Source organism: Saccopteryx bilineata, chromosome 11 (assembly GCF_036850765.1).
Source record: "Saccopteryx bilineata isolate mSacBil1 chromosome 11, mSacBil1_pri_phased_curated, whole genome shotgun sequence".
Taxonomy (NCBI): domain Eukaryota; kingdom Metazoa; phylum Chordata; class Mammalia; order Chiroptera; family Emballonuridae; genus Saccopteryx; species Saccopteryx bilineata.
In genome coordinates, this window is record NC_089500.1 from 6,635,911 (window position 1) to 6,707,764 (window position 71,854).

The 71,854-nt window shown below is 43.2% G+C and overlaps 1 protein-coding gene across 3 annotated transcripts; it reads left to right on the forward strand.

Moving 5' to 3' along the window:
- The first annotated feature begins 1,188 nt into the window (after positions 1-1,188).
- Positions 1,189-33,884, forward strand: TMX3 (thioredoxin related transmembrane protein 3). Of its 3 annotated transcripts, XM_066246442.1 has the most exons (16): positions 1,189-1,380; positions 2,127-2,181; positions 5,246-5,285; positions 6,373-6,496; positions 11,843-11,888; positions 14,162-14,242; positions 16,337-16,436; positions 17,093-17,170; positions 18,810-18,876; positions 19,726-19,824; positions 20,814-20,871; positions 21,030-21,083; positions 22,062-22,118; positions 27,365-27,494; positions 28,646-28,714; positions 30,524-33,884. In XM_066246442.1, the coding sequence occupies exons 1-16, from the start codon at positions 1,335-1,337 to the stop codon at positions 30,779-30,781; spliced, it is 1,362 nt and encodes a 453-aa protein (XP_066102539.1). In that variant the 5' UTR covers positions 1,189-1,334; the 3' UTR covers positions 30,782-33,884. The 3 variants fall into 3 exon arrangements, with proteins under 3 accessions (XP_066102539.1, XP_066102537.1, XP_066102538.1); XM_066246440.1 differs by lacking the exon at positions 6,373-6,496 and having other exon boundaries at positions 1,361-1,380; XM_066246441.1 differs by lacking the exons at positions 1,189-1,380; positions 2,127-2,181; positions 5,246-5,285; positions 11,843-11,888.
- The last annotated feature ends 37,970 nt before the right edge of the window (positions 33,885-71,854 follow it).

Consider the following 71,854-nt stretch of genomic DNA (forward strand, 5'->3'; position numbering starts at 1 on the left):
TTGTTATTAACTTGAGAACAATCCAATCTGTTATGTTTCATCTAAGTTGGAAATAAAAGTGATGTTCTGAAATGGAAGAAAGAACGAGAGAAGAACTATGGAGTCTAAAATTTTGTTTCAAATAGCAACTCTATCCTTCTTAGCTATTAAGTAAATTACTTCCTCTGAGCCCCTGGATCCTCATCTATAATATTTCCTACTTTAGGAACTTTTAAAAAGATGGAATATTTATACATGTTAAGCTCTTAGAATACTAGACACCCCACTTAAAAGTATAGAGGAATCTGAAGGTCTGCATTGGAAACAGTGCTAAACGCACAAAAGGGAGAAAACGTAGGGCTTACTCTCAACAGACTATAATTTAACCTTCCAGTCATCGGAAACTGCAGTATTTATCAGATTTTTTTTCTTCCTGTCGGAATTTTGAACCTAAGGTGAGTCGACTGACATCGAAATCCATTTCTGTTCTCACAACCCATATTCAATAACGGACTAAATCTAAATCCTGATATTTTATGTGTCTTTCAAAAATCGCAACTGAATTAGATGTAGTGACTGCTGATGGAACCACCATGGAAAACGATGTCGCTTTTATAAGTCATTTTTGTTGCGTGGAAAAACAGCAATATAAATATTTTAGAACTAAAAGAAAAAAAAGAGGAACGAGTCATCAAAGATAATACCCGATGAGGAGCTTCCCATTTCCAGGTTTCAAGTCAAAGAAAAAAATATATTTTAAGGGACTCCTTTCGTTGGCAAAAACGCTTCCGTGGGGCTTTCTACTGTCAGACTGATCTCCCATTCTGCAGACGGATTCAAAGACGATTCCACAATCACTGCAGAAACATTATATGGCGATCGCGCAGAAACCTGACCCTCCCGACCGCGGCCATCACCGCCTCTTCGGAAACCTGATCGCTCACTGCGCCCGAGCAGCTAGGGAAACACCTGTCACGACTCGAGCTCCTATTCAAGTTCAGCGGGACTTGAACTTCCCGGAAACGCCCCCAAGCCTCACCCGCTGCTCCGCACGCACGCGCCGGCGACCCCACGCACGGTTCCCACGCTCCCCGACACCGCCCAGACGGCCAACGCCTGGAGGACGCGACTGCGCTTGCGTCCCAGATCTGCGCGTGCGCTCTCGCCCCGCGCATGCTCAGAAGCAGAGTCCAGCGGGGCGGTGGGGGGCGGTCCTGGGAGCTTATTGGAAGCCAGCCTGTCCCGCCCCCGCGGTCGGCGCCAAGCTTTGCTTCCGCGCCCCGGTTCCCTTTCCGGGAGCGCAGGCGGCGGCCGCTGGTGGCTTCTTCTCGGCCTGCGGGTGTCCTGCGGTGACCATGGCAGCTCCGAGACGCGGGGCCTCCCTGCCGCTCTGCGTCACAGGTACACGCCCTGCGGGGGCGATGCGGGTGGGCGCGGGGACCGTCTCCGGGTGTGGGGTCCGGGCCTGGCTCCCCATCGTGGCTCCTTCACCGATGCGACGTGCGGCTGCTTTCCGTCTGGTTCCGCTCGGTTCTGATGCTCAGAGTGGCGGGAAGACCGGTGCGCTGGCTCCCCGGACGCTCGTGAAGGATGCGACCTCCCCGGCTCGCGGCCGCCCCGCGCGCGGGCGCGAGGTCCCGAGCCTGGTCCGGGCTGCAGGGAGGGTGGCCCAGCCCAGAGCAGGCTCGGGCCGTGGCCCGGTTCTTCCTGGGTCGCGCTGACCCGGACGCTGCTCCGAAATACGTCCTAGCGGCAGAGCTCAGTGCTCTTTCCACCTGCAAGTTTGTGCACGAACACTAAGTCTTTGTAGTTCATCCCGAGGAGATCGTTGGTATTAGAATAAGAAGAGGAACGTAGAATGACTTCGGTCTTTATGCCGAAAAGATGGCACGGACAGAAAAGGTTGAAAGTCAAAGTAGACTTAAAAAGCAGCACCGTGATTTGGTACCCTACCTTGCCTCTGCTCCCAGAGCGGTGGCACGCAGAGCGTGTATGAAACAGGTGAATTCTTTATGCTTTTGCATCACTGGTGCTCTGGGGGTGGCGCAGTGGTGAGATCTTTGGTAGGTTGTAAACCATCCAAAACATTTTGTAAGTGACTGAGCATGTAGTACAGGCCGCATTCACGTTTTGTCTTTTTCTTCCAGTTTTTTTGCTGGACATGGCTTTCTGTAAAGGATTTGTAGAAGATCTGGATGAATCGTGAGTATATATGTGTTTAAATAACATCACAACTTTTTCCAAACTCGTGTGTGTTTGAGTCTAATCTTCTAATAATAGGGACAGTCCTGACCAACGCTCATATAGTACCAGTTTTGTTTTAGGTGTTGTTCTCAGTGCTTTGTATGTACAAAATGGGGTTGTGCTCAAAAGTGTTTGACTAAGTTACAAGGTCAAAAAAATGGGCAAATTCATCTGTGTTCTATTTTATAATTTCACCTGCATTTGTTACATTTTTCTGTTTCAGTCAGTAAGTGGGTGCTGGAATTTGAGAGCCATACCATGTTTTGTTTGTTTGTTCCCATACATAGTACCACAGTATTAACCACAAAGCTTTTTCTTATTCATAGGGGGTGAAGAAGCCTGCTCCAGACCAAACACGATGTGTGATCTTTCAGGCAATTTCAAAGCTTTTCCTGGCAAGCCTCCAGGGGAAGCTGCCTTCCCTGTACCAGACTTAGTACACAGCCAGTGCCCGGAGTCTCTGGAGGGAGTTGTAGTCATAGACTCGGCCTCCCGGGCCAGCCAGGCTCAGATACGTATCTGCATTCTTACCTAGCCTGGCTGCTTTGGGGAGGGGGTGTTCACTTACAGCATTTTCTCGGCATCTCTGCAGAGGCCTCCTTACGGATGGGCTTCGCTGAGGCCCTTGTCCCCACGTGGACTCGGTGCCTGTCTACTCCTGCCCCTTTTTCCCGTCATGCCCTCTTCCATGGGTTCATAGAGAGGTAGAGGCAGAAGCCTTTGGCTCAGTGCTCACCAGTGAGATGGATCCTTGTCTTTGCTCACCCACCTGACCCCTGCCTTCTGGTCCGTTGGGGAAAATGGGACACAGAGGAGCTGGCACTTGATCGCAGCATCTAGGGAACAAAGCCTCGGTTGTCACTTTGTTTGCCTTGTCCCAGTTAACCACCTCCGCACTGTAAAACTGGTGTGGCAGCAGAGTGGTCAGTTGAACACAGCGCTGTCCTGGAAAAACAGAAGGCCTCAGGGCCCCCTGGGCACTTCACCAGCCACGCCAGTAGCTATGGGGAGTGGCAGCAGGTTGTTCCCAGAATCTGTGGTTCTGGGGGGAAGCATTGTTAACAGCAGGGCCATCCTAGGAACTCAATGTGAGCCTGGTCCTTTAGAATGGCCTGCCAGTGGGGACTTTGAGGACGAGGAAAGGGGTGGGTGGTGAGCAGGCAGACTCTTCAAGCCCTCAGCTTCCTCAGATGGGTGCTCTGTGGACTCGGACAGGCTGGGCCCACTGTCCTGAGGGGTGCAGTGTGTTCTGTCCAGCAGGACTGTCTTCTCATGCTGGTTCGGTGTCTTCTCAACAACAGTGTCAGTCCATATATGCTGGCCCAATCTAGGATGGAGTCTGAATTTCCGTCCTCTGGTGGACCCAGAGTGCGGTGAACGACAGTTCATTTTTGCATTTAGCTGACGTGCACGGTGTGTTCCTAGGTCACGTTTCCCTTTGTCAGCATAGGCGCCTTCCTGGTGAGCATTCGTATCGGTATTGAAACTCTGTTACGGGCAGAGACAGTCTTTATTCAAGTGTCTCATCCTCACAGGTGGTCATGTTTACATGGCACACGGCCAGGAGGCCAAGGCACCCACCACCCCTTACTCCTGGTGCTGAGTGAGGGGAGGGCGGTGGGAAGCATCGTCAGTGCCACGAGCAAAGGGCCTCCACCATGCCTGGGTCAGGACAGGCCTTGCCATTTGGGCTGCAACCAAACCAGTTCCCTTCCAGTCTGCTTAACCGGAGGACCTTCCCAGACCCCAGCCGGAGGCGCTCCAGCAGGGCTGTAGATATGGGTTCCTCTGGGCCAGAGGAGGACCCGGGGGCTCTTCCTCAGAGCCTGAGGGGCCCCTGGGAGACTTCATGGCGCTGAGACCCTGGTGGATTGCTGAGCTCTCCCGCAGTGGATTGCGGGTCTCTCCGCTCAGCCTGTGTGTCTGGGATCTCCACTCACGAGCCTGCCCCTGTGCTTGTCCAGCAAGGCCCGGCAGCCTCTCAGGATGCATGTGTCAGCGGGGCTGGGAGTGATGGCTCCGTGCTGGTCTGTGGCACTGTCCTGCACAGGCCCTGGTCCGTGGACTGAGGTTGCGGAGACAGGTGGCTCACGTGGGTGGTGTGGACCCCTGAGAATGGGGAGAAGAGAGTCCTGGGGGCCCACTGAAAGGCCCCAAGGGATCCTGTTGGTGGGGGCCCTGCACACCAGCATCAGCCTTTCTGATGACCTGCTGGGTGGGGGCCGTCCCGACTCCCCATGTGGGCTCTGTGGCTGTAGCAGAAGCTGGATGAGCCGGTCAGCCCGGACCTCTGCTCTACTCCTGGGGTCCGAAAGGCCAGAAGGAAGGCAAGTGTTCACACACAGCCCTGTCACTGCTCAGGGTAGGACCGCTGAGTCACCACTGGGAGGAGCTGAAATTCAGGTTCCTGATGCTGACCAGGGGCAGCTAGAGGCAGCAGAGCTGGATGGTGGCCTCGGCCCACTGCCTTAGCTGCAGGGTCGCTGCCAGGTCATTGCAGGGCCCGGCCTGAGTGGAGTGGAGCCGAGTGGGGCACAGAGGCTGGAGCCGGGTCTGCCAGCCACACCATCCCTTCTATGCAGAAATTGAGCCTGACCAGGCAGTGGCGCAGTGGATAGAGCGTCAGATTGGGACACACAGGACACAGGTTCGAAACCCCGAGGTTGCCAGCTTGAGCACGGGTTCATCTGATTTGAGCAGGGCTCACCAGCTTGAGCCCAAGGTCACTGGCTCGAGCAAGGGGTCACTCGGTCTGCTTAGCCCCCAGGGCAAGGAGCATATGAGAAATCAATCAATGAACAACTAAGGTGCCACAATGAAAGATTGATGCTTCTCATCTCTCTCCCTTCCTGACTGTCCTTCTGTCTCTCTCTGTCTCTGTCACCAAAAAAAAAAGAAGAAATCAATTGAAAGTTTTTTTTTTCATTCTCCTATATTTATCAATTGATTATCTGCACCTGTACTATTGAGTGGTAAAGTTGAAACTGTACAAGATTTGTTTTCTTATGTTTGTGTTTTTTAGGTTTAAAGAAAATCGAAAAGATGACATTTGGCTTGTAGATGTGAGTATGCAAATATTTTATGCTAATGAACCATCAGTTTAAGTGTTCTTTTCTGTTTTCCTCCACCCAAATCTATACAGCTAGTACCTAGGTATGTTACTCAGTTTGTTTTCTTAGGTAATACTGTTTGGATTTTTATATTAAAGTGAATCTTAGCCTTAACATTCCTGGGAAGAGCCAGATTTAGATGAAATTCTAATGAGGGTAGCTCGTGGATTATGTCTGAGGGAGATTATGGTATGATTTTATTACAGAATTTACTCTTGGTTTTGTCATGTTATCCAAGAGATTGTGTGTATCAGTCACTTGGCAGCCAAAATCATCTTTTATCTTGATGGTGAACAATGTTAAATTCTCATCATCCTCTCCTCACAAGTTCGGAATACATGCAAACCGTAGTAACTTTGGGATTCAGTCATGTGCACACTCGGTGAGCCAGGCCACGGGCAAAAGGTCCACTCTGTCACTCCCTCGTCGCGCACGCGTGTGTTTGAACATTTCCACAGTAACAAATACACTGTGTACCCTAACACCAGTTACTGCCCCAGCAAGCTTGTGGTTCGGAAGAAGGGAGAATGGATTTTAGCTTGATCAGCCTGACTTGTCCCTCTGCCAAACCTGTTTCCTCACTGGTCCTCTCATAACTTACCAGTGGTTACACTTGAGGGAGCACAGGCACCTGCTGTGCTGGAATTTTTATCATAGAAATAGATTGACGTTTATCATTAACACTCACGGGGTGTGCATGCCATGTGTGTATGTGGTGGTGTCATTTTACATATAACATGGACACACCTCTGGGAAATAAAGATGCTGTCATTGTAAGTCCTGTCTATTTGAAGTACATATTAGAAGTCATTTAAAGTTAAAGTAGTGGCAGTGTTGGAGTGTATGCTGGGAGTTAACCTGTCTAGGTTTTTGTGTGAGTTTTTTATGAAGTCACCCAATTTGAAAGTTACATTTAGACTTTTTTGTTCTACAACAGATTATTATCAGATCATTTGTTCAAAGAGATTCTTTAAAAATTAAGGTCATTTTCCACAGTAGCACAACATTTTAGTGGTTGTTTGTTTGTTTTTTAAACAAGTTTTATGCGCCTTGGTGCGGTCATTGTAAAAAACTGGAACCGATTTGGAATGAAGTTGGTGTTGAGATGAAAAGGATTGGCTCGCCAGTTAAAGTCGGAAAGATGGATGCTACTTCCTATTCTAGTAAGCATTTACTCGGTTTATTTTTTCACTGTTCTTATCATGCAAATATTTAAATTATGCAAAGCAGTATTCAAGGTAGGAGGAAGAAATGTTGTTACTGCTCATGTAAAATTAAAGTTATTTTAATTTAAGACTGTGCTTTATGAGTTAAGTGAATTCACCACTGAATGTGTAACACGCTCTGTATGTTAACTTGAAGCCTACTAGAGATGTGTGAGCCATTGTTTCTGTTTTGAGCACACTTGAGACAATCATTGACCTGAGGCAGCTACAGAAATTGGAGCCCGAAACCCTTGACGTTGCTATTTTAATTTGGGAGGAGAATTTGTTGTTCGAGTAGTGGGAGGGGGCGTGGCAGACAAAATGGGGGTGTGAAGGATGAGTTGAGTTAGGGTAAATGCACTGAGGCTCGGGGAAAGGATTCACATTGGAGAGAACATTGGAGCAAATTCATAGAATGGGAAGTGAGCTTAGTAAGTACGTAGCGGAGAATACACTGTCTTACAGGGGAGGTTGGCAGCCTCCAGCCCATGGATGCTCGGGCTTACTACCTGCATTCGTAAACAGCTCTGTTGGGACGGAGCCACTGGGTTTGGTAACTGTGGTCCTGGGCTGTGTCGTGTCCCCATGGCAGGGGGAGTGGCTGTGACAGACTGCATCCCTCACAGAATCCTTTATTTTTTATTTATTTTTTATTTTTTTAGAGATGCAGAGAGAGGGATAGATAGGGACAGACAGGAATGGAGAGAGATGAGAAGCATCAATCATCATTTTTCGTTGTGACACCCTAGTTGTTCATTGATTGCTTTCTCATATGTGCCTTGACCGTGGGCCTTCAGCAGACCGAGTAACCCCTTTGCTTGAGCCAGCGCCTTTGGGTCCAAGCTAGTGAGCTTTGCCCAAACCAGATGAGCCCGCGCTTAAGCTGGCGACCTCAGGGTCTCGAACCTGGATCCTCCGCATCCCAGTCCGATGCTCTATCCACTGCGCCACCGCCTGGTCAGGCCTTCACAGAATCCTTGTGGTCATTTTCGTTGTTCAGGGCACTAATAAAGTCATGAAGAAAATGGGAGTAAAAAGATAGTAAGAAAAGCCATCCCTGTAAGTCAGTAACAGTCTTAATGGGAGCTACTCATGATGCTACAGTGATAATAGTTTACATTATGTCACTTTATAGTATCTAATTCATTAGCTTATTATTCAGTATTTATTAAGTGGCACTAGAATTGGAGGAAAATAGCCAAGAGGTTTTTCCTGAATAGTTTAGAGAAGTATTTTAAAGGCTGTGACTAGAGAGCAAGATTCTTACAGGTCTTAATGCTTTATACACACTTTGTAGCTTTCTAGGTACTTTATGATGAGACATTTTTTTCATTTCACTTTCATAAACCACTAAGAGGTTTACACTTGGTTTCTGCTGTCATGATTGTTACAGATTTTATTTCCTGTTTGTTTAGCATTGTTATGGATTATGTTGAATTATTAGGATAAAACCTCTTTAGAGGCTGCATTGCATGAAACAGAACCCTGCCGCACTGTGGAAGCAAGCCTCTAGCTTCAGGAAAAGGGAAGGGGCTGGTGTATACTGAGGACTGCCCTCTGCGGCACGTGGAGATAGAGGCCCCTTTCACGGTTTGTCCTTTGCTCCTCAGATGGATCTGGAATAGTAGCCCTCCACCCGCCTCCTAACCAGCCCCCAGCCTGCAGGGTGAGGCTTGCTTGTAAGTCCTGCAACTGCTTGAGTCATATATAGAGCTCATCGAAAAGCCCTTCTCTGGTTGAACTGCTGTGGAATAAGCATCACAGGGCCGGTACTTGGTGCTGACCATATTCCAGGGTGTGCCAGACACATTCTAGGCGTTGCTGATTCTTTAGTGAGCAAGACAGACAAAAATCTCTCCTCTCGCGGTATTTATATTCTAATGGGAGAGACAAACAATAACCAATAAACGAAAGAAATTGTCAGGTATTACTTAGTGTTGGAAGTCAGTGGTGCATGCATATTTTATTTTTTTTATAGAATCGAGATGTTGTATGTGCTTTGGAGGAAAAGAAAGTTATCTTCTTAGCATCTAAAACAGTTGATAAGTATTCAAGAATTATTGTCTATAGATTACAAAATAGATTTTTGTCATATAGTTCTTAAAGTCTCCTTAAATAATTCAAGACCTCTCCAATGCGGGCATTTTAGTAACACTGGGATGCAAAGAAGTAAAGAAATTGAGTTGTTTTCGTGGGGTCACGTGGGTGCCCATGGAAATTCAGATTCCGTGGGCCCGCCTCGGCCCTCCGAATGGCAGCCCCTGAGGTGGGCTCCTGCGAATCTGTATTTTTACATAGAATTCAGTGATCTGCACACTTAAGTTGGAGAATCACAAAGTAAAGTATTATTTTGACGAATACTTTTCATAGGACTCGGCTTTGGAGTGGGATTGTATATTTCAGTGATCAGCTGGAGACTCTTCGAGTATTTGTGGGTGTAGCTGTTGCTCCTGGTATTGCAGAGTGGAAGCACATAGTAGCATCCATCACCTTCAGTTCCGCAGACCTCCATAGAGAATTCTGGAATTAGAGAGTTTTGGACTGTCATGATGTATTCTGCTCTGTGTTTGAAATGGTACCAGAATTTTTTTGGTACCATTGGTTTTAACTAATTACTATAACAAAACAACATTAAAAAGTTGTATAATGTCCACTTTAAATTCAGATACATATTTTTGCTTTTCTCTTTGCACACATCCCTTCACAAATGAAGGCTAACGTTCAGAATTTAAAACGGTTGTGATGTTAGCTATAATGCTGTATTAATTTTTATTATGAAACCACTGAAATGCTGTTTATTTCTCAACCTGTGTGTGACACAGTTTCATGGCAAAGAGCATATTTTACCTCTCTGTGATGTATGAACTTGCAGTGGCATTTGGCCCAGTAACATTTTTATTCTGATTCCCTGTTCACAGATTAGATATGTTTGCAAATTAGCGTTACCATTGCAGAGATAAGCCCTTTTTGGTCAGTGACTGTCTGCAGTGTTGCTCACACTCAGCACGGTTGGTGTTAGGGGGAGATAATTCTTTCTTTGGGGTAAGCAGTTCCTGGAAGAAGGCAGTCTCTGTAACAGCAGTCCTCAATTCGAATACACTGGAGAGAAGTAAACCCTGAATACAGGTGGGTTCCTGTAAATCATCTAACTGGCCGTAAGTTCACAAGGCAATGTCGAGACATGACTTGGTCCTGGGAACCTGAGTCCTGTCTTTGTAACCTGTGCTGTTTGTGTTGCTCTGATAAAACCCACTTTCCAGGCCCCCTCTCAGTATTTAAGAGAGAAGCTTTGGGCTTGCCCAGGGAAGGCAGAGAGATTTGGGCTGTTATTTTGCCACAGATTTGTCCTTATTCTTGGGTATTGAGAGTGATTTGGAATCAGAGGTTCATAATCACTAAAGTGATTGGTAAGCAGAACCCAGTGGGGAAGTACAGTGTGTCCATAAAGTCATGGTGCACTTTTGACCGGTCACAGGAAAGCAACAAAAAGACAATAGAAATGTGAAATCTGCACCAAATAAAAGGAAAACCCTCCCAGTTTCTGTAGGATGATGTAGTAGCATGTGCGCATGCGCAGATGATAATGTAACACCATGTATACAGTGGAGCAGCCCACGGCCATGCCAGGCGAGATGTGGACAGGACAGAGGAAAGTTCAGTGTGTTCTGTGGCTTGCTAAATTCGAATCCGTAACCAGAGTGCAACGTGAATATCAGCGCATTTATAACGAAGCACCACCACATAGGAATAACATTACTCGGTGGGGTAAGCAGTTGAAGGAAACTGGCAGTTTGGTGGAGAAACCCGTTCTGGTAGGCCATCAGTCAGTGACGAGTCTGTAGAGGCTATACGGGACAGCTACCTAAGGAGCCCTAAAAAAATCTGTGTGTGAGCCCACATTGAACTGCACTGAATAGGTATGAAACTGGGAGAGTTTTCCTTTTATTTGGTGCAGATTTCACATTTCTCTCATCTTTTGTTGCTTTCCTGTGACCGGTCAAAAGTGCACCATGACTTTACGGACACACTGTAGTTTCCTTATACCAGCTGAGATAAGAAAAAAGCATGGAAAAAAAAAATTAACAAATAGATCATGTCAGTAAAAACTGTATTTTATGTATACTAGTATCATTATATAAATATATTGTATATATTAACTGAGAATATTTAATTTTCTCTTTACTGTCCTACTTGCCTTGAATCTATAAAGTAATATAGTATTAATTTGCTGTTGTGGTTTCTGTAATTCTTAAAGTTCTGGTTATTGTCTGCTTGTGTTCATTACTGTTTTTTGGAGGGGATTAAACAACAGACCTTTATTCTTTAGTTCTGGAGGCAAGAAGCTAGAGGTCAAGGTGTCCTGGGGCTGGTCCTCCTGTGGCCTCCCTCCTGGGGGCAGGGCCGGGTCCTCCTGTGGCCTTCCTCCTGGGTGTGTAGTGACCAGCCTCCTCCTGTCCCCTGCAATCCTCCCTCTGCACGTCTGCCTCCTAATCTCTCCTTGTTTTTTTAATTGAATTTCACTGCGGTGACATTGGTTAGTACAATGCTGTAGGTTTCAGGTGTGCAAGTCTAGACTGCGTCATCTGCATACTATGTGTTCACCACTCCGAGCCACATCTCCTCCCATCACCCCTTTACCTCTTCCACCCCACCCCCTCTTCCCCTGTAATCACCATACTGTTCTTGCCCGTAAAAAGGTGCCATTGTAGCAACCGTCTCATTTTAACATGAGGAGTTCAGAATAATGTTTTTGTCAATTGGAATTATTCTAGCTTATTACAAAAGCAGAAAACAACTAAAACGTGGATAAAGTTGCTTTTAGATCATATATTGACTATAGAAATTAAAGAGTTTTGCATATATGGCTATGTTTTTAAATCTTTTAAGACCTAGAAAACATTAAAGGAAGAGATGGGGCTTTTATATTTTTTTCTTTAGAAATATTTGTCCTGGAAATGAAGTTAAATGAGAAGTGGGACTTTATTTGTGTATGAGCGCGCATATATTTAAAACAAGACTATCTTTTCAAACAAGTGGAGACAAAATTTTAACTGTTTTGGCACTGATTTCTTACTTTGCCCATGGTATTTTGTGCAGGCAGTAAGTTAGATTATTAATTACTTTGGATAAAAATGTCCTGTTTTTTCTTTTTGTTGTATATTTATATTCTTTTTAGATTTAAAATAGCATATCTATATATAAGTTTATATAAATATATATATTCTTAAGTAAAAAGGCTCATTTATTACCTAGTTCCTCATTTTTAAAAAAAATTTAGAATTATTTATTTTTTTTCTTATCAAGGCATTGCTTCAGAGTTTGGAGTTCGAGGTTATCCAACAATTAAGCTGTAAGTTGAGTGTTGTATGTTTATATGTGTACTTTTATTAGTTCACTCTACTTACGCTTTATTATGTTAAGTTCTGGTAGCTTCCATGGAGGATTGAAGACATGGGTTCAGCAGCTCTCTCGAGGTGCAGTGTGTGAGCACAGGAGGCCCTGCCTCTCTAAGCCCTGTTTCTGTATTTAAGTGAGTGTGTTTTCACGGCTAGCGCACTAAACACGTTTTGACTGACAGACACTGTGCAGGACAAGGTGTACAGTTACAGAAGATTTTTCTCTCGGGGAGCTCAAGTAGTCTGCATTATCATGTGACTCCTGGTTCCTAAGATTTTTTTGCTTGTCTGTAATTATAGTAGTTGTTTCATTAGTGATAACAAACAAAGAGAATCAGGTTTACGGATGTTAATTCTACTCTGTAGGTGTTGGTCAAGGCTAACAGGGACTTTGTAAGTTGGAAGAGATGGTGCAATAATTCTAAAGGGCTTATTTTATAATCATTATTTTATTGTATTTTCTCAGGAGTTTCATCTGTATCCTTATTTTGATAATGTAGGGAGTTAAATAATTTTGAAACTTGTTTTTGTAATAAAGTAAGTTTTCATTTCAGTTCATTTCAAAAACTCAGATTTCAAATTTTGAGTAATTTTAATTTTTATTTCTTGGGTTTTGTGTTGACCTCCCACTTTCACCCACTTTTTAAATGTTTAACTCTTTTACTTCATTGTGTTAAGTAAATTATTCTTTCCATTCTTTGCTTAATTATTGGTGTTCTGTTGTGCTTTTACAACATTTTAAAAAATCTCACTTAGACACAGGATTCATTGACAGACTTTAGGAAATCATCACATTCTAGAAGAGGTGTTTTGATGCATTGTTCTACTCTCAAATCTTGGGGCATCTGTCTAGTTACTGTGATGCTGTAGTGCTTAAAATTTGTCTTGTCACTACCAAAATATTTTAATTTCCTGGCTTTTTATACTTGGCTTTTAAAAGAGAAGATAATGAGAATTATAATGCTTTGAGTTCTTGGCTGTGAATGTGTATTGAGTTGGGGAATAAGTTTGTAGCGTTTTTACCGAAGACTTTTATTTAAACAAAAAACAATAATTATATCAATAAGTTAATCAATTATATATTCGCCGTTGCTGTTTACAACCTCTTCCCACCTCTCAACCAATTTGTTGATGCCATTCCACCAAAAATCGCCTGGTCTGGTGTCAAAGAAGTTGTTGAGCCAGTTTTTAAGGACCTGTTTGTTATCGAAGGTAACACCCTTCATATGGTTTGACAGGGAGCGGAAAAGATGGTAATCGGTCGGTGCAAGGTCCGGAGAATACGGCGGATGCTGAAGGACCTCCCATTTGAGCTCTTGGAATGCGGCTTTGACGACTTGTGCAACACGGGGCCTGGCGTTGTTGTGAAGGAGAATGGTTTAACCATGTTGATCAGGTCTTTTCAGTTGAATAGGCACCCAGGCTCCCAATTTTTCGGTAAAATCCCATTGAATGAAGGTGATTGAGAATCGTTTTATGATCGCAGTTCATTTTTTTCCGCCAATTCACGACTGGTTTGGCGACCATTCTCCTTCAAAAGTGATTTGAGACGTTCTTCATCAAATTCAGAAGGCCTTCCACTGCGGGACGTGCCATCGACGCCAAAGTCGCCATTTTTGAACTTTGCAAACCATTTCTGTGCTGTAGACTCGCCTATGACACCTTCTCCATACACGTCGCAAATGTCCCGGGCTGCTTCGGCAGCTTTTTGACCTCGATGAAAAGCAAAGAAGAGCAGGTGTCGAAAATGTTGATTTTTGCCTCCTGGGTATTCCATTTCTAAGCCTCAAAACTAATAAAAAATTAAATAACTCAAAAATACAATTAACATAGATTTGTAGAGCAGAAAGAGTTTTATCGAATGAATACTTACCCTTTGCCAAATAGCAAACAAATTGTTGTAAAATAAAATATAAAAACGCTACGGACTTATTCCCCAACCCAATATATTAATCATTATTTAGAAGGCATAGACACAATGCGACTATCAAATACAGAGTAAATGATTTTCATGTCGTTTTAATAAAATACAGCCTTTTTCTTTATATTTTGAGTTGTTGGTCCCCTGACGCCAGTTGTCTACTATATGTATTTTATGTGGTTATGCTATTTCTCCTAAATCTCTCCGTTTACTACTTTATATACTGTAATTTTATCTAACAGTAGAGTGAGTTACATTAAATACTAAAACAGTTGAAATAATCCAAGCTTTTTTGTTCTTTTTAAGATTAAAGGGGGACATGGCATATAATTATAGAGGACCACGAACTAAAGATGATATTATTGAGTTTGCCCACAGAGTATCTGGGTAAGTTTTTACTAGGAAAATCCTTTATTATATAACATTAATGTATGAAAACTAGCTGTACCTTTTATACATCATGACTGAAGAACTTAACTTGAATAAAGTCTATTTATTTATGAGCAAAGATAGAGTTATATAGCATAGGCAAAGAGTTTTTTTTAAAGGGGTTCATGATTTGTATTTTATACCTGTTCATCTCATATTTAAATTTATTTACTGCACAGAATTTTTCCCCCAACTTTTAATACATTTTTAAAATTTGATTGCTTCTAACAACTTTGTGAATCTTAATATTTATTTTATTACAGTCTTACCTGGTTTACATCAGTTTTTTTTAAATTATTACCTAATATTAGAGTTTTAAGAGAAAGCCCACAATAATACTGTTCTGAATAGATTTGGGCTTTTTAATCCCTAGTCTGTGATAATAAAGCGTGCTTGTAGCTACAGCTGGAATGCTTGCCCAACCTCTCCACCTCTCCCTGTTGCTTTATGCCACCTGTGTTCCTGCACATTTTGTGTGGAATGTGACGTAACAGAACCCAGAGACCTGAGTTACAGATCTCTGAGGTTTTACTGATGAGGAAACACATTCTTCCGTAAGCATTTCCTGTTGATTTGAATGATCTAATTTGGTTTTTTAATTTACATCTTGCTGGAATATAAAGAAAGTTGGTGTTTATAATTATTAAAGTGATTACGTGCCACTTTTTGAAGAAAACATTCATCAAGATAGTTTAACCTGTATTGACTTTGAATGGAGAGGCGCTTTTTTAAGGGTCTGACAGGATATATTATTGATAGCTTTAAATAGCCTTAAGGTAAATTGAAATATTGGGATAGATTTGTTGGATGGCATGATACTATCCGGCTTAAATTATTTGAAGAAAGGCACAAAATTAGGAATGAAATGATCCTTATATATTAAAGTTGGCAAAGCTTAATATAATTTTTACATTGATTGCATATTTCATGGTGTCTGTGTGCTTTGTGAATAAATACATGTTGAGATAACTTGATATTGCCTGAGGGGGTTGCTAGTCGGTTGTACTTACCCGCAGTGATGTAGTTCAGTGTTTATGTAATGGCCATTTTTTATTTTTTTTATTTTTGTAATGGCCATTTTTAATGAGCTTTAGTTTACACCGAAGCACGGCTTCTTCTGATGTACCCAGGGGTGACTTTGTTGCACATGAAATTTCATGAGTCAGTTCTGGGGGTGCATCACTGACCAGCTAATTACCAAAGCAGAAATACGGGCTGGAGTGGAGTGATGCAATCAGTGCAGCTAAAGGTTCTTCAGTTTGAAAGTGTGTTTCCTTTTGCAGAATGTGTTCTCTTCTTGTTGCTTGTTTAGTGAAGTCAAAAGTCTGATACTATAGCCACCTTTAAAAGAAGACTGCCGCTTCTTTTAGTGTTTCTTTTTTTCTTGTGGGAGAGACAGAGTCAGATAGGGACAGACAGACAGGAAGGGAGAGAGATGAGAAACATCAGTTCTTCGTTGCGGTTCCTTAGTTGTTCATTGATTGCTTTCTCATATGTGCCTTGACGGGTCGAGGGGGCACAGCCGAGCGAGTGACCCCTTGCTCGAGCCAGCGACCTTAGGTAAGCTGGTGAGCTTTGCTCAAACCAGATGAGCCAGCGCTCAAGCTAGCGACCTCAGGGTCTTGAACCTAGGCATCCCAGTCCTATGCTTTATCCACTGGACCACTTGGTCAGGCTCCATTAGTTTTTTAATAATATTTTGTAAAAAGTAGGTTTTGCAATAACCTTTGATGTAATTTACTTCTCAGTCCTGTTGGCTTTGAAGTAATAAAGTCTCTGTACAGTTTTGTTTTCTCTTTATGAGTTTCTCAGGTACTATTGTGACTACCGCATTCCATTTTATTTTTCCTGGGATAAATAGCATACCTAGGAAACATTTTAGATTTTAACCTCTACAGGTATAGGATATTTAAAACTTTACAGCATTTAAATGGATAGCATAAGACGTAGATATTCTTACTACAGTATCATAAGCTCTGGGGATAGGATTGATTTGTTCTATCTTTAGTTCAGATGTAAATTTCGTTTTTCGTTTGTGGTGTTTTCAAACAGAGCGTTAATTCGGCCACTTCCGAGTCAGCAAATGTTTGCACATGTGCAGAAGAGACATCATGTATTTTTCGTTTATATAGGCGGGGAGTCACCTTTGAAGGTATCAAATGACTTTATTTTTTAATCCAAAAACACATATATTGTAATTTAATGTTCCGTATAGTCACAACTTCGCCAAAGAATCAAAATTACTTCACTCTTGTTGGAAATACTTTAGTTTAATTTAAATATTTTTATAACGAAAATGCTTTCATATATATCTTCTATACTGTTTGCCTTCATGAAACCACAGTGGATGAAAAAGGAGGCAGATGAGGCCCGCCTTAGCATTTCTTCCATTACTGACCTGGTTAAATCTTTTAGCATTTTGAACCTTTGAGATTACAGAATGTATTTTGAGTGTGAATTTTTTAAAGTCAAAAAGGTCCTTGTCCTATTTTATATACATATATACATATGTCTGTATGCTCACACATCTCTTCCTGTAGTCATCAAATTAAGTCAGTAACTATGAATCAAGCTTCTGTTATATTTAATCAACTTTATTTGGGGGAGTATGACAGCTCTTAGTTACAGTGGTTTGACCTACAAACAGTTATTTCATTCACCTACGGTCTATTCATATAAAAGGATGTATGGTAGGTAGCATTATATGGTGGTACTGCTTAGTGAGTGATACAGCTTGCTCTGATTGTTTAATGAGGAATTAATGTTGATCTTAATATTGTCGAGTCACCTTTGTTCGTGTTTTCCCAGGAGAAATACCTAGATGCCGCCTCAGAATTAATTGTGTATACATACTTCTATTCTGCCTCAGAAGACGTCGTTCCTGAGGTATAGTGATAACTTCATTTTATTTCTGAAGTCATTACTTAACTCTCTAAGATTTAGTAACTGTGATATATCTGAAAACTAAACCTGTTCACCCTTTTCTACTTGCACCAGATTGCTTGTTGTTAATAAACAGTTGTCACTAGAGTGATAGCATTTAGAATCATTATTACATTAGTGCTTTTTTCCCTCTAAAATAATAGCAGTAGTGAGCGGTGATATCTGGTTTGCATTATTTATGTAACTAGCCTTCTCCACTGGTTTCTTAAGCTTTCTTTAATTATTCCTGCTAGTATCTGTGTTTGTCATCTTTTTATTTCTGGGTATGTGGCTGCTAGAATCTGCTAGGGGGAGTGATTGTTATTTTCAGAATAACATGAAGATTTTTATTTCCATAAAGAATTCTCAAATAAGGACCAAGCCCATGATTTTATGTTCTTGCCATATTTTGGATTTTAATGTGTGGCCATGCAGAGCTCCCTTAGCACAACCACTGTTTATGAAGACATATCAGTACATGTAATGAGCAGGTGGAAAGATGAATTAGACCGATTCTGACTTCAGAATAAAGATGAATTGTCACGTAGACAGATCACTAGTGGACGATGGTGAGTTTAAAGGAGCACAGGAAAGGAGGGTTCAGGGCGTTTGGAGGAGATGGACGCTGCAGGTCTCAGTGTCTCGTGCTTGGTGTGACCCCTCGGGTGGCCTCAAGAGAGATGCTGAGTGTAGAAAAGTGCTTGTGGTGGCACTAAAGGGTGGGGGGAGGTGCACTGGATGGTGGTGTCACCTGAGAGCTTTTCTTGTCCTTAAAGTACCTGTTTTCCTGGGGTGTCCCATTGTTTTGTACCATGCGGCCAGCCCCTTCTGTGTGGCCTGAGGTGTGCCTCCCCTCCCCCCATTTCTCATTTTCCCAGGACAGCTGCTGTTAAATGTATTGTTAATGTACTGACTGGTTTGCTTGTTGTTTCCTTCAGTATCCCACACTCGTGCAGTACTGTGGCTTACCCAGATTATCTCTCCTCTGCTCTGATACTGGTTTCCCTACTCTCATTTTACTATTTTGAAATAATTACACCATAAGTATAAGAAATAGCTACTTTCTGAATGAATCCTTTATTGTTAATTAACCTTATAAGTTCCCATTTATAAATCACTTGACAGTGTCAGCCTGTTCTCACGTGTGTTAGCTGACCCAGCTTTGGCCTTTCTGGTCGGGCGGAGCTCAGAGTCCTTGGTGTTCAGAGGATGTCCTGACTGCCCAGGCAGCGATGGCTCCTCGCCCAGCCCTGCGGGGGGTGGGGGGACTGCAGCTTGCCCTGCTGACTGCCGCCTCAGGCCCTGCCGCCCGGCCACTTCACAGTGCTGCGTCCTTTCCTTCCCGTCCTTTTCGGTCTGACATCAGCTCTGAGACGATTCTTTCGTTTCCACCAGAGTGAGCGGGGCCCTGGGTCAGGGGACGGATGAGATCACATCCCGTCCTTGGATGAACTTCGGGTTCACTGTGCTCTTTTTAATTCTGTAACAATTTTGTCATTGTTAGGTTATTTTTTTTTCTGAAACCCTGTAGTAATTTTTAAATTATAGTTGCCAATTGGAAATTTTTTAACACTAAGATTATTTATACATCTCATTTTTGCAGTATGTGACCCTGAAAGAGATGCCTGCGGTGCTTGTTTTCAAAGATGAAACTTACTTTGTTTATGACGGTAAGTTCCAAGCTTTAGCTCAGATGAAAGTTAACGATGCTGTGTCTGTTACAGGACATAGGTGTGGACTGAAGATTAGGACATGTGACTGCTGACAGCTCCCACTGTTAGCTGAATGACTGATGCACTTTTCTTACCTGTCACCTTTTGTTTTTCCACTCAGTGTTCCTACCTTCTGGGTCTTTTGCTTGTTTTTGGTCAGGTCATTTGCCATTTTGAGATGTGAACCCTGTGCAGTTCCTACATATATTACTTTAAAATATTTAAAATTAACATTTTAAGAACATATATTTCAGACACACAGAAAAGTGAAGTGAAACATCTGTGGTGGTGATGCTGTGTGTCCTTCCTGCTGTATCCTGCCCCCCGACAGGAGTGGCCACGGTTCAGCATTTCTTCCTTGAAGCAAATGCTTGGCTTTTAGAATACTCAATTGTCTCAAGTGTACAGTATAGTAAAGGAATGCTAATGTGGTGAGTCCCTGCATACGCAGCCGTCACCAGGGTAGACAGTGACAAGCTGTTGCCACATTTGCTTCAATTAAGTTCTTTGTTGAAGTATTTGAAAGCAGATCTTGGCAGCATTTTATTACTGACTGCTTCACTACACATCTCTTACAGATGTGGACGTCCTCGTTTAGGTGGCCACATGCTGTTAGAGCACTTCACACAGTCAGCAGCGGCCCCGTGGCGCTCTGCAGTGCCCACTGCCGCGGTTTCCAGGCGGCGCTCGAGGCACCTCGGGGCCCTGCCTCACATCCCCAGTGCGGACTTACTCTGGGCACTACACCGCACCATAAACGTTTTAAAGACATTTACATTGTAATGATTAACTTTCTTTTGTCTTAAGAGTACGAAGATGGTGACCTGTCATCTTGGATCAACAGGGAGAGGTTTCAGAATTACCTGGCTGTAGACGGCTTCCTCTTGTATGAACTCGGAGACACGGGTACGGACACACAGACTGTTCTCCGTCACTTTACAGCATTCTCCCCGATCGCTCACTTACATCTGACTCTCTAGGAGATGGATTTTAGCTCTGTTTAATCATTTTATTTCCTTAGACTCAAATGGCAGTTCTGATATATGAGAATGGAGATTAATATTATCAAAGAACACACTTTGTGGGTGGGTCAGCATTGTGCGGAGCTTAAGGACCCGTTTGAGCAGTGCGGAAGGGGCCTTACTATGTGTGGCTGGGTGGGAGTGAGAGGATCAGGTTAGCCCTGCATTTCTATACGTGCTCTGAGCCGGGGACGGTCCTGGCATTTCTGTGCATGTAGTTCCCTTCATCTCTCCTGATAACTTTGAAATAGATACTAGTTTCTGAAGTGGAGTGAAGTTCACTGAGGTTGAGGCACACAGCCAGTAGGTGACCGTGCTTGTCCCCTGCTCTCGGAGGCCGAGAGTTCAGTAGTTCCTGCGCGTCACGCCGCCTCCCCAGAGGACAGCGGGGAGTGTGGCTGTGTGCCTGCAGGGTTACACCCTGGCGGCAGTGTTATTCTGTGTATTGTTCCTGGCAGGTAGTGCCTTGTGGGGAGGAGGAACCAGCAGTGTAACAGCCATTCCATTATATACTCCTCTTTTAGAGCTCCATGGTTCACAGTAACTTTCTTTTGTCAGCTTATTTCTTGTGGTTTTCACTCGTGGCAAACTCCTTTATTTCATTCATTCTGTGGGTTGTGTGAAAAAATACAGTTGGTGTGGATGAACTGTTCAGTATTCACTGTTGTTTACATTCTGAGGGTGGAAGTTGGGAGGGAACTCAGCTCTTGGAGTCGACTCACTTGAGTCACTGTACCGAGTGTGACGTCTGAGATAAACGGAGTGAAACTCGGGAAGCGGTGTTTACTAATTCCCGATTTTTGGCCTCAGTAAAAACTGAGAAGTTTGTGTGATACAGGCTATTGAATTTAGATGTGTTGTTCTTACTTTCAGGAAAGCTTGTGGCCATTGCAGTCATTGACGAGAAGAACACGTCAGTCGAACATACCAGGTACAGTGCCTTCAGTTTTTCTTTTTGAAATAGTTTTAAGCTTCAGATATCACCTAATTCAGACTACATGGCTTCAGAGGAACTTAACATATTATCTTTTCCTTTGGTGTTGTATTTTTCACGTAAAATAATGAAATGTTTGTGTGTTTGTTCTACAGATTGAAGTCAATTATTCAGGAAGTTGCGCGAGATTACAGAGATCAGTTCCACAGGTAGGTGCTTGCAGTGTGGATAGTTCCTTTATTTTTACAAATAAAGTTCCTCGTTAAAAAACTATGTTTGGTAACACAGCAAACCAGAAGCGGTAGTTTTTCATACTTTGCAAGATGACTCAAGGAGCCAGGTGCATTACAGCATACTGCATTTCTGTATGGATTGTCTGGACCTGAGGTTTGTTGATATGTCCCATCAACAAATTTGTGTTATATCTGATTCTTGATAGGATTTGGTATAAGTTTTTCAGTAAGAAAATAGGCACATATGCTTATCCATTTGAGATAAAGCTTGAGTAGTCACAAGCCAGACAAGTGATGCTGTAACAGGAATTCAAAGAATAACGGAATATAAAAACCATTGATGTTTTTGCTGTGTTAAATCATTGTTTGTAGCTGACATGAGACTATCAATATCAATTGTTCAATACCATTCCCTTATAGACTCTTCTAATGACCTATCAGTTAGATATATGTATATACTCACAGTTCTCTCGTCCCACAGCATGGGCCTTTTCTGAATACTCCTGTTTAGAGTGTGTGATTTTCTTAAGAAAAATTATATTGTCCTGTGTTTAAATATATGTAAACAGCCTGACCTGTGGTGGCACAGTGGATAAAACGTTGACCTGGAACGCTGAGGTCACTGGTTTGAAACCCTGGGCTTGCCTGGTCAAGACGCATGTGGGAGTTGATGCTTCCTGCCCCTCCCCCTTCTGTCTCTGTCTCTGTCTCTCTCTCCCCTGCTATAAAATGAATAAATAAAATCTTAATATATATATATATGTAGAAATATATTAGAATTTGTGAATTTTTCTAATTTGTATTTCTACCTCAACAGCCTGCAGAATCCACTCTTTTCTACATTTGTTGCACGTTATGTTAAATGTATACAGTGTTTACATGCTTACCAAGGTCAGTAATGTTTTTTTATTCAATGTTTCTTTCTCTTCTGTTTGCTCATTTGTTGCTGGTCAGGGACTTTCAGTTTGGACATATGGATGGGAATGACTACATAAACACCTTGCTGATGGAGTAAGTACTGAATGATTTTCCTATCAGTTCTGTCAGTTTTTGTGTTTCTGTTTCTGAGAGACAGACGGAAGGACTAGGAGCTGAGAGAGCAGATGTTTGGTGTGTGCTGATGCCGACATTCTCCCATGGAATATTTTACTTCAGTTTTAAAATTTACATTAAAACTTTCGAATTGTTCTGTACAAAAAAAATGCGTATGTCAATCGGTGTTAATAACTTACATTATTTTGAGAAGACATTATTCAAAAACTGATAAATTTTGTAGTTTCTGTTTAATAGACACCTTACCTTAAGTTCAGTCTTAATGAACAAATTTAACTTAAGTAGAAAATCTTTTACAATCAGAATTACTCGCCTAGAAGAATTTAACAAAATAGGCTACCTTTATAGGGAAAATATGCAATTTTAAAGTAATTTTATCCATTAGATTTATGATGTAAATATCTGATTTGTCATTTCATAAAGTTGATATTAGGAATCATTTGTAATACCTATACTGACTTAATAAATTTCAAACAAAACCTACTTACTTCAGTGGACATTTGGTATTTTATGTCACGTGCTGGGCCTGGCACTGTTGGCGTCAGAAGTAAGTAAATTGGAGCCCCGTCTGCCGGTGCTTCTAGTGCACGGGGCCAGACAGCTGGCCTCGCAGGAACGGTCTGTGTGGTCAAAGCCTAGAAGTGTAGGGACCACGCAGGCATGGACACGCCCGCTCCCCCACCCCCAGGTGCTCACGGAGGGGAGGGGCCAGCCTCTGGGGACGCCTGTGGGGGGGGGGGCCAGAGAGGGAGAAGGTGAGAATTGAGACCTTGCCTATGGTGCAGTGCACTAGGGTGAATTAGAGCCCTCTGTTCGCCACGTAACACCGTGGGGACGGAAAAACCAGATCTGCAAACTCAAAGGGAAATGCATAATTTTTAGTTAAAAGCCTAAAGTTATGAAGTAGTTAGTGTTACTTTTTTTCATGTATGTTCAACTTTTTTTCTCTCCATTCCTTCAGTGTGGGAGGGTTGACCAGAGATACAGAGTACCAGAATGGAGAGATCAAGACAAGGAAAATAAAAAAAAGGGTCTGTACAGTTAGCAAAGATGCTTGAAGAATTTGCCCCTGAATTTTTAATACTCAACACTAAGTAGAAAAACATGACACATTTTTATTTCCTGGAAAATAACCCGCTTATAGGAGTATGATTGACCTTGTGGAAACCTAAGAGAAATTGCTATGCTATGTAATCTTTACCATAAAGGGTGGTGCTCTGTAATGGAAATGTGTTTTGACTAGGACATTTACTACATGTGTACTAGGGACTTTCATACAACCATCTCTTATAATAGCCTTCGAGGCAGGCTAGGATATTGGTTCAGTTTATCAGCATTTGCAAGAGGCCAGAGTAGTTTGGGTCCAGTGGACAAGTGTACCTTCAGAATGTGTCAGGGTGGATCAACATTTCTTCTGGAGTGTTATTTCTAATGTGAGTTATGAAGTAGAATTTTTGAGCTATAGTTATGATCAGAGAACAGTAGTCTCTGTCTCCAGCCCCTCATAGTTTGGGGTGGTTGGGCTTTTTATTCATATTGTGCTTATCTTGGTGGTTGGTTTTTTTGTTTGTTTTTTGAGAGGAGAGAAGGCATACAGTGGAGTCTGTATAATAATAATTGGAAGTCTGCACTGTACATTTCTGTGACCAGCACGGGACTGAGTGGTCAGTGTATATTTTCTAACTTTTATAGGAACTCAGTAAGGTGTAAGTACTATTTACTCCATTTTATATAGGTGAGGAAATTCAGATTTCTTAGAAGAAACTTAAAGGTAAATAATATACCAGAGGATGCCAACAAGTAAAGTTAGAGGTCAGTTCTCAAATTTGGATCTCCTCCAGAAACTGTTACTGCTGTGACAACAATAGTGACAGATAAATTACTGGAATTTAATAGGTATTGATGCCTAAAATATTCTTTAACTTATGGCAAATACGTCATAAAATGTAAGAATATTACACTGCAACATTGACTGTGTTTTTTTTTCTCAGTAGAGCACCATCAGATCATTGGTCTATTAAATTATTTTGTTTTGGGTTTTTTTGAGTATAATGAAGAGAAGTGGATTGAGATGTTTTCTTCCATTAGTATTTAAATGGAAGGGAATTACAGTTAGCCGTTGCCTAATGAGGATGCTGGGTACCCAGGCACCTTGGTCTCCAGGGCCTGACAGTAGGAGTCCTGTCGTCTCTCCCTGGATGGGCTTGGTGACTGGTGGGCACAGCACCATGTGCCCCCCCCCCTCTGCCGATCTGCTCCCTGTGGCTCCAGCGTTTGACTGGTGGGCTGGTTTTGGGGGGTGTTCTCAGGGCACCGCAGAGCACGGGAAGGGAAGCCCAGCCTGGCAGGCGATCTCGGGCCTCTGCTCCATCACTTCTGTCTGCTTCTTGTTGGCCAGGCTGCAGGCGGTGCCCAACATCAGGGGTCGGATGAGCGTGCTTTGCCCCACTGGGAAAGGGTGTGGCGTAGGGAGGGATGGAGACTTACGAGCATCAGAGCAGTCTGCTGGACCCGGTTTCTTAAGTGACATGAGTGAGTGTTCTCTTGCGTGTACTTTCATAGACACACAGATAACCATAGACTGATGTATGGGTGACACACGGAGTCGAGTACCTTCCTTTTGTGATTATACAAAACCTGTCTTTGAAAGAAAAAAAGTTATTTTAATGAAATGACACATTGGTGGTGGTAGTTTCCTGTCTGCAAGCTCAACTGATGTCTGGTGACCACTAAGGCTCAGGGAACAGTGCTGCGGGGTCCTGGTGGCGTGTCCCCGCGGCACTGCGGGGTCGTAGTGTGCTGTCCCCGCGGCACTGTGGGGTCGTGGTGGTGTGCTGTCCCCGCGGCACTGTGGGGTCCTGGTGGTGTGCTGTCCCCACGGCACTGTGGGGTCCTGGTGGTGTGCTGTCCCCACGGCACTGTGGGGTCCTGGTGGTGTGCTGTCCCCACGGCACTGTGGGGTCGTGGTGGTGTGCTGTCCCCGCGGCACTGTGGGGTCGTGGTGGTGTGCTGTCCCCACGGCACTGTGGGGTCGTGGTGGTGTGTCCCCACGGCACTGTGGGGTCGTGGTGGTGGCATGTCCCCGCGGCACTGTGGGGTCCTGGTGGTGTGTCCCCACGGCACTGTGGGGTCGTGGTGGTGGCATGTCCCCGCGGCACTGTGGGGTCGTGGTGGTGTGCTGTCCCCACGGCACTGTGGGGTCGTGGTGGTGTGCTGTCCCCATGGCACTGTGGGGTCGTGGTGGTGTGCTGTCCCCGCGGCACTGTGGGGTCGTGGTGGTGTGCTGTCCCCACGGCACTGTGGGGTCGTGGTGTGTCCCCGCGGCACTGTGGGGTCGTGGTGGTGTGCTGTCCCCGCGGCACTGTGGGGTCCTGGTGGTGTGCTGTCCCCACGGCACTGTGGGGTCCTGGTGGTGTGCTGTCCCCACGGCACTGTGGGGTCGTGGTGGTGTGCTGTCCCCGCGGCACTGTGGGGTCCTGGTGGTGTGCTGTCCCCACGGCACTGTGGGGTCGTGGTGGTGTGCTGTCCCCACGGCACTGTGGGGTCCTGGTGGTGTGCTGTCCCCGCGGCACTGTGGGGTCGTGGTGGTGTGCTGTCCCCGCGGCACTGTGGGGTCGTGGTGGTGTGCTGTCCCCGCGGCACTGTGGGGTCGTGGTGGTGTGCTGTCCCCGCGGCACTGTGGGGTCGTGGTGGTGTGCTGTCCCCGCGGCACTGTGGGGTCGTGGTGGTGTGCTGTCCCCGCGGCACTGTGGGGTCGTGGTGGTGTGCTGTCCCCGCGGCACTGTGGGGTCCTGGTGGTGTGTCCCCGCGGCACTGTGGGGTCGTGGTGGTGTGCTGTCCCCGCGGCACTGTGGGGTCGTGGTGGTGTGCTGTCCCCGCGGCACTGTGGGGTCCTGGTGGTGTGCTGTCCCCGCGGCACTGTGGGGTCGTGGTGGTGTGCTGTCCCCGCGGCACTGTGGGGTCGTGGTGGTGTGCTGTCCCCGCGGCACTGTGGGGTCGTGGTGGTGTGCTGTCCCCGCGGCACTGTGGGGTCGTGGTGGTGTGCTGTCCCCGCGGCACTGTGGGGTCGTGGTGGTGTGCTGTCCCCGCGGCACTGTGGGGTCGTGGTGGTGTGCTGTCCCCGCGGCACTGTGGGGTCCTGGTGGTGTGCTGTCCCCGCGGCACTGTGGGGTCGTGGTGGTGTGCTGTCCCCGCGGCACTGTGGGGTCGTGGTGGTGTGCTGTCCCCGCGGCACTGTGGGGTCGTGGTGGTGTGTCCCCGCGGCACTGTGGGTCGTGGTGGTGTGCTGTCCCCGCGGCACTGTGGGGTCGTGGTGTGCTGTCCCCACGGCACTGTGGGGTCGTGGTGGTGTGCTGTCCCCGCGGCACTGTGGGGTCGTGGTGGTGTGCTGTCCCCACGGCACTGTGGGGTCCTGGTGGTGTGCTGTCCCCACGGCACTGTGGGGTCCTGGTGGTGTGCTGTCCCCGCGGCACTGTGGGGTCGTGGTGGTGTGCTGTCCCCACGGCACTGTGGGGTCCTGGTGGTGTGCTGTCCCCGCGGCACTGTGGGGTCCTGGTGGTGTGCTGTCCCCCTGGTGGTGTGCTGTCCCTGCGGCACTGCAGGGTCGTGGGAACTTAAGAGAATTTGCAGTGTTACTGAAACGTGTTGTTTTGTACAAGATACTGTGCTGAATATAACTTGAATTTTCTCATTTAATTTTACCACCAGATCCGTCCATACCCTCACATCTTTTACTCATTTATAAATGAAAAACATTAAGCTTAAAACACTAAATTCTGGGAAAGCCTGAGGTGTACACAGGAGCATCGTGACTTCAGAGACTGCGCTCTGCCCGGCCAGTCACCTGAGAACCTTGTCACTGTGGGTGTTGTGTGTGCTTGACGGCAGTATTTGAAGTGTATCTGTGACATGAAACAGTATTACCCAGCAATTTATCATTTGTCCATAATGTGTTTTATCCTTAAGTTTAACTGAAAATTCAGCTGTTTTGTATTGCATACTAAAATGTTTTTCACATATCCTTGATTTAGCTATTTTTTTAAAATTGATGGATAACTTTAGATGTTTTGGATATAGTCAAAAGGAGGCAAAGCTATTACTTTAGTTTCCTCTTTTTGTGATTATAGTTATTCAGACATAATATAAAAATCAGAATATTTTTGTGTGTTTAGTATATTTTGATTTTTTTGTTTTTCTGTTTTCAGTGAATTAAAAGTCCCAACTGTAGTTGTGCTGAATACCTCAAACCAACAGTACTTTTTACTAGACAGACAGATTCAGAACACGGAGGACATGGTCCAGTTTATTAACAGCGTTTTGGACGGCGTGGTGGAAGTAAGTTGCACCCTTCTGTCTTGGACAATGGGAGGGGATGGCGGGAGCAGTTCCTGTCTGCAGATTCTGAGAGGCAGAGTCAGCCGTCACTCAGGGGAGGGGCAGGCCTCCCCTCCCTCACGTGGTGGATGGTCACGTGCTCTGACACAGAGAATGTTCTTCCGTGGGCTGCTGAATGGTGGACGTGTCCTTTAAGGTTCTCTGATGGCAGTTGTGGTTGTCGCAGTGAGATGCGCGTCGGGGTGTAGGGATGCTGCTGCCCGCAGTGCACCGGCTGTCCCGATGGTGAACCTCCCTGGAGTGCAGTCAGATTGACGTTCCTAGGAGACCTGTGAACAAGACATTTCCTTAAGAGATAGGAAATACTGTATAATGAACAGATAGCTCTAACTTTCTTTTTTTCTCTAAACCTTACTGCTGTGTGTCTCAGATGGTTGCACCCATATTAAAATCATGAAATCACGTCCAATTATAGTAGGAAAGAAAATAGGAGTCTTCTGTGCAGTCGTGAAATCTGATTATTTCTTGAGACTTCAGTTTGTGCATCACACAGACCTTACATGAAACTCGGCTCACAGAGGAGCACGTATTTCTGCTTTGGAAATCACATAGTCAGAATTTAATATTTGTGAAAATGTTACTGACATTTTCACTGTGTGCACGAGAGCCCTCCCGTGTGTATGTAGGTTAGTGAGTCCCTGCCTATGCTGTGTAACCACAGAGAGGTTACACTGGTGTGTTCTCACGGGGTGAGGACGTCAGGACTGGGACTGACCTCAGTGACGGCCGGTGTCAGCCATCTGGTGATTTCCCGTTCCGAGTTTTCCTGACTCTGCCTCTCAGCACTGTCCTGTTTGTGCGTCATCCTCGGGACTGGCCATGTGCAGAGCAGAGGTGGCCCGCTTCCCCCAGGTGGACCAGTGTCCGCTGTACCCCACAGTGGGGGCTGGGCGGGGTGGGTGCGGCTGGGGGCCCCACACTCACCCCGGAAGTGGGTGGCTAGGGAAGCAGGGCGGGTACTACAGGCTCTCCTGGGTGCTGTGTGTAATGTCCTTAGCCCTTGACCGGCAGTTGCAAGATTATGTAACAGAAACATGAAGTAGTAGTACTTTAAGTTAATGATGTACGTGTCTTTTCCTGTTACATTTAAGGCCCAAGGAGGTGATAGCATTTTGCAGAGATTGAAAAGAATGGTATTTGATGCCAAGTCCACTGTTGTGGTAAGTTGTGACACTTTGTCTCATTTCATTGATAATTGATAGAGTATATATAGCGTTATAGGCTCTTTATGTTAAACCCCAGGTAAACTCGGGGATTTGAAAGGATTGGGTAAAAAATACCTTTTTTAGGTTAGAACAAGTCTGCTTATATTAGGAAGTCATGCTTGTCAGGCGGTACTTGTTTCTCTCCTCCTTCATTTATGATTTTGAGGAACTGGTTTCGGTCAGTTAACATCACCACATGATGGCAGGGGTCCCTCAGTCTTTCCTGCTCTGCCTCTTCCGCCCTTGGAGCTGAACCCTCCTTGCTTGGAGCTCTCAGAAGTCTTACTGGTCCCGTCTGCCTTTCTGTCAGCTTGAGAGCAGAGGCCTCCCAGAATTTGAACCTTTACCTTGTTCTGTTGCCTGTCGGGTGCTGCCTGTGGGAGTTCTCGTTCACTCTGGCCAGGGGCAGTCATCGGAGTGTAGCCAACCGTCTCCTCTTGCTAAGAAGCTGGTTCTGCTACTAGCACTCCGTGCATCCTGCAGTTTCCCAGTGACCCCTACTTTCCTGTCAGCCCGACACGGACTGGCCCTCAGCCCCGTGTGTCCTGCGCACTCTGACTCCCCCGGCCCCCTCGGGTCCCCTCGCCTGGCCCCTGCCGTACTGTGCCCACTGCACCATTGGCATCACTGACACACCAGCCCCCTGCAGTGATGGAGGCAGAGCCCTCTGCCTCTCCATCGTACGCCACAGTCCGGATGCCGTGTGCCCCGTGCCCACGTTCACCCCGCATGGGTCTGTCACTTCCTCACCCTTCCTTATGTTCCTGCCTCAAAACACCGTGATTTGATGAAGCTTTCTTCTGTTTCCTTAGTCCATGTTGACCTTGCTCCCCTCTAAGTTTGTTGGCATGGCTCTTGAGAGCGACAGTCACACCCACAGTGTTGCCGCTGAAAAACCTAACCAGGGGAGTGGCTTTCACTTTCCTGGGAGCCTAGGAGACAGTATGTCCACTGAAGGAAATGATTAAGTTAATGTGGCTTCCCTCGGAACCACAGAAGAAATAAATATCCAAAGGGTGATGTGAAGAGAAGGCGTGTATGCCTGCTCACGGTAAGCAGCCAGCTTTCTCGGTGGGCTGGACGCACCACACCCTGTCTGGCCCGTGGGAGCCACTGCAGAGGCCTTCAGGGTCCACGTGAGCAAAGGAAATGTCGCTAGAGAAGGGTACAGAGCAGGGGTCCCCAAACTTTTTACACAGGGGGCCAGAACACTGTCCCTTAGACTGTTGGAGGGCCAGACTATAAAAAAAATATGAACAAATTCCTGTGCACATTGCACATATCTTATTTTAAAGTAAAAAAAAAAAAAAAAAAAAAAAACGGGAACAAATACAATATTTAAAATAAAGAATGAGTAAATTTAAATCAACAAACTGACCAGTATTTCAATGGGAACTATGCTCCTCTCACTGACCACCAATGAAAGAGGTGCCCTTCTGGAAGTGCGGTGGGGACCGGATAAATGGCCTCAAGGGGCCGCATGTGGCCCGTGGGCCGTAGTTTGGGGACCCCTGGTACAGAGTGTGGGTGCCCTTTTCTCCTGCCAAGAGCCGGTTACACACACATGTGAGTGCATACACATCCACACACCATACAGTTTTCGTCTCACGTGGAGGTCCCTGCAGAAACATTGACATGACTGACATGCACGGATTAGCTGGCAGCAGGAGGACCAACCTGTCGTGGTTGTCCATCCGTCCGTCCATTCATGCTGCTGGCATGCGAGTGCGCTGGCGGCACTGAGCTGTGATTCTCTCTCCACAGTCCATATTCAGGAGCTCTCCAATCATGGGCTGCTTCCTCTTCGGCCTGCCTCTGGGAGTCATCAGCATCATGTGCTATGGCATCTACACGGCTGACACAGACGGCGGCTACATAGAGGAGAGGTGCGAGGTGTCCAGAAGCGAGGTGGACAGCCCGGAAGTGGCTGCAGACGGCCAGGCGCAGCAGCCGAGGGGTGGACACTCTCCCGGGCCTGCCGGGCCAGAGCCCAAGGACCTCCTAGAGAAGAAGACAGACTGAGACTGTGCCAGGACTTCAGATCGCTCGAGAGTCTGTTTACTGAGTTGAGACATTTAATCGGGATGGTTATGAAAGGGAAAGGTTGTTTGTATTTTGCTAATACCAACTGCATGGATTAAAGTAGTCCTTCATAAATGGGGGCTGTTGGATGCAGAAAGGAAACGCTGGTCTCACACAAAGGATGCTCCATCGGTGTCCACCTTCCGGATGTTCTCACAGGCCAGCTCCCTGTGCGTGTTTCTCCCTGAACATCCGATTCCAGGCAGAGCGGTGAAGGGCGGGGTCAGGCAGAAGAGCTGTGTTCAAGGGGAGAGCAGCGCCCCCGTGTCCCGCTGCGGTCTCCCCCACTGTGGATAACACTCACGTGGACAAAAGTCAGTCTTTAAAATGTGGGCACTTTAAGGAGAACTAATCACTCTTTCCGTGGATTGAATCAGGATGAAATTTTAAAGTTCTGGTTTTATATAGAGCATAGCAATTTTATTTTGTTTTTTAAGGGAGAAGTGTTACTTTTTAACTTTATACTTGGTTGCATTATAAAATTTTCCTATTAGCCTGCAGAGTGACAGAGGGTAGGTGCTCTGACGTTTTACCTTGGTGACTCTACCAGGCGGAGCTGGAGCAGGGACTTCACACCATGAACTGGCTACACGGCAGGTGTCTCAGCCAACATTTCAGGGAGGGGGTCGTTTCAGGGAGGGGCCGTCTCGGGCCCTTCTCCTGCTTTGGCCGGAGCAGCCAACCTGTTTCTCGATTTTCTATATTGAGATTTCTTGTGAAAATTTCCTTTGATAAAAAGCTCCTGCTGTTTTTTAAAAAAGTAATATATGTCTTATTTTATGGTAACTTGCGTGCATATAGGTGTGTATATGTATGCACACACACGTGCACGTATACAATTTTCTTGGCATTCGTCTGTTACATAATATGGGCATGTCTGTGTTCATAATGAGTAATGAGTGACACAATCAACCTGTCAGCAAAATCCCGGGCAGCGATTTCAGAGGTCGACCAGATGCCCTCTCCGTCCTCCGTTCTGCCCGCTCTCCAGCCAGTGGCCTGTGGTCTCTCCTCCCTAGAAGAAAATGCTGTAGGAAATCTAGCCCAAGGAACGCAGAAATTTGGTATTTTTTTTTTAAAAGTAAGTTTGCTATGTTTAATGAAGTTTAGGATTTTTTTTTAGCTGGCTTTTATTTGGGTGATTATTCATTGAGTTATCCAACACAAAGAATTGTATTAAACATTTAAAATGTTCATTCACTTTTAAAAAATGTAATTCCTGGTCCTGATGCTGAAGTCATTCAGGGCTCTGGTCCCCAGGGGCAGCCCCTGCTTGTTCCCAAAGCCATGTGGATCACTGCTCAACTGGAACTGTACCCTAAGTACTGAGGAGTTACTAGTCATTGTTTCATTGCGCTCAGTTATTTTATTAGTGTGTAATAATTATTCCTAACGCTTAGCATCCCATTATTATTTGTAATAGTGGTTCACATATGCAGTCACAGGGAGTTCCGGGAAATACTAGAATGAAATGTTCTGTAGTGGAAGTTGGAGATCAGTGCTGTTAATTGGACTAGTAGATTTCCTCTCCAACAAGGAATGAGAGATTGTTTTGGAAAATAAATGTCACTGTTTGCAGGTCACGTTTGTTTTGCAGCAGTGACAGGCCGAGGCGAGCCCAGATGCCTCCCGCGAGCCCGGGTCCAGGGAGGAAGGTCGCCCGGCAGCTGCCAGGACAGCAGGCACCAGGGAGCGTGGCCGCCTTTCCTCCTGCTCCCCGCTGTCCTGTGTCGGCAGTCTCTTTCCACACTTGTTCCTGTCATTTCTCAAGCGTCGGAGGAAAGGCCTCGATTAGAAAAAACTTAAAGAAAAACCAAACAGGAAAGCTCTGTTTGTATCAACAGACACGTCCAGCAGTCTTTGTCTTCTGAGATTTTTGTCCAGAAATTGCTGCCTTACTCTGTTCCCCTTTTCACAACTCTAGGGACTGTTGCCTCCTGTTCTACTTTGTTTACCAAATGTGTCTATTGGGAAAACAAAGTGTGTAGGTGGTTTGTAGTGAATAATTTGATTTCTTCCCTTATGTTTTAATATTTTGCTTTTTGCATATCTCCACTTCAGGGTTCTGTCAGACACTTCACAAAATGAGTTTAAATTTTTGCTCACGGGCATGCTTCTCCCTTGACTGGGATATCAGAGCTTAGTAGGAATGCTTTTTTCATTTTTGGAAAAAAAATACTTCATAGTCATGGTATATTTCTTAAGCAATCTTATGTAGAAGAACAGGTGTCATCCTAATTCAGTGATGAATGTTACATATCAGGAGACGGACTGCCCTTCAGTCTGTTGGACTTTTTTGCCTTTTCTCATAGTTGCAATAAAGTTCTGACTCTAATTTCCAAAATTCAAAGTCCTAGATGCTTGCTGTTGCTTAATTTGGTGCTCAGACAACATGCAATGGTATTCCAGAGAAAGTGCATCCCACTGTAGCTTGCAGCCCTTTCTAATTTGTTTTGTTGTGTACTTTCATATTTCTCTAATGTTGCTGCTTCTGAAACTTCTTGGAGGCGGATTAGATAGGGAATTTCCATGTTTATCGCACAGGCTTCCCGGTCCGGGATTTAGGAGTGACCTTGAGAGTCAGACGCCAAGAAGTTGCAGGGAGAGTGTGTGAATAAACAGGTGTGTTGTTTTTCGTTCACTGAGTTTTTGTTTGCTGTCTCTTGTGTTTTATTTCAGAGTTTTTGTTTTTTTCTTGGTTTTGGTTTTGCAAAATTAAATATTTTCATCATGCTTCATTATTTATGATCGGGAGGTTGGATGGTGGGGGGGGAATCTCTTGCTGTTCTTATGCAGACACTGTTCACATAAACCGTGTGAGTGAAATGTTCAGACTATCAGTAAATTGGTGGGGTGAGGTTTGCCATTTTATTTTTATAAATCTCTTTTTCTGAATGTGTCTGGGTCCGAGAGTGGGCAAACAGTTTCTGCTTTGGACTAATGGGTTTTTGAAAGTCTGGATTACTAGTTGGATCCTGATAGCCTTCCTTAGGGTACCCATTGTAAACCATTTGTTTTTTCTAAAATAAAGTAATTGAAAACATGTAGTTCTTTTTTGTTTTTCTGCAACGTGAGAATGCTCTGTGTAAGCAAAGAGGGTAGTTGGGACTGTCTCCCACAGCGTGTTTCCTCCTTTATTAGCTTGTAAGTTATTTGTATAAAAATAATTTCAGAGCTGGGACAGACTTGAGAAACATAGCATTCTAATCTAATGCCATTATATGTGAAGAAACTGGGACTCAGAGGTTTGATAATTTTGTATTTTTCAAACCTTATTTTTTAAAATATTAATTACAACAAAGTGAGAATAATTGGATTTGCATCCACGATCTAAATGCTACATTGTGGCCTTGGGCAAAGCAGTCACCCCTCACTTTCACTGTCCTGCTGTAAAACGGGACTCAAGCCTCAAGATGCATCAAATGGGAAGAGTCTGTTAGGGAAAATTAGAACTTTACACACATGTCCATTTTTAACTCTTTGTTTTAGCTTTTATACCATGAGCATCTCCCCTAATGAGAACAACCCTGACCCGGGGAACAGCAGCTGAAAGGTCGACCCCTGTGGATGAGCACAGAGTAGCTGGTCAGAATGAGCCGTGTCCAGGAGAGTGGCCGAGCCTGTACAGGGGCAGGTGGGTTCCACGGGAGCACAGCAGCCGCCTGTCGCTATGAGCGGCTGCATCCGTTGCGTGTGGGAGGCCCTGGTGTCCCACACTGGGTCCCAGGCCTCTGTCGCTCACCCTGTGTGCCATCGGTGACTTGCCCTCTCTGCCCTGTGGCTATAATTCAGGGATGGTGGCCCCTGTTTTGTTGGATTATGAAGATTAAATGAGTGACACATAGGCCATATTTAGAAGATGAAATAGTGACAACTCCAAAATTAACATTCAGTTACTCAATTTATTGGATTGATCTTCTCGCTTTGTTTGAATTTATCTTAAAGCAAGGGCATTAAGAATGTAGACTAATGTGTTTTAATTTGTTCAGCCTTTCTATTAAATTTAAGTCCCAACATTTTGGATAGAAATGAAAATGTTTCTTTACCATTGAAATTACACTTAATTACAAATATTTAGGTTTGCAAATATCTCTGAAAATCCTTTGAATTTTGTGCTCTTGATGAAAATGAGTAAGCTTCAGGGGATGTAGGACTCCTGCAGGATTATTGCTGTGGGTGACCGGTCGGGTCGATACCACTATGACGTGGACACACAGAGTATCTGTGGACAGGGAATTCAGAGGGAGATCGCTGACTTCTGCATGCCTTGCCGGCGGTGGCGATTAGCCCTCCAACTTGCCCTCAGCCCGTCTCCCGTAACAGAGGCTGCGATGAACAACTAGTGAAGAACTAGCCATCATTTTCTTGCAGTTTATTTTTTCAACATGTGCACTCTCTGTCGGTGCTGCCCAGGGCACACAGCAGTGAAGGGAGTCATGTCCCCGGGCCTGGTGCAGGTCAGAGGCCACAGCACGGTTGCTCAGGTTTTACTGAGAATCCTCGATCACATGTCTTCCTCCTTTTCTGTTCTTCCTTTCCCTTTCCGTAGAATGCTGTTCCAACATAAAATTGTTGCTATTAGATGTTGGGAGTCAAAGGGTAAGGGATGAGGACAACAGCACATCAGCTTTCCACAGATACACGGAGGGGTTGGATTTATGGGGCATGTCCCCCACTGTGGGTAGAGAACGCAGCACAGACCAGGATAAAGGACAGCCCAGCCAAAGGGATCTCCAGACAGCACGGGCCATCCTAGGAGAGCCAGGGGCCCACACGGAAACAAAACAATCCGGGCAGTCCTTTGGTGTTTCCTTCTGAGTCCCGAGATTCTGCGACACCATAGGGAGTTCTAAAGCCATCCTCTGTGCCCATGTTAACAACAGTCCCTTCTCTTGCCAACAAAAAAATGCAGAAGCTACTTTGTCCAGCTTTCCTGTAGCAAAGTGGAGACGAAGCAGTTAAGTGAAACTGAAAATTGTGTGGAAGAAACAGTATTTTCCGTGCTTCCCATTTTTTCACATGAATCTAGCTAGCATCACTATCTTCAGGTGTTTCCTCTGAGACAATCTCTTGGTTGATTTCCGTAACTGACCACCTGGGCGGCTTGTGCTCCGGATCTCCCATGCTTTAAATTCCCGCCCTCATGTACTACATTCACAGAGTGAGCGCACGAAACCATAGGCCCTGCCCTGGGCCCCAGGAAATGCAGAAGCCCAGGCCGGGTCGGTAGGTACTCTCTACCCACCACTGTTCTGCGTGCCCCTGGCAGGCCTTGTACGCCCCAAGGCCTGTAAATAATGAACATTCTCTTCAAAGCCTTTTGAGGGTTGTGCCTAGAGGGGCTCTTGGCCTCGTGGTACAACTGCAGGTGGTCCAGTGGCAGCACTGGTTTCAAAAGGGGAGATGTCTGTGGGGTCTCACCAGGCCCAGGTGAGTTGCTGTTCTCTCCAACTAGACTCATGTACAAGGGGGCCTTGGGTGGTGACACAGCTTCGTTCCTACGACAGCGGTGTGATCCGAATTTTGGTGTAAGTCGAAACAACCCTTAGCCTAAGTCACTTACCTATCCTAACTCAGCTGTAAAATCATAATCCAGAACATAAAAACACAACTAAGCCACAGAAAAGGGAAAAGAACATAAACAGACTGTACCGCGTACACTGTAGTATATATAGCAACAGAAAATGACAAAAATAAAGGAGTGTAAAAAGAAATTCTTTCATTTTTTTTGTTTTTGTGTAAGTAAGCATTGTAAACTTGAAATGTCGTGTGTCAGGACTGTCGTAGCCCGAGGACCCCTGGACTCGATGCCCTCACTACTCAACGCTCCTTCCTTTAGGTCACCGTCTAATTCACACCTTCATTAGTCATTCTGTCCACATTGGACCTCCCGGCCTCCAGCTCTCCCTAACCCCTTTCCTCTGGTGCTTTATTCTTTATAAGCACTTTTGTTTTTTAAATAATATCATCTGGTAATTGCTTACTGTCTGCTACAACTACACTAAATGTAAGCTCTAAATGGTGAGAGACTTTTTTTTTGAGGCTGTACTCCCAGTTCCTAAAAAGTCCTTGGCATGAAGTATGCATTCAATAAATATCAGTGGAGTAAATGAATGAATAATTGAATATATTATATTTATGTAATGACGTCTGGATCACTAGTGTGTTAAGAGCTAAAAGTTTCTGATTTTAAAAAATCAAAAGCATACATTTTAATTGAGGATTTTAAATACATGTTCTAGGTATCTAAATGCTTAATTTAGTAAGGGAAGTAATATAAAAGAGTCATAAGCTTTGGAAATATTTTGTTTTCATATGGAAAATCTTTATATGATTTAGCTTAGGATCTAAAATCTTAAGATCTATGCAGCCATTGAAAATAATAGGTTAGAGATTAATAACTAGGGAACTTTTAGGGAACCAAATATTTATCCTTCAAATACTGCAGGAAGATAAATCCCTCACTCTTCTACAGATGTTCGTCTATACTTGTTAGCCTCTGTGTTAATAATTACTGCATTTAAAGACATGGATTCTTACCCCATGGTGCATATCAGAATTACAAGAGTATTGATTGCCTCATGATTTATAAAAATACACATAAGCCCAAGAGAGTCCATTTGGATGGTCTTGGGTGGCCACGTCCTCAAAGCCAGCACAGACAGCAATTTTCCTCCGCTGATTTTGATACATACTCCAAGTTGTGAAGCAATGGTTTAAAATGATAACTGGGAGTAGGAGCTTCAGTGCCTTGGAGAGAAGCTGTGCTTTCTTGTGATTTCCACGAGCATTTAGAGGTCAAGTAATGACACAGGAGTACGACATGCTTCAATAGTGCCATCGTGACCCCCTGGCCCTGGCCAGCTTCAGCAAAGTGGCTCTCATTTTTGTAAGCAGGAAAGTAGGTTATGTTCAGCTGGCTGATGTACCTCTTTTTTATTCTTCCATCCTTCCCCTAGAGACAGCAGTGGCTCAGGGACAGAAGTTGGCCTTGGCTGTTGGGGACATGCATGACGGGGACATGCATGATAGGGGAGCACCAGGGAGGCACGAAGAGCCAAGGTTCCAACCTCTGGCTTCGTCCTCCTGAGTTATTTGTGTAGAAAATGAAATTTCAAATACTAAAGTATGTCTTTTTTCTTTTTGCTATACTACCTAATGTAAAGCAGGATTTTATGTGACCAGTAACTTGTCCCAGATTTGAAATGTATACCAAGATAATGGAACATAAAAAACCCAGAAATAGCCAAAATCACAGCTCTGTAGGGGGTTGGGGGAGGGGAGGAGTTTCTCCCCAACCATCTTGTGATCGGCTACAGTTCATTTCTAGGTAATTGGATTTGGTGATCAAAAGCAGCTTCTTCCCCAAGAAACTGGAGTGTGTAACTATTTTCAAATGATAGAATGATAAGAAAGCAAGAGAGGAGCTAGAATTCCCGGTCTCCCCAGGAGCAATGCCCTCTGGGAAGGGGAAGGAATACACCAGGACTTTGGCCTCCATCACTCTGCCTTTGGTCAGTCTACATGTTCTGGTTTTTGTAAAACACCTTGCAAAGACTTCTTATTGTATCTAGTCAGATAGGTGAATAGGCAAAGCAAATGTGGCTGAAGGTTTACAACTGGTGATTCTTAGTAAAGGGCAGGTGGATAGCATGTACCCCTCACCTGGAATCATGAACTGTGCCATTCTTGCAACTCGTATGTTGGTTTGAAAAGTTACAAAATAGATGTGGGAGGAAAAAAAGTAAGCATTATAGGCAATTCTTGTTTCCTTGTGATAATCGTGAGTATCCACCATGAGATTTTTTTTTTTAATATCAAATATGACAGACATAAACATTGTTTTAGATAAAATGTACTATGGCAGCAGTATACATGGACTTTCAGACATAGTATACTTCAGATAACTGAGATGCAAAATGGTTTACGTGCAATTGAATGCATAATTCCAAAGATGTGCATGAAAGGTTTGAACAAAATGGGTCCATGGCAACTCTAAAAAGCCTCTCGCTATTAATAATAAATGGACAAATCATGCTCAAATGTCGTGAGTATAGATTGAAAGTTTCATCCTTTTTACTCAACTTAGTAACTAACAAATACATAAGCATGCCCAGATTATAGTTTTTTTTTTAGGAAAGTATTTAAATATTGTCTGACCACTGTCACTTAGTATATATATGTACCAGAGCATCACTAATTTTTTTTTTTTGTATTTTTCTGAAGTTGGAAACAAGGCAGTCAGACTCCCGCATGTGCCCCACCGAGATCCACCTGGCATGCCCACCAGGGGGTGATGCTCTGCCCATCTGGGGCGTTGCTCTGCTGCAACCAGAGCCATTCTAGCACCTGAGGCAGAGGCCACAGAGCCATCCTCAGCACCCGGGCCTCAGCACCCAGGCCAACTTTGCTCCAATGGAGCCTTGGCTGTGGGAGGGGAAGAGAGAGACAGAGAGGAAGGAGAGGGGGAGGGGTGGAGAAGCAGTTGGGCGCTTCTCCTGTGTGCTCTGGCCGGGAATCGAACCCGAGACTCCTGCAAGCCAGGCCAACACTGTACCACTGAGCCAACTGGCCAGGGCCCCAGCATCACTAATTTTAACAACAAAATTCAGCCTGCTTCATAAATTATCACCTCTTTCAGATAATCATGAAGAAAAATCAAGACCTTGGGTGTCTACTCAGTTATATTAGTTCATCACCTACTCAGATTAGACCATTCCTGTTCACGCTTCCTAAGTGTAATGTTCTAGAGAAGCTTGCTTTTTGACAAAATTACAAGTTACTCAACACTGTCCCCTGCTCTTATGAACCAAGTGTTATTATATAAATGATGACTATTGTAAGCAGAGTTGAACCTAGTTAGTTCAAATCTCAAAGCTACACTGTGACAGTCACCAAAATTCAGAGCTTTTCCCCCCACAACTTCCCAAATGCTGTCAGTGTGGCAGGAACTTGGAGTTGTCCTGGGTAGACCATTTTCAGAGTTCTTTCTGTCTTGGCTGACACCGATTTGGTTTAGGTTTCTTGTTTGTTTGTTTTTAAGTGAGAGGTCGGGAGGCAGAGAGACAGGCTGTTGAATGCGCCCTCACTGAGATCCACCCAGCAAGCCCCATCTGGGGCCGCTGCTCCATTGCTCGGCACCCGAGCTATTTCAGTGCCTGAGGCGAGGCCATGGAGCCATCCTAAGTGCACAGGGCCAACTTGCTTGAACCATTTGATGTATGGCTGCAAGAAAAGGCGAGAGAGAAAAGGGGGAGGGGGAGGGTGGAGAAGCAGATGGTCTCTTCTCCTGTGTGCCCTGAACTGAGAATCAAACCTGGGACTTTCACACGCCAGCTGACACTCTACTACTTAGCCAACTGGCCAGGGCCAGTTTTTCTCAGTATATGCAATCTTCAACAATTTTATCACTGCTTTACCCTCAAGCTATGTTTCAGTCCCATTACTAAAGTGTGCCTGTTCTGTTTATTTACTCCTCCAATGTTTTGTTCCAGGAAGAAACTGAACAGAAATGCCTCATCACTTTTGAGGAGGTAATGAATGTCAAATGAGATTCATCAGTTTAAATTCATGTGTTAATCTACTTAGTCATCTAGTTGAATGAGTCAGAGAAAGAACTGATCCATCTACATAAAGTCAGATTGTACTGAACCAGATGTATGACCAGCACCATACCATCTGCTGTGCAGAACACAATAAAATTACTCTACACATGATTAAGCCTCACAAAACTTATGATCTATTCTGAGGGGTAAGAGAGACAGGAAACAATGTGTTATTTAACTGCTAGGTGGTAGGGGCAGACTCCAAGTGTAATAGTAGCTTGTGGAAATTTTTTTTTAATTTTTTGATTTGAGAGAGAAAGAGAGAAGCATCGATTTGTTGTTCCACTTATTCATTTATTCACTGGTTAACTCTTGTATGCACCCTGACTGGGGCTCGAAGCCTCAGCCTTGGTGTATGGGGACCAGCTGAGCTACCCAGCCAGGGCCAGCTTGTGAAATTTTCAAACAGTTTATACATTATAACTTTTGATGAATATTTTTTAATTGTTTTAGGATGATCATATACTTGAGAAATAGATGTAGTTATCAGGCAGTTTTACAAATGAGTCTAGGCTGTGTGAACTAAGGGGTATGCCCGGTGTCCTAGGAGTTGTGAACACTTAAACGGGACCAAACCCAAGTCTTCTCATGGCTTTTCATCGCACACGCCTGCAGAAATCTGTGGCTTACAGTAGTCGGGTTAGGTCCTTAACAGGAGTACTGTTGGCGATGTAATGATGGTTGAAATGGAAGCAAGCATCCGGAGCCGGCAAAGACATCCAAGATCACAGAGCAGCGCTGAGGCCGGTGGTGGATCTGTGTTGCAGGTACTGAGTGAATTAGTGTTCACCGTCTGAGAGGTTTATGTGGAGAATAATGGTGAATAATACTGCATTGTACAAACAGCAGTCAATACTAGTTGTTGATTTGCAGTTTCAGGTGTAATAGTGTGTCCTTTACTGCTTCTGAATTCCTGAGATATATCGACATATCATCTGGGTCTATATAAACAAACAATATTGAAAAATGCTAACGGCAGCACAATTCATAATGGATCTGTTTCTGAAAGGGTACTTAATGAGTACCCAGAAAAATCTAAATATTCCCTCCAGACCACCAGAAGTTTGTTCTTTCTTTAGCTGCAGATGAGATATGACTATCTCCCTGGCGCCAGAATCCATGATTAATATAAAAGAAGAAGAAAAGATGTCGTGGAATCTGAAAAGCCATCAGCAGATCAGTGAATTCCTGACAAGTCTGTTTCGACAGAAAGTTGGGTTTCCAAAGTTGAATGCCCTCAAGAAGGCTCAGCAGTTTCACCTGAATAATAATAAGTATCAGTTGTGAAGAAAGAAGTAATGGTGATTTAATTCCCATTGTACTATCATTTCCCCAAAGTTTTCCACTCAGTTGAGATGTGAATACTCTGAATAAAACTCTCAAACCAATATTGTGTGAGGACATTCCACCCGGTCCTTTATTTCTCCTCCTGAGGGAGGTATGGAAGCAACCAGAAGCTGATCGAGCACCCTTGAAACAGGGTGGCTCATCAGTGTGATAGCCAAGGAAAGATCAATTAGAAAGCACTGGCGAATCCGAAGGGCTACAGGTATGCTGAAGGGTGGGGCAGAGCTGGCCCCGTGAGTGGCTACAATTTGTTAAGCAATTCAGAAGGTCTTTCATTCTTTAAAGGAACAAAATGGGTATAAGTCATTAAATGCAGAGTGAATAAGCGTGCTGTAGAGAGCAGATATGGGGGGGGGTGTTTGTGTTTCTGGTATTGCCTGGGATTGTGCCACAGAAGGGAAATAAACAGTCCCACTTATTCTATTTGAAAACTCTGCATTATGTGTAAAGTGGGTAGTTGAATTGAATTCAGCTACTCCACATTCATCACCCACTCTATAGCAAATGCTATATCTGGAAGCTAGAATAAAAAGGAAAGCCTTAGACATAAGGGGTCCCTCTCAGACTATAATAAATCATATAGTAAAATATATAATAAAATGGGTTGTTAAGGTGGAAGATACATAGGAGGAATTTATTGTAGAAGGTGGTTAAGACTGTAAGAAACCCCGGAACACGACCTAGCCTTCCCCTGTGCCCACCCGTCATCAGGGGTCAGGGACTATTGTTGAATAAAGCCTTTGGTTTTGTTGTCTGTTGGGGTCTTGGAGCAGTCTCTCTTATCCATCTAGAGTTCAGGTGGCTGAAATCATACTTAGGGATAATTCTGAAGGTAAGAAAATACTTGTCACAAATCTTAGAATACACTATGAGACACTTGCATTGACAAACCATGGTAGACCCACTCCAAGGAAATCTGGAATCAGACATTGTTACTATGCTGGTTGCTTGCGTGACTTAGAGTGAACAGCTGCTCAATGCTAAGCATTTTGTGGGAAGTAGAAAGGGCCCCAGTATTGCTTGTATACGATGCAGAGGATCCTTTTTGTTGTATGATGTAATAGTGATTTTTTTTTCATAGTAACACCTCTGCAGAGATTCGTACCCTGACAGGTTGCCTCACTTGTTATTAACTTGACCATTGAGAAAAGTTTAATAGAATTTTCTCAGCCGAGGAAAACTCTTTAAGGTAATTCCTTCATATTTAACTAAACATCTAATAGCTAGTCAATAATAAGTACTTTTTATACCTTGCCATTTCTCAAATTTTTCTCTCTACATCGAAGAGCCTGACCTGATAATAAAAGAAAGTGTTGTCATCTTATAGTTCAATCAGTAAATATACCATTTAAATGTAGTCTTTTGTCAATGAAAATGATCAATAGTTGGTTACCCTGTCATTGGTCTTAAATCGTAAACTCATGCTAATAATTTTTCCCCCTTAATCTATGCAATTATTTCAGCCTTATTATTTGCCACTCCTTTGGATCTTGCTTGAAATTTTAGGATCCACTCTTGGTGTCAGATTAATTAAAAACCAGACGTGCAGGCTTGGGTTATTTTCAAGAGGAAAGGAACTCTCTGGTGTGCTAAAAAATTTCTCTTGTTGATACATATTTTTAAAAATAGAACCCTGGCAGCAAAGAATACCACAATCTGTAAGTAATAACCCATTGGGAGGGCTGAAGGGGCCTCGAATTGATGACGACAGTTATAATCAATAGTGTGGGAGTTGGTCATGTTGTATGAATTATTTAGTTTTGTATTTCTTCCTTAGGAGAAAAAAAATCCAGGGGTTGAGCACACAACGTTCTCATTACATCCTGTCACTCATCTCTAACCACACATTATTGGGTGGTTATTTAGAGGAAGATTTTATCTGGAGGAAAAAGTACCAACTCCGTGACTCTCCAATAAAACAGCAGAACTCAGAAAGAGCAGGTTTCCAGGGACAAATCTATGCCCTTGGCTCCCCAGTTAAGTTTATTATCTCTAAGCCATGCCGAGCGATATTTCTGAAATAAAATGGTAGCTCTGCACACAGACCCTCTTGAAGAAGGAAGCAGAACCAGTGCAATGACATTAACCCAAAGCATGCCGACCCGTGGGCACTGTGCTCTGTTGAAGTGTACGAATTCATTATGCAGGAGCAAACCCACAGTGGCTGTCTTTCAACTAGTCTTTCCTTCCGACGCTCCCGCCAGCCAGCTCTGCATTCTGCAAACCCAAAGGAAACAAAAAAACCGTTAAGAAAAATCACTCCTGATGTCACTAGTGTGCGGGACATGAACAATCTGACCTTGTGAAAACAGAGAGGACAATGATGATTACCCGGGACTAGGCTGTAGGAGAGTTGGGGACATGGTGTTGGAGGGTACAAACCCTTAAACTAGTGGATAATTCCTGCAGATGTCATGTCCATCCTAGTGATTATAGACAATAACACTGTGTTGCTCTTTTCTAACCTGCCTCCTGCTGAGGGACCTTGTAACAGCATATTTATTCTGTGATCAAACTAGTAAGTGATTATAAGTTTGTTTCACCTAAAAATTAATCTCTGCTATTGTATGCAGATTCGTGGTTGAAATCAGGATACTTTTATAGTTCAGTGTACAATGTCCTTCCTACTTGATGTATCACTTTTAAAGGGACTGCAACTTGCCTGACCTGTGGTGGCACAGTGGATAAAGCGTCAACCTGGAAACAGTGAGGTTGCTGGTTCAAAACCCTGGCTTGCCTGGTCAAGGCACATATGGGAGTTGATGCTTCCTGCTCCTCCCCCTTCTATCTCTATCTCTCTCTCCCCCCACTTCTCTCTAAAATGAATAAATAAAAAAATATATTCTTTAAAGGGACTGCAACAATCGGATCATTTACAACAACATAGATGGACCTTGATAACATTATACGGAGTGATATAAGTAAATCAGAAAAAAATAAGAACTATATGATTCCATACATAGATGGGACATAAAAATGAAACTCAGAGACTTGGACAAGAGCCCTGGCCGGTTGGCTCAGCGGTAGAGCGTCGGCCTGGCGTGTGGGGGACCCAGGCTCGATTCCCGGCCAGGGCACACAGAAGAAGAGCCCATTTGCTTCTCCACCCCCCCTCCTTCCTCTCTGTCTCTCTCTTCCCCTCCTGCAGCCAAGGCTCCATTGGAGCAAAGATGGCCCGGGTGCTGGGGATGGCTCCTTGGCCTCTGCCCCAGGCGCTAGAGTGGCTCTGGTCATGGCAGAGCGACGCCCCGGAGGGGCAGAACATTGCCCCCTGGTGGGCAGAGCGTCGCCCCTGGTGGGCGTGCCAGGTGGATCCCGGTCGGGCGCATGCGGGAGTCTGTCTTGACTGTCTCTCCCCGTTTCCAGCTTCAGAAAAAATACAAAAAAAAAAAAAAAAAAAGAGACTTGGACAAGAATGTGATGGTGATGGTAACCAAGGGGGGAGGCAGAGGAAGGAGAGAGAGGGGGTGGGGGGAGGGGAGGGGCATAAAGAAAGCCAGATAGAAGGTGACAGAAGACAATTTGACTGGGTGAGGGGTATGCAACATAATCAAATGTCAAAATAATCTGGAGATGTTTATTTTGAACATATGTACCCTATTTATCAATGTCACCCCATTAAAATAAAAAAAATTAATTAATTAAAAAAATAGGCCCTGGCTGGTTGGCTCAGTGGTAGACCGTCAGCCTGGCATGGGGGAGTCCCAGGTTCAATTCCCGGCCACGGCACACAGGAGAAGCGCCCATCTGCTTCTCCACCCCTCCCCCTCTCCTTCCTCTCAGTCTCTCTCTTCCCCTCCTGCAGCCAAGGCTCCATTGGAGCAAAGTTGGCCTGAGCGCTGAAGATGGCTCTGTGGCCTCTGCCTCAGGTGCTAGAGTGGCTCTGGTTGCAGAGCGACACCCTGAATGGGCAGAGCATCGGCCCCTGGTGGGCATGCCGGGTGGATCCCGGTTGGGTGCATGGGGGAGTCTGCCTCCCTGTTTCCAGCTTCAAAAAAATAGAAAAAGGAAAAAAAAATTAAAAATTAAAAAAAATAAAGGGACTGCAACAGAATATTTTAACCCTATTTGAGATTCTGTTACTTTTGATACTTTTATATTTATTAGAATAATGATCATTATTGGTCTTATTGATATTTACTTGTTATTCTCTATTTGTTTCATTTTCTTATTTAGTATTTTTTCTTTTATTTCAGCCTTTTGTTCAACTGTTAGAATTTCCTCTTTTTTTTTTTTTTTTTTTACTTTTCTAATGATCTTGGAAACAGAAGATATTAAATCAAGTCTATGGTTATTTTTAAAAAGATTAGAGAATTTTATCTTGAATGTTATATACTATATATGGAATTTCATATTTATAGATCAAATGGATAATTTCTGAGTAAATACCATGTATCAAAAATAGAATAAAATATGTCAAGCTTACAGAGCCAAAAATCATAGAAGGTGTTTAAGAAGTATTCTAGTTTGATCTATAATTTTGGAAATGGGCTTAGTTAACTTAAAGGGAAAGTCTTACCAACTTTTAGTGAGAGTTAATTTCCATGTTACTGTCTTCCAGATGATAGAAAAAAGGTAGAAATTTTCTCAGTCTGAAACATGATGCTGGCATATCCCCAACCACCAGATTGAACCAAAACCAAAATTATTAGTAAAACAAATATAGTCCAAGCTTAAATTGTAAAAAAGGTGTAAATGCACTTATTTATTTACTTATGCAGAGGCAGAAGAGAGGGCGGCAGAGACAGATGCCTGCATGCGCCCTGACCGGGATCCATGCAGCAAGAGTCCTACAGGGTGATGCTCTGTGCATCTGTGGCTGCTGCTCTGTTGCTTAGCAATCCAGCCATTTCAGTTCCTGAGGCAGAGGCCATAGAGCCATCCGCAGTACCTGGGCCAACTCACTCAAACCATTCTGGCCAAGGCTGCAGAATGGAGGGGAAAGAGAGAGAGAAGAGGAAAGGGTGGAGAAGCAGATGTGCGCTTCTCCTATGTGGCCTGGATGGGAATCGAGCCCAAGACTTCCACACGCCGGGCTGATGCTCTGTCACTGAGCCCACCAGCCAGGGCCTATGTTCACTCATGCATTTAAGGAATTACACAGTTGTAAAATCAAATTTATCCCTTTCATCATTTTATTGTCACTCCCAGAAATGACCTGAGCCTTTCTGATTAGTTTGTGTAAACACTGTGTCCCGTTTCTGTGCCACCTGCCCAGTGTCTCCTTTGCACGCGTATTTGCTCCGCCATATGCGTGCTCGCTTTCATATCAGGTTGTTTTACCTCTAAATTGGGAAGGGAACTTACCCTTATTTGCTATATTTTAGATGACACATGGGTATATTTCTTTTCTTAAAGAAATAGAAATGGCATAAGGATAAAGATACATGTCTATGTGCTTTTGCATCACAAGTCCTAGCATTTGTTGTATATTTGTATAGGTGCTTAAGTTCTGCTTGTTGAGTTTTGTTGAGTTGAAAATTAGCAAAGGGAATAAAAATACGTGATTTTAAAAAGTCACAGGAGAAAGAGGGGAGAGGATAAGAGCTCATGATACTAATTCTCCTAAGGACATGGGACATAGGTGTGCATCTCAGTGCCTGAAACTTCACTACTGTCCAAATGGGTGAGTATTGTGCATTGAGCGAAAGTGAAATTATTTCCTTCTCCCATTGCTCAGGAAGCACTTACCACAGCTGAAAACATTGTATCTTTGTGTACAACTTTTATTAGATTTCCCCATTGTTTTCTAACACTGTGGTAGTGAAGGAAGTGGAACATGTGAAAAATGGCAGGAAACAGTATTTATTCCCTTCATTTCAGACCTCCTAAGTAAAAATGGGTGGAAATCTTGAAACAATACCTCATTGGCATTATTTGATTCCCCACAAAAAATAAAACATAACCCATTGCTTACAGTCTCCATCTTAAGTATTTCTTTCAATGTCTTATGATACTGCATAGATTTTTTAATTAATTTTTTGAGCAATTTAAGATTTACAGAAATTGAACAAGCAGCAAAGTTTTCACATAACCCCTCTCCACCACCACTCCTGTGAAGTTTCCCCTATTATTAACATCTTCCATTAATGTAGCACATTTGTAACAGTTGAGCCAATACTGATACATTGTTATTTCCACACATTACATTACGTTCACTCTTTGGGATGTGCGTTCTCTGAGATTTGACAAATGTATAATGACACGAAACCATTACTGGATCATGCAGAGTAGTATCACTGCCCATGATCAACCTAGTTATTCTTCTCTATCTCCTTAAAACCTTAGCAACCACTGATTTTTTTAAACTTTCTTCATATTTTTTCCTTTCCAAGAATGTTATAGAGTTGGAATTATATAGTCTGTAGTCTTTTGAGATTGGATTTTTTTCCTTAGCAATGTGCATTTAGGGCTCCTCCATGGAGTTTTTGTTTGTTTGTTTGTGTGTGTTTGTGTTTATGGCTTGACAGCTCATGTCTTTTTTTTTTTTTTTTTCTGAAGCTGGAAACGGGGAGAGACAGACAGACTCCCGCATGCGCCCGACTGGGATCCACCCGGCGCGCCCAACAGGGGGCGACGCTCTGCCCACCAGGGGGCGATGCTCTGCCCCTCCGGGGCGTCGCTCTGTTGCAACCAGAGCCACTCCAGTGCCTGGGGCAGAGGCCAAGGAGCCATCCCCAGCTCCTGGGCCATCTTTGCTCCAATGGAACCTCGGCTGCAGGAGGGGAAGAAAGAGACAGAGAGGAAGGAGAGGAGGAGGGGTGGAGAAGCAGATAGGCGCTTCTCCTGTGTGCCCTGGCCGGGAATCGAACCCGGGACTTCTGCACGCCAGGCCGACGCTCTACCACTGAGCCAACCGGCTAGGGCCATCATGTGTTTTTATTGTTCAGTAATATCCCGTTATCTGGTTAGACCACAGCTTGTTTACCCATTCACCTGTTGATGTTATTTTCAAATTTTGGCAATTATGAATAAAGATGCTGTAAAATTTCAGTGTGATTTTTGTGTGGTCATAAGTTTTCAACCAATTTGAGTAGCTATCAAGAAGCACAAGTGCTGGATCAAATGGTAAGAGAGTATTTAGTTAGTTCTATAAGAAACAACCAAACTTTCTTCCAAAGTATCTGCGCCATGTTGTATTTTCACCTGCAGTGAGGGAGAGTTCCTGTTGCTCCACATCCTTGTCAGCACTTGGCGGTGTCAATGTTTTGGATTTTAGCCATTCTACTAGGTGCGGAGTAGCACTTCAGTGTTGCCTTATTTTATGATTTCCTCAAAATAGGCGTATTTGCCATCTGTATATCTTCCTTGATGAGGTATCTGTTCAGATCTTGTTCATTTTTACATTGCGTTGTTTATTTTCTGAGTGTTGAGTTTTAAAATTTTTGTATCTATTAGGCTACCAGTTCTTTATTATGTATGTCTTTTGCAAATATTTCCTCCCAGTCTATGGCTTGTCTCTGAATAGTGTTATTTTGTTTTGTTTTTCTTTTAATTCTTAAGACAACTTTTATAGCAATTTTAAGTTCATAGCAAAATGAGATAAAGGTACAGTTTCTTCCTAAATACCTGACTGGAACTGTGTATTTTTAAATAATGTAAAGTATAGATGAGTGTGGTCTAGACCCAAGCCCATGTCTCATAGGGTTGTGATGTGGTCGACAGGAGCAGCACATCTACACTAATGGTTATGCATGTCCATCTGTTTTCCCTTAGACTGGTTTTCCCTTGTCAGCAAAATGAGCTATTTAGGATATTACATTAAATCTGGCTTCCAGCCCAAATATATGAGAGATTATTGCTTGCAGTTGTACTATTTCCCTTTTCTTTTTTCCATTTGGATCAATTCCAAATGAACTTTTTATGTTCACTAATTCTAGGTGTGTCTGGAAGCAGAAAAAAAATCCTATATGAAAAGACCCATTAATTTTCTTACTATTTTGCCATCAGCAGAGAATGCCATGTCATGAGGCAAACTTGAAAACTCCCATGACATGAAGGGAGGACACTTACTGAGATGTATCAATGTAATTGCACCTGTATCTTATCAAAGAAACCAAAGATTAAGCCATCTAACTCTTAGAAATATTAAAAACATGCAAAATAGAGCAGCAACAGAAGCTAGTCCCTTCCAGCTGAATGCATTTTATTTGCAAAGTATATAAAATGTTTTCACACTCTGAAATCATTTTCAGATATTCAACAATTTCCTGAAATGGTTAGCAGTTTCTTTAAAGAGGTAATCGCCAGCCCTTGAGCAGTATGACATAAAAATATGTATGTACAAGGACTGTTTTCAAAGGGCAGAATACAAATAGATCTGCTTGCGTCCCACACATCATCAAACAATTACTTTTTCTTAATACACGTTCTGATGGAGAAAGGCACACAATTCTCCATTCCCTTAAATATTTCAGATGACTCACTCCAATCTCAAAAGTTCTGACATGAATAATACATTTCAGGATAATTACAGATATAAGGACATATTTGCACCATTTAATTTAAGCTTCCTGTTTAGAACAATAAAAACTAGAGTCTTTCTTTTTGAGGCATGCAGTAACTAACTCTTTGGTTTTTAACAAGTTAGCAAAAGTCTCCTGATGTTTCCAGGGAAAAGCACAGCTACAATACATGAACAGGAAAGAAAAAAGGATCCAAAACGTGGTTTTGTCATTCAATGGTTTCTCTTTGGAATTGCAGATGGAATTTCCACATCTGCATCTACCTTTTATAACAACGCAATGTTCTTTTTCCTTGTTACCTCTCCATTTGTCTTTCATGAGGATACTGTCCCAATGAAGGCTCCAGATATGGCTCAGGGCTGTTAGGAAACTGTCACTTGGATAAGATGTGGCTCAGCCCTTGCGTTAGTCTTCAAAGGCTGCCGTAAGAAAGCTATGTGGACTGAGTGTCTTAAACAACAGACATTTATCTCCATTCTGGAGGCTACAAGTCTGAGAGCAGATGTGGACAGGGTTGGTTCCTTCCCAGGGCCGTGAGAGCGGACGTGTTCAGGTCTCTCTTCTTGTCTTGTGGATGGCCATGTTTTCTTGGTGTCTCCACATCCTCTTTCTGTCTGTAGCTTTGTCCAGATCTTCCTACACTTATAACAACAACAGTCATATTGTACTAAAGCCCACCCTGGTGACCCTGTCTTCACACAACCTCAGCAAAGGCCCTGTTCCCAAACACCATCACATTCTGAGTTGCTTGTGGTTAGTATATCAACATGTGAATTTCCAGCTAGGCCATTATGACAGGGCACTTGGGGGAAATTTCTGACTAGGACGTTGTAAGGCCAGTAGCCGGGGCTGCCATCAAAGCCACTTGGCCAACACAGGTTCACATTTGATCTGAAAAGACAGTAATGAAATTGTGGAGCCAAAAACTTATGGTCCATTTTCCTTTAATCCTAGCTTGCAATCGGCAAGCTTGTAAATACACACAGTGGGAAACACTTCCCTTTCCATTCAGGGCTCCCAAAGCCACTGACTTATCTGAGTTTTCCTAGAATCAAAGGCTCCCACCTCTTTGCCTGCATTTTGGCTGCCTCCTCTCCTCTACTTGGCCTCTCTCTCTCCCCTGGAACAACATGGTCTCTCCAAAATGGCCTCCTAGCTGCTACTTTTAAAACTTTTTGGTGTGAGAGCCCTCCCCCTACACACATTAGCATAACCAAGCCTCTTCCCAAGCCGAAAGGCAATCAGCTGCCTCATGTGGGAAGTGTTATCTTTAACAGTGAGCAAAATGTATCTTATCTGCCAGACAGATGTGAAACTTTCGGCACCACTGCGGAATTATTTTTCCTTCCTGTGCTTCCTTCCGTGAAGCACGGCCCTAGTAGATTACCTCTTGCTCTTAAACATGGTTGGTATCGTCTTGATTTACTTTCTTGAAACACTATTGCATATGGGCTCTGAAACAGAATAAAATCTACACGTTGCTGTTTTAAATCCACTTTGTTTAGGAATCACTTTGGTTTGTGTGTTTTTACTGAGAGATGCTTTCTGCTTTGTATTTTCAATAACAGGAGATAAAATACTAACGGAATCTTACTTTGGGCCCCCAGTGCTTTTTTCCCTCATGGAAGGGAATATGATATCAATAAACTGTCTTAGTTGCGTGAATGTAGCTGAAGGAAATTGCAATTGTGTGCCCTTACCATCATCAGCCAGGATATGGGATCCCGGCAAGCTGGTTTATTTACCATTGCTAGTAGTAATAAATAACAACTCATGCCTGTAAGGTCTTTGGTATTTTTTGATTCCTGCCATCATCACCCTTTCTGATACTTGAATCTATTTATTTATTTGTTTGTTTGCTTTTCCAGTTTTATGGTGGGATCGCTGACAACTAAAAATGTAAAGTATTTAACATACACAACATGATGGTTTGACCTATATAAACATTGTGACAGCATCCGCCATCATGTTCATTAATACATTGTACATCACCTTGCATTTGCCTTTTTGTTTTTGGTGACAATATTTAAGTGCTACTCCCTCAGCCGATTTAAATTACACAGTGTGGTGTTGGTAAGTGCCGGCACCATGTTACACGTTAGACCCACAGTCCTTGTTCTTCCTTTATGAGTGAAAGTGTGTACCCTTTCCCCACCCTCTTTCTATTTTTCCTGCCCCTCAGTTTTGATAATCACTTTTCTACTCTTTATTTCTATAAGTTTGATTAAAAAAAACTTTTTCTGAGATTGCACATATTGGTGATAACACTTATATTAAAAATCATCTGTCTCTTTTTTTCTTGCACATGCATGTTTAAAATAATCTAAGAAATAGATAGTAATGGCTTTATTTTACAAGTGAAGAACTGGAGCCTCGAAAAGTTAACTGGGTCACCCCATTCCAGAAAGAGTTTATGTTTGAGTTGGGTGTGGCCCACTCTAAAGACCATGCATGCTCTACCAAGTACAACATTTTGTTTGCCAGGGTCCTGTTTTGTTGGGCAAAAGATATGAATTTGAGCAACTGTTATGTAACTATGTTGTATTAAAATCATAAATCACTGCACAAGTACAAATACACGATACACAATGTCATGTAAGGTGTCCAAATGATTTTACTAATTGTCACCTAACTTTGGACTTTGCCTGTGATATTTACAGAGAGGTGAAGAAGAATTTTTATTTTTAAATTATGTAACTATATCAGCCTATCTTTTTTTTATTTTTCATTACTTCTGGTATGGTGTTATTATGATGAGTGTTGACTTCCATGTAAAGAAAGTGGCTTTTTCTGAACATGCATGAGGTTGTAATATTTAGAACTTAAAATCAAGTTGAAAGTGATATAAACACTATATAAGTCAGTATAGTTTGCAAAACCCTACAAAGAAAAAAATGCAAAAACCCACACAAGAAAATTACTTTCTAGGCTTAGAATGGTATGGAGGAAATGGTATTATGAGGGAGCCATCCTTGAAAATCTTAAGAGAAAAAAAGAAAGTGAAAAAAAAAACAGCTATTCCTTGAAGGTCCTGTGGTGGTAGCTCGCAGCAAAATATGTTAAAACTATAAATCACTTTACAAATGTAAAGTGTTATAACTCACAATGACAGATGAAGGTATTGAGATAGATTCTGCTAGTGGTTCTACATGTGCTGATTATGCATTTCCTCCAAATGGAGCAAAAATAAAAATGGAGGTAAATTGCACTCTTCCCGTGGTGTGTTTTACGCATCAATCAAATCTCTCATATAGTTGAGTGCAGCAAGAGACCATATGCACAACAGCAAAGGAGTATTTGCTATAAATCTTTTATCTGCATTTCACTTAGAGTGAGAAACTGTTGTATTACTTCATAGTAATTTCACAGTTGTACTCAGCCTGATCACACCCTTTAGTTTCCTGCTTTGGTCTGCAGTGAGTTTTGATCATCTTCAGAAATCACATTCAGTTTTAAAAGATGAAAATGCCCCAATTTTACAAATGCAGAAAAAAGATATGTGTATTACACAAATTGTAAAGTGTTAGTCAAATATGTATGTAATATGATTTTTATGTTTGCTCGCTTATAGTTTGCATTGGGGGCTGGGAAGCACCAGGTATGTGGTCCGTGAAATTGCAATTACCTTCCTGCTTGAGAGGGGCCATTGTTTTAATAATATTTGTTGGAGGAGAGATTTTTGCACCAGAAAGTTTTAAAAAAAGAGAGAAGAAGGAGAGGAGAAAGCAGCCATGTTTGCAGAGTGAGTGCAGAGAGAATAAGACTGGTGAGGTAGAAGAAGCCTTTGATTCTAGGAAACCTTGGATGATTCCGTGGCTTTGGGAGCCCTGAATGGAAAGGGAAGTGTTTCCCGCTGTGTGTGTTTACTCGCTTGCTGAGTGTGAGTCTAGAATAAAGGGAAATGGACCACCAGTTTTTGGCTCCACAGTTTCTTTACGATCTGTCCGAATTAAATGCGAACCTCACAGGTCAGGCGGCTTTGATGGCTGCGGCTACTGGCTTTACACGTCCCCTTCCTCCCCGCCGTCTCTCTCTCCACTCCCGCAGCCAGTCACTCAGTTGGTTGGAACATCGCCTGGAGTGCTGAGGAGAGCTCAATTGATTCGAGCGTCAGCCCCAGACTGGGGTTGCCAGGTAGATCCCAGTTGGGGTGCATATGGAAGTCTCTCTATCTCCCTTACTCTCACTTAAAAAAAAGAAAAAAGAGGTTAAACACAGTTTGGTTTTGAGAGGTACACAAGGTGACAAAATTACATTCCTCACTCAGTGCCAAGCACAGATTAAGCACTTGATAAATAACAGTATGAAATCTTTAAAGGATTTTTTTTCTGATTCAAAAATTTTTAATCTGCTTATATTTTTGTGTTTATTTTCTTTAGATTTGGGGGGAGCTGCAATAGACTTATTTTCATAGATAGATGTCACTATAATCAATAATTTCACAGACCTGAAGATTAACTCATTCGTTCAGTACCTATTTCATGAGCAACCACTTAGCATAAGAGAACTTTATGTAGGTTGCATTCCATAACCTTCTCAAGAAACCTAAAAAGGAAGTAGTAGCAGCTTCGTTTCACAAGTGGGGAAACTGAGTGTTGGGCAGATAAAATAGATTATGCTCACTTTGTTAAAGATGGCATTGCCCACGTGGAAGCCCATCACCCAGGTGATAACATTAGTTACCCTTCTTGCTTGGAATGCGTGTGATTATGTTTATATGTGTTGGGGGAGGGCTTTCGTGCCAAAAGGTTTTAAAAGGAAGAGAGATCATGTTGTTCTAGGAAAAGAGTGATTACACGATGCATAATGTCATCTAGGAAGAGCCCATACTGTAGGAGAGCAGAGAGAAGCCACGTGGAGGAGGCCAGGAGAAGCAGCCAAGATGGCAGAGTACTGAGGAAGAAGCCAGTAAGTGCAGCGTTTGTGCAGAGAAGGAGGTGGGAACAGAGGAGAATAAGGCTGGTGAGGTAGAAACCTTTGATTCTAGGAAACTCGGATAAGTCAGTGGCTTTGTGAGCACTGAATGAGTGGAGCCCAGGATGTGTATTTCTTGTCTGCTGGGTGCAAGGTAGGATTAAAGGTAACGGCCCACCAGTTCTTGGCTCCGTTGTTTCATTACCGTCTGTCTGAATCAAATGCGAACCTGCATGGGCCAGGCGGCTATGATGGTGGCCGTGGCTACTGGCTTTACCCTGAGCATCAGAGAAGCTGATTAGCTCATCCATTCTCACAGACTTAAGACTTGAAACAACTCGGTGCATGTAACTCGGACGTTCATGCTCCACTCAGTACAGCATGCTGTCTTCCAGTCTTCTGGTAATTGAGGATCAAAAGATAAGGATTTAAATAACATATGCAATTGTCCCTTTATATGTCCTGCTGGAACTGTAGTTTTCAAGAAGGAAAGAACTTTTATGCGTATCCTGTGGCCCCCAGGAATTCCTCAATAAATAGTGGTTGACTAAATACCTGGAAGGTAATAAGAGGCTACATATGGTCCCCAACTCTTTTCTGACGTTGTTGTAAAAAAGCGGTGCTTTGTGGAGTTAAGAGACAGAGGGTGGAGCTTCCGAAGTTGGTAGGCAGGCACACCTGTTGGTGGAAGGCAGGAAGCAGGGAGCAGCATGGGGTAGAGGGCCAATGAATGTATGTGCAAAGGCAGAGAGCTAACAGGACAAACCAGGTGGCTGCACCTGAGAACCAAATCAAAGGGGACCTGCAGCCTGGCTTCCCAGGGCCCTGAATAAAGCAGGTTGAAGTTATCCTGTGGACAATGGGGGTTGAGAAGTGCAAAGAAAGGAATTGAATGGTCATTCAGAGCTTCTTTGACTTGCTATGCTTGGGCATTGTGTTACAAAAGCTAGGAATGCACACCTGACCTGTGGTGGCGCAGTGGATAAAGCTTCGACCTGAAAAGCTGAGGTTGCCAGTTCAAAACCCTGGGCTTGCTTGGTCAAGACACATATGGGAGTTGATGCTTCCTGCTCCTCCCCCTGTTCTATCTCTTTCCTCTCTCTCTCTTTCCTCTCTCTCTCTCTCTCTCTCTCCCTCCAATAAAAATGGATAAATAAAATCTTAAAAAAAAAGCTAGGAATGCTGGCTTTGCATTCTATCAGTGCAGATGCAAATGTCTTCAAATAAACCAGGTTTCCTTACCCCCTACAGAGTGATCTTCTGTTCAAGAGGAAGAATTTCTTGTCATTATTTAGGATGCAGTTTTTCTGAGGAAGGGCTGACTGAGAGATCATACCTGGTGTTTGGCTGGATGATGCATTGCCCTTGGGCTGTGCCAGCCTCCCAGCTGTTTTCACACACTACAGGGGTCCCCTCTGCTTGCCTGCAGGGGTGTTGTGACACTCTCTGTGGGAGCCTCCCAGTGCCCCTTGGCTCACAACTCTTCTGAGGAAAAGCAGGACAGACAAGAAGTGTTATCTTTGTGAAAATGCAGGCAGTTACACTGATTGTGCAGAACCCAGGGATTGACACCCTGAACATGGATTCTGATGATCTGTTCGAATGCACGTTTCTTAGGGTGTGCTGAATGCCACTCGGCAAGACTGCTCTGGCTACTTAGTGGTTACAGAGTGGGCTGTTACGTTTACTTAAATTATTTGCATGTCCCTTCTATCTTAATAAAAATAAAACCATCCCTTAACTATGTCTTTTGTCCATCTCGACCTCTCTGGCTCCTGTCTTTCCCAGTTGAGATTAAGGAAGTGGAGCATTGTACACTCAATAATGCACCCTTTCCACACGGGCAGTCATCAGTCATGTGGCATGGCAGTGCAAAAAGTCTCCCCAAATCTCTCTCTCTTCTCTGAATTCAATAGGCAATTTTTATACTTACCTTTGTTAACCTTATAGCATTTCCTGATCTTTCTTTTAGAAATTGATTGATTGATTGATTTTAGAGAGAGGAAGGGAGAGAAAGAAACACTGATTTGCTGTTCCACTTATTTATATATTCATTGGTTGCTGTGTGTGCTCTGATCAAGAATCAAACCCACAACCTTGGTGCATCAGGACTATAGTCTAACCAACTGAACGACCCGGCCAGGCCCCTACACTTTCTTTCACATTTCTTTATCCCACTTTTTTGATGCCTTGCAGTTCCCTCTCTGGTTCTCTTGTGATAAGGTACCAAAGAATTGCAAAAATTAATATTAATATTTTAGGAGAAAAAGTCAGGCTTCTAGCCCATTCTTTCTCTAAAGAAAGGAGGGAGAAAAATGCAGAAGCTTTCTGGCTTGCAAGGATGCTGGGTCATTTAGTTTTAACTATAGAATAAAGGTTATCTGAGAACTTCCTTTCCCTTTTAATAAGAGACAAAATTTACATACCCTACACTGATTTTAACTCTTCCTCCCTTCCTGGAGTCCTGAGAGTAATGTATACCTCTAGACAAAAGGAATGGGAAGTAAATACTAGGAGATTTGTGAATGTCTTTGATTAGTAAAGTGACATCACTATTGTGTTACCTTATAGGTTTTAATATGTAGAAAACCTATAGGTCCTATAGACAAATGTTATAAGCTTGTTAATGAATTGATTATCGTGTCATATTCCCCTTCCTTTTCCCTTCCCCTAAACCTGTATGTAATCAGATGTATATAACCAGCCTCAGAGCTATATTGGCATGGCACGATTTGGGTCAGCCACACCCCATGTTTGTCATATGCATCCGAGTTATTAATAAATCTCCTCCTATTAATAAAATCCCTCAAAAATTCATTTGGACTTGGTGTCTCTACATAAACCTGGTGGAACGGTACTTTACAACACTCTCACCCCTCATAGTTATCCAAGTCGATTCCGTTTCCTTCTGGATGCTATGATCTTCCAAATCCTTGTTTAAACTCTTACTAAACAGAATGGTTCTGAGTTAGGGGTTAAGCATCCAAAGTGTTAGAAGCAAAGAGTGTTGCAGAACTTCCTTTATGTAAATTACTGTGCACTTACAAGTTTTCTGTCTAAAATAACAAAGGGATGCATGAAAATTGAGTATTCCATAAAAAAGATGTGAAGATTTATGTATGAATGATAGTATCCATTCAGATAGAGCGATCATATAAAGGAGAATTATAATAATGTTATGTTTTTAACCTTGGAAATGTTCATTAGTACTAGGTGTAAGGTCAGTGGATAGGGGGATGGTCACGTGGGAACCCAGGCCCGGGAACTTTGGCTAGGACCGCCCACTTTGGCTAGGACTGCCCACAATCAAGCCCGCCAAAGGAAACTTCCCAGGAACCATTTGGAAAGAAGCGATCGTCTGCCAGCCAGTGAAATTTCACCATGTCATAGTAGCTCCACTTCCCTAGAGGGACCCTTTAAATATCTCCCACGCAGTTTAATCTTTGCAACTTCCCTGACCTCCATCTTGCCTCCATCTTTCTTTCTTCGGGGCCAGGGAACCTTGCCGGGTGGGATGCGCACTCTGTATTCAATAAAGCCTTTTGCTAGTCCACACTTTGTGGCTCCGGCCCTCTTCCTTCCTTCTCGGCGGGGAAAAATACCTTACACTAGGAATATTAAGTATTCCCTTTGTGCATAATACTTGCATATTTATCCTTGTATTTTTGTTGTTGTTGTCTTTTTCCAAAGTGAGAAGCAGGAGGCAGCAGACAGACTCCCACATGTGCCCTACCAGGATCCACCTGGCATGCCCACCAGGGGGCGATGCTCTGCCCATCTGGGGCTATTGCTCTGCTGTAATTGGAGCCATTCTAGCACCTGAGGCAGAGGCCATGGAGCTATCCTCAGCGTCCAGGCCAACTTTACTCCAATGGAGCCTTGGCTGTGGGAGGGGAAGAGAGAGATAGAGAGAAAGAAGAGGAGGAATGGTGGAGAAGCAGATGGGTACTTCTCCTGTGTGCCCTGTCTGGGAATCAAACCCAGAACTTCCACATGCTAGGCTGATGCTCTTTCACTGAGCCAACCTGCCAGGGCCTTGTCCTTGTATTTTTTCATTAATGTGATATATACATTTTAAAACCAGGGCATTTATTTATATCTGTGAGGTAGCACAATACACAATGGTTTTAGTTAAGTTAAAGAAAGAGATGACAAGGAGTGTATGTGTTTAGAAGGTTCTCTGGAAATGGAAGGATGTCAGAAAACCTCAAATGTTTACAAGGGAATCTTTTAGGTCTGTATTTAAATTGCTAATAAATGCTCATTTAATACGATTTCTGTCACGGCCCATCTTTCTAACACAAGAGCATTCCTTCATCCCTGCTTCCTGTGACTGACTGCCCTCTATAAAAGCATTCCAACTTGGAAATCTATCAGGTAACTAACTACGCAGTAACGGTAGCATTAGATATTTTGAGCATTCAAACATCCCAAGCCAGGTATTTTTTTCTTTCTAATAAATAAGGTTTTCTGTCCTGCAGGATTAGTTCTTTAAAGATTTTGCAATAGGAACAGATTTTGTTCTGAATTTCAGTGGCTGCTGTGTGTCCTAAGGAAAGCATTCTTGTTAAAAGTTGAATTAATTAGATTGGAATATACTCTGCATCAATCCATAACCATAAGCACCAGAGCATTATATATTTTCAATTTATCTAATATTATCCTATAGGACATTTGTTAAACTTACAGATTTTCCTCTTGTAGAACTACAAATTTCATACTAAAAGGCAATCATTAATTTCAGCTGATCATAAATATTTTCAGTTAATTCCAAGTTACATGAGCCATTGGAGTATAAATGATATATTTTTAGTCTTCTCCCTGTACTATTGAATACGTTTTTGAATAAATAATAATCCTTTCCCATATCCCAATTTGACAAAGTGTCTAAGAATCCAAAATAACAGGTGATATATACTGTACAATTACTATTCAATTTCATTCGCTTGAGGTAAAAATATTTGGAAGTTTAGTCATGGATTTTTAAAAAATCCTCACTCTTAAATTTCTCTAATAATGAGAAAGAATAATTGTGCTACATAGATTCCTGCTCCTGTATTAATGAAATAGGTTTAAGCCATTGTACATGTTACTCTTGTTATGGTAACAGGTCTCAGGGGGCTACCCAGTACAACTAAAACACAGGTTTGCAGGGTGGGGCTTTTACAAGGTACCTGGGGCCAATGTTATCATCACTTCATTTAAAATCCACCGGTGCAGAGCACTTCGGTATGTGTTGTTCAAACAGGTCACACAAAGTGTGTTCCTGGTTCTTGCATCTCCCTCCTAGACTGTAAACTGCTCCTCAAGGATCATTCTATTCTACTTCTTTAAGACTCTTCTTCAACCTCCCAAGTCTCTAATAGAACATTTGAGATTCATCAAGATGTATTTAGCCAATGAATGAGGAAATTGAATCTTCATGAAACCTTTATTTTAAAAGCCATCTGTCTGATGTTAGTTTTCACTCTCCATGCCAGCCTGTTGCCTTTCTTTGTTTCCCACATTAAGTAGTAGTAGCACCTTAAAACAGAGACTTCTATTGTCCCCAAGTGCCAGGCTTACTTTTTCTATTTTACATTGATCTCCAGTAGGTAGTTGGGTTGATGAAGGCTCAGGATAGAGACTACTTTTCTCAGTCTCCTTTACAGCTTGCTGTGTCCATGCTACTGAATTCTGCATGTAAGATGATGTGATTTGTGCAATTTCAGGTCTGCTACAGCAGCGGAAGCTATATTCTAACTACTAATCATATACATAATACATATCACTTTATAAACAAACACTAAACATCAGGCTACAGTGTTAGATATACACTATCTTTAAGTCTCAGAAGATTATAAAGTTTGATACCATTATTCCCATTTTTCAAATGCTAGAATAGACTCATAGGTGTTGGATAACTTGCTCCATATCACCTACAGTATAAGCATATATGAGTTGACTATAAATATGTGCATTTATTTCTGGGTTCTCTATTCTGTTTCATTGGCCTAGATGTCTGTTTTTGTGCTCCTATACCATACTGTTTGATTGCTGTAGCTTTATATTAATATATTTTGAAATCATGAACTATGATTCCTGCAGCTTTGTTCTTCTTGAACAAGATTGCTTTGGTTTTTCAGGGTTCCTTGTGGTTCTCCATAAATTTTAGGCCAGCTTTTTTCTATTTAATAAAAAATGCCATTGGCTCTGGGCAGGTAGCTCAGTTGTTGGAGCATCATCCCAGTACACCAAGGTTGTGGGTTCAATCCCTGCGAAGAATCAACGAATGAAATGCATGGGTGGGTGGGATAATAAACTGATGTTTCCCTCTTTTTTCACCCTTCCTCTATCTCTCTAAAATTAAAAAAATAATAATAATGTCATTGGATTTTGATAAAATTGCTTTGAATATTAGGATATTTCTCCATTTATGTGCTTTTATCAATGTTTCCTAGATTTCAGCATGCCGGCTTCCCATGTCCTTAGTTAAATTTATTTCTAAGTTGTTGTTCTTTTGTTGTGCTGTTACAAATGAGATTGCTTTCTTAAGTTCTTCTTTTAGAAAGTTTGTTATTAGTGTCTATAAATGCAACTTATTTTTCTATGTTGACTTTGTATCCTGCAATTTTATTGAAATCACTTACTAGTTCTAACAGATGAGTGCTGAAAACATCACTCTGCTCAGCCTGTCCCAATATAATTTTGACTTTTATTTCTGTTTCCTACCATAGGCAGTACATTCTGTCAGAGAACAGATAGTGTTTCTGCTCCTTATGCTCAGGGCTGAGCACAAGTCCTCAGTGAATCATTGTTAAATGGAGATTACAGAACCTAAATATTTCCTACATCTGTTCTTACACATTAAATTGTGAATAAGAGTGCTTTTGTACTCCTACATCTAATTCATTGACACTATGGCTACATGATTGGTGCCACTAGGTAATTATTTTCAGGGGCAATGATTTCATACGGAGGTGAATAATGCTAATAGCTCATATGTAACTTGGAAGGTTACACTTTACAAATCAAGTTTTTTAGGAAGATTGAATTTTATTTGAATAGGAAAGGGTGATTCTTTCCTCTAAATTGGTTAGACTACTCTTAGATATAGCATATTCTGAACAGTTTAGTCAATATGCTCTCTTTTATTACATGAAAGAGCGGATGAGTTCACATTTTAGTTTTTTAATTCATGAATATTCTGTAATTATAAATAGAGTTCTAACATACTTCTGTTGCAGTGAGGGATGTGCAATTATCCTCAGAGTTGAGCATAATTAGTGATTAAAGCACCATTACATTCTACTGACAGTGCTTAAGTGGAGCTTATTTAAAAGAAAAAGTCTTAAACTGACATTGCCAACTAATAGCTCTCCTTTTTTTGATTTGAAGGTACAAAAGCATGAAAAAAAATAATACATGATTTTTATTAATTAGTAGAATATACAATAACAAACTGGAACAAAGTTTCTACAATTTTTTTTAAATTCCGTGATTTGTATTGAAAATACAGTGCCTCTAGTCCAATTCAGGAGAAACTTCCCTGATAATAAGTGGTGTCCATGACATTTGCTCTGCCCTAGATTTAGTATTGTAATATACTAAATGGGGAAGTGGAAAAACTCAAAGCTACATATTCTCATTGAAAATGTATTTCTTCTTGCGGTACATTTTTTAGAATTGACAGCAATAACTCATTATTTGGGGAATACACTGTCTTGAAATAAATTGAAGAGTGTGAATTGAACTCCCCCAAGCAATATCAAGATGTTGATTCTCATTTTCCTTTAAGCACAACTCTTGGTTGTCTGCAAGTTAATATTTAAACCTTCCCCTCTCTATGTTTAATCAGTGCTCCATCTTTAATATTTTAAAGTGACACTGAAAAAAGTTTAAAGCTCCAGGGGTCTTTTGTAATCAAATGCCCTCAGTTCTAGAAGCAAGTTATTTTATCTAATGGAATGCAAGTCCTTGTAGTAACAAAATATTGTAAAAATTCTATTAATATCCCAAGGACAAATTTCCTGTTCCATAGAGTTTTATTAATAGCAATGGGGAAAATTTTTTTAAATCAAGTACCTTTCAGCATCTATTGAGATAATTATATGATTTTTCTTTAATGTTTTGGTGTGGTAAATGTGCTAAATGATTTCTGACATTGGAAAAATTTTGCAGACTTGACACAGACACAGCATAATGTATTTTTCTATCTTCTTTGATCTTCTTGCAAATATTTATTTGTCGTATCTGCATATCTGCCCTGAAGTCAGATTAGTTTTAAGTATTACTTTTGTCAGGTTTTTGGTATATTATATTCATTAAATAAATGAGGAGCCTTTGGTTTCGTCCATGACTTAAATGTTGTAAACAGGACTGGAATTGTGTGTGAATAGAGAGGAAAAGCCACGTTTGTGAATTCACTTGTCTCTAGAGCCCTTCTCAATGTCCAAGCCCTAAAACATTTCCATTTGTGTCAGTGGTGAGTAGCTTATTCATCTCCTGGTTTTAAAATTTTGATTTTGGTACTTTTGAGTTGTGCAAAGAAATTATAACATTTTTTCCAAATTTTAAATTTACTACCATGTAGCTCACTTTCTACTTGCCTATAACCCCCTGCTTTCTTCTATTTTTAATCTTCTGATACCTATTTTCTTCCTGATAGGGACATTTGTGCTCCCTCCCTTTTTGCCTTGATAAGGCCTGCATGGAGTTAATCTATTTTATTAACTGTGGACAAGTCCTGCCGGGGGTGAGGACGACAAAGATGCAAAGACCCAACTCCGGAAACCAGGTTCAGTGACGCAGATCCACTTTATTCAGGAAGTAAGCTAGCTTATATACATGGTTTCAGCCAATAGGATGTCATAGTACGTCCTTCATAGCCAATGGCTGAAAAGATCAGCGAGCTGCGTGGTTGGCGCTGAGTCACTTCCTTATAGTGGGCGAGCTTCCTTCCTGGGTGTGCCCAGGAGGGTTCCGAGAGCTGAAGTATTCTCACAGCATTGCATCAGCCACAGCTGCTAGGTAAATGCTCTGCGTTCTATGTCCATCTCCCCGTTCTCTTTTAATTAAGGCCAGTTGAACTTGCTTGATGACTGCTTGTTGCTGTTGTAGCTTCTGAATGCTACGCATTATGCAATGGAACCCTAGTAGAACTAAAACAACTATAATACTTATTATATATATGCTAATAGATTAGCTAGATTAAACAATGAGACAAGCTTCTGTAATGTTTGACTAGTTAGGAAATAGAACGGGGGTCTTAACAAGGGATTCCTCCTAGGGGTCAGGATGTCATTTCCCTCCCATTGTGTTACAGAGACCTTCCAGGTGCCGTAAACACAGTTCCATTTTGATTGTAAAAAATGAATGTAGGTCCATGCATGCCCCCTTCCCACAAAGGTCCCAGGGTCCAAATACAGAATGGATGGCTAGCCATGGGCTGCATACTGCATATGGTTGCATTCTGTCTCTCAGCTTCCAATGCCAAACTCCAAGGTTGATGGTCTGTGCATCTAGGCCAGAGGCAATATGGCAGTCTCTCCAGGGAATTTCTTCTCTTGGGAGTATTCTTATATGTTTGTCATACAGAAACAAGCAAAGAAGTGACCCTGGGAAGGCAAGGTTAGCAGGGCAGGCCCAGCTGTTGGTAGCTAGGGGGAGGAGGGCTTATAGGCCAAGTACTGAGCCTTCATTGGTAGTATCATTTTCAGCAAAGTCTCCCATAGTATGATTTCGAAGGAGGACCCATCCCTCCGAGGGGATGGTGTTATTATTCAGAGTAAACTTAAGTAGCATTGTGTCACTGAGGTTACCCCATATAGTGCCATTCCACTGTTGGGATTCCCAGCCACTATTGTCACAAGGGAGACTAAGGGAGTAGTTACTGGAATATACTGCTGGGAACGGTGGGCTATTAACTTCAACAGGCATAATTATGCCAGGGTGAGGAATAGCCGCCCAGACATGAGGATCTCCTTGTGCCTGGGAGTTTGCTGTGATAATGGCACACATGAAGAGAGTGCCTGGACCTGGGGGTCCGTCAGGGGCTAATCTTTGAGCCTGTTCTGCTAGTGCCTTCATATCTCCCCAGGTTATGTTATGAGCACGTTGGTTATGAGGTCTCCTCCTGGAGCACTGGGGACCTCCTCCAGGCAGCCGTACATCAAGGCTGAGGCTGGCCACCTCCTGAACCAGAGGGTTCGCAGGTATTGTAGGTGTCATTGGTGGGGTCATCCTGGGACACCGGGAGTGGTCATATGTTCCTTCCTGGGATCCAAATTGGATGCAGGCTATTTTCTGGAAAAACACAAGCATAACCTCTTCCTTGTGTTAGAAGGGGGTGCAGTCCCTGCCACTGAGCTGTGGCTGGGTCCTTCCAGCGTACTAACAGCAACAGGGTCAGTTGGCTACGAAGGCCTCCCCAATGTTTATAAGCGGGAGTTACTCCTTCAGAATGAAAAGTTAAATAATTGAGAGTGAGTACAGCACTGAGGAGCACTTCTCCAGGTCAGGCCCAGGGCATATCCCCCCTTTCTTTTTGAATTTGAAGCTTAATGTCTCTGTGTTGCCGTTTTACAACGGCTTGTCCTTGGGGATTATAAGGAATGTCGAGGTGGTGTGTGATTTACCATTAGAAACAAAAGGCTTTAAATTGGCTGCTGGTATAACAGGGCCCATTGTCAGTTTTAATTTTCCAAGGTACACCAAGGCAAAGCATGGCCTGTCGAAGGGCACGAATTGCATGTGTAGATTTTTCTCCTGCTAGGGCCATGGCCGAGACAGCTCCCGAGAAGGTGTCTACTGCTATGTGTACGTAGCAGAGTTTGCCAAATTGGGGGACATGAGTGATGTCTATTTGCCACACAGCATTAGGCTGTAAGCCTCGATGGTTGACACCCTGTGGTTGTAGGGTGCCTAAGGGTAGTAAGGGCCCACACTGTTTACATATGCGAACAAGATGTTTGCAGGTTGCGTGAGTGAGATGGGGAGAGAGAGATTTGAGAGAATGGGCAGACATATGAAACCAGGCATGAAGTTGTCTGGCTTGCTCAATAGAGGAGACTGGTAAAACTAGACGATCAACTTGTGTGTTGCCTGCCACTAGGGGGCCAGGCAAGCTAGAATGGGAGCCAAAGATGCTGAATATACCTCTAACAGTTCTTTAAGCTGGCTGAGAGCCCTATCTAGTAATGTCTGCTTGGGCTGGAAGATGGAATGGGCAAGACCTTTGACTGTTTGTACTGCATAAGCACTATCTGAAAAAAATGTTAAGGGGGCCATGTTCCAAAGGTATAGCGCATAGTAAATGGCTAGTAGTTCACCTACTTGTACGAATCCCTCATAACTAAATCTATGGAATTTAGTGCCCTCCGTTTGTGCTTTGAACACTATTCCACAATAGGACTGGCTGGCATCTGTAAACGCAAGCATGCTGTGCGGAAGAGGTGTAGATGCTGGATATGAATGAGGGGTGGTTTGTAGGGGGATTCTTTGTAGGGTCTGTAAGAGTCGATCATTGGGGAGGTGATTGCCTACCTGTTCAGTATAGTTACCTAAGAGTGTCTGCATTTCTAAATCATTGGCTAAGAGAAATTGTATATGGTCGGGAGGAATTGGCAGAATGAGTACATCAGGCTCTCGGCCATACAAGGTGACACAAGCTCGCCGCAGCTTCCGGCCAAAAATGCAGGTTGCAGTCTTGCTGGGGTGATTTTAGATAGCTGACTATATGCTAAATGTACCCAATAAATGGGTTTGTTTTGAAACAGGACACCGGTAGGAGTGCCTTTTGTGGCTAGGACTGTAGCTGAGATTGGCTGATCAGGTTCTAATCCAGCTGTCAACACAGAACCAATAGCAGTGTTGATATTCGCTATAACCTGTTTTGCTGCTGTAGTTAGACGGCGGACACTAGTAGGCTCTATGTCGCCCTCAAGGAGGGAGAATAGGGGGTCTAATTCGGCAGTAGAAATAGATAGGTATCCACGTATCCAGTTTATTTGGCCGCATAGCTCTTGTAATTCATGTAAAGAACATTGTTGAGGGGTCGTGAGCATAGGGGAAATAGGCGTTATTTCTTCCCCTATGCGGTACCCTAAGAAAGTAAAAGGCGGCAAGGTCTGTACTTTCTCTGGTGCTACAGAAAGCCCAATGGCATTCAGATTAGTTAAGAGCTGCTGGTAACATTCTTCTAAGATCGTAGGATTGACATGAGCTATTGATATGTTGTCCATATAATGGTAGATGAGGCACTGTTCCTCTAATGGTTGCATTGCCGTGCTTACATAGTACTGGCAAATGGTGGGGCTATTTTTCATGCCTTGCAGTAGGACTGCCCATTGATACCTTTGAGCTGGAAGGGCATGATTAATAGAAGGCACAGTAAAAGCAAAATAAGGCTTGCTCTCCAGATGGAGGGGAATTGAGAAAAAACAATTTTTGATGTCTAGAATTTTAATATGGGCAGCCCGTGGCAACACAGAGGGATGTGGCAAGCCTGGTTGTAAAATGCCCATCTTTGCCATGTGCTTGTTAAGAACCCTTAAATCATGAAGGAATCTCCATTTTCTGGATGCCTTTTTCTGAATTACAAAAACAGGCGAATTATGAAGACTAGTGGAAGGCTCAATATGTTTGGAAATAAAGGACTGAAAACTCCAGTCACCCCATCAGGATCTGTCCAATGGAGTGGCTGGATGGCTTGTTGGGCCCAGTCTTCCTTTTTATCTTCCTCTCTGATTACAGAAACATCAGCACCAGAATCTATGAGCTCAAAGATGGGATGGCCCTCTACACGTAGGGTTAGAAAGGCCTCATTCTGGGTTAAGGGTAAGGTCCTATAGACTCCTGTGTGGAGTTGCTCTCTCATGGGCAGGGCTGAGAGCTGCCCCGCTTCCCATTTAAAGGCTCTAAGGCTTTCCATCCCTGGTGGTGGTTGAGCGACAATCTCGCTTCCAGTGAAATCCCTTTCTACAACGGGGGCACACAGAAGGTGGTTTTTTATCGTTCTTTCCTTTCCTGTTAGGGCACTGGTGTGCACAATGTCCTGTGCCCTTGCATTCACAGCAGGCCCCTTCTGTCTGTTGGCCCCCCTGATGAAAAATGCTTAACTGGGCTGCAAGAGTGGTAGCGAGGGCTGCTGCTGAGTTGCTGCCCGCATCTCGGCAGGCAAGAACCAGTCATCAAGGGGTGCAGCTATAATTGGCCCTATTGCCTGTCTACACTCTCCACTGGCGCCTTCCCACACCAATTCTTTAGTTAGAGCATTTGCCGCATCAGTGTGCATAACTTTACACTTTCCAGCTTCTTGGACCCTTCCTAGAAAATCTGCATTGAGACTCTGAAGCAATTTGGAAAGCTTTAAGGACCTTCCATGAGCATTAGTTTGGGTAAAGGCTCTAGTGGCACATAGGTGCACTTGATCAAAATACTGAGGGGGTCCTGTAGCCTGTACGGCGGGGGAGGCAAATTGCCCTTCTCCTTTGAGGGCTTCCAGGGGAGGTTGATACCAGCCCTTTGATTTCTTTCACCTATTACTTCACATTGCTCGTTGTATAAAGCTTTCCATTGAATTAAGTCTCCCATGGTAAGGACTGCTTGGGCTAACGTTTTCCAATCATGGGGACAATTTAAATCAATACTGATATTTTCAAGTAATTGCGGAACATAGGGAGAATGAAGGCCATCTTCCTGGATAGCTTTTCTGAGAGTAACGACTGTTTTTTGGTCAAGTGGATGCCATGCTTGCGGTCATGCGGTGGTAGGGTTAATATTGGATGGAAAAAGGTGAGGGAGCTCTAGTCCTGATGCTGCATGGGAAATATCTCTTTGCTGACACATGGTGGCATATAGGCTGGCCCATGGGTCTGCAGCAGGAACACGTGTTGGAGTTAAAGCTGGGGTATAAAATGGCATCTGAGAGGCTGGGGTGGGGCATTGAGCCCCGGCAGGGAATGCAGAAGTAGCGACTTCCACTTCTTTGGGTGGCAGAGCTGATGGCCTGGTTTCTAATGTATCTAGTTTTGTTTCTGCATGCTCGGCTGCATGTCCATCAAACTCTACCAACCCTTTTCTTCCTCTACAGGGGGAGGCGAGTACGGAGGTTGGGGTTCCTCTGAAAGAGGAGCAGCCTGTAAGACCTTAGGGACCAGTAGAGGGTCCCCAGAAGGAGCACCTGTCAAGCAGCATGTATTGCCAATAAGGCAGGAGTGAGGCCGAGAGGGAAGGTTTGTCCTTCATGTATCTCGGCCAAACGAATGCATCGGAGAGCTCGGGACCAAGTATCTGGGTCCCAGAGTGGCGTGTCCTCAATCCAGGGATTGAAACCAGAGAGAATCTCCCAGTAAGTACAGAGATCCTTTTCACTAACTTTAACTCGCCTACTCTGCAATAGGGCGTGCAGGGCTCGAGTCTGCAGGGCTCGAGAGTGAGAGAGAAGGTTTCCCATTGCAGAGGGTCACTCACTCATTCTTTGAGTACTGGCTGGGTCCCTGTTCAAGGTGCCAGTTGTGGATAAGGCCTGCCGGAAGTGAGGACGATGGAGATGCAAAGACCCAACTCCGGAGACCAGGTTCAGTGACGCAGATCTGCTTTATTCAGGAAGTAAACTAGCTTATATACATAGGTTCAGCCAAATAGGATGTTGGAGTAGGGCAAATGGCCAAAAAAGGTCAGGAGCCTGCCTGGCTGGCACTAAGTCATTTCTGTATAGCGGGCGAACTCTCTTCCTGGGTGTGCCCAGGAGGGTTCCAGAAGCTAGAGTATTCTCACAGCATTGCGTCAGCCACAGCTGCTATGTAAATGCTCTGCACTATACCTAAAATTAACCTTCACAAAGTACCATATTGCAGAATTATTTAGTTTTTCAAATAGTTATTTTTTTAAATATATCAGTTTGCATCAGCTTCATCTTAATTTCCTATTCCAAATTTCTCTTTTTTTAAAAAATCAATCAATCAATTAATTTTTTCGTTAACGTAGAGGTGGGGAGGCAGAGAGCCAGAGTCCCACATGTACCTGGACTGGGATCCACCCAGAAAGCACCCTCTGGGTGATGCTCTGCCCATCTGGTACTGCTGCCCCATTGCTTGGCAACTGAGCCATCCCAGCACCTGAGGCAAGGCCATGGAGCCATCCTCAGTGCCCAGGACTAACTTTGCTATGGTCTAGGACCATTTGAGCCATGGCTGTGGGTGGGGAAGAGAGAGAGTGTGTGTGAGAGGGTGGGGAGGGTGGAGAAACAGAACAGATAGTCTTTTCTCCTGTGTGCCCTGACCAGGAGTTGAAACCAGGACTTCCACATGCGGGGCCTATGATCTACCACTGAGCCAACTCGTCAGGACTTCTCTTGGATTTTTAAAGTTTTTTTGCTAATTTCTTTTGTGTGTGTGTGTGTGTGTGTGTGTGTGTGTGACAGAGACAGAGAGAGGGACAGACAGACAGGAAGGGAGAGAGATGAGAAGCATCAATTCTTTGTTGCAGCTCCTTAGTTGTTCATTGATTGCTTTCTCATATGTGCCTTGACTGGGGGGTTACAGCAGATCTAGTGACCCCTTGCTCAAGCCAGAAACCTTGGGCTTCAAGCCAGTGAACTTTGGGCTCAAGCCAGCAACCATGAGGTCATGTCTATGATCCCACGCTCAAGCTGGTGACCCTGTACTTAAGCTAGTGAGCCTGCACTCAAGTGGCGACCTCCGGGTTTTGAACCTAGGTCCTCCACATCCCAGTCCTATGCTCTATCTACTGTGCTACTGGCTGGTCTGGCATTTTTCTAATTTCTTAAGATAAAAATTGCTCTGACCAGATGGCTCGGTTGGTTAGGGCATCATACTGAAGTGCAAAAGTTGCCAGTTTGATTTCTGGTCAAGACACATCCCACTAAAATCAGTAAATAAATGTTTTCTTTTTTAAAAAAAGACAAAAATTAAATTCTTTTTTTTTTCAACTTTATTCTTGACTAATGAAGATATTAGATTATATAACTTCTTTTAAATCAACTATTTTTGGATATCATAGGTCATGGTACTAAACATTAAAAAGTTTTTTCTTAATATTAGTATGTTCTGTCAGTCATTAGCATTAACTAATATAGTTTGAGTCTACACTGAGTAGTCAAGATAGATATTAGACTTACATTGGTTAACTTTAGAAAATTTGCTTTCACTTTCTTTCTACATAACTTTTGAAGTATAATTATTCATATGCCTGTGTTATTAAGATTACAATGTTATCTTAAAAATGGAGCAAAGATTTTTGTATTCATTTTTTAAAAAATCTCTGACATCTAAAATCTTTCATAAACAAAGTAGGTACTAAATGAATATTGGTTAGTTGATTAATTCTGTATTTTGAATTTAATTCCCAAATTCTTTGATTGTATTTATGCCTGAATCACCTTAGTTTTGTTTTGTTTTTTATCTCAATTAACATAAGTTTATCAGAATTAGTGTCTACTCTCAAAAAGATTATAGTCCTTAAGAGACAATACATACATATATAACTGCATTATGGAGTAGCATTGCTAAAACCAAGTGACAAGGAAGATAATAAGTGTACAGAAAAGAAGGAAGAATCACTAAAGGGTGTGGCCATAACCTTCAATTGCCATGGAAACTGGTTTGAAAGAAAGGCAGGTATAAAGACAATAATTATTTAAGGCAGTAAAATTTTGAGGCCCTGGAAAAATATAACAAATT

Bases quoted from the DNA above. Each gene is read 5' to 3' on its own strand.
- TMX3 (XM_066246442.1), top strand. From the start codon at position 1,335: ATGGCAGCTCCGAGACGCGGGGCCTCCCTGCCGCTCTGCGTCACAG. The intron at 16,437-17,092 runs GTATCAAATGAC...GTGTTTTCCCAG, and splicing joins GCGGGGAGTCACCTTTGAAG to GAGAAATACCTAGATGCCGC. The intron at 19,825-20,813 runs GTACGGACACAC...TCTTACTTTCAG, and splicing joins GTATGAACTCGGAGACACGG to GAAAGCTTGTGGCCATTGCA.